The sequence below is a fragment of the Apium graveolens genome, chromosome 5, assembly GCF_009905375.1.
Source record: "Apium graveolens cultivar Ventura chromosome 5, ASM990537v1, whole genome shotgun sequence".
Lineage (NCBI taxonomy): Eukaryota > Viridiplantae > Streptophyta > Magnoliopsida > Apiales > Apiaceae > Apium > Apium graveolens.
The window spans coordinates 226,965,944-227,037,681 of record NC_133651.1 but is presented as its reverse complement, the minus strand read 5'-3'; the positions used below and the strand labels follow the sequence as shown (position 1 = coordinate 227,037,681).

The following is a 71,738-nucleotide window of genomic DNA, read 5'->3' as shown; positions in this document are numbered from 1 at the left end:
AAATACAAACATCAAGAATTTACAAAACACCAAATTTGATTCATTCATTACTACAACAAATACTACATTAACCACAATGAACCACAATAAACATAACTAAAGCAAGCAACTACATTTCTTGTCCTAAATCACTTGCACACAAGTATACAAACACCAAGTCCATTACAACCACAAGAAGCTACATTTAAAGCAATTCTTGTTCTTCTTCGACTTCATCATCTGCTCTTCTTGAACCAAATGCAATTTTTCAATTTCATATTCATTAGCTTCAATTCGTTTTAACAAACCACCAATGTCAGCTACATTACGACTACACAACGGCCGATCAATCCATCGAAAGTATTTACACCCATTTTTCCCATGAACACAACCAATGAATCTTCTTCCTGCATTCTTTTCAGTCCTTGCAGTTCGTTGAGCTCTTGTCACGCCATAATCACATATTTCAGCCATCAATTGAAAAAAAGGGTAAAAAGAAAGTGAGCTCTACAAATTAGGGTTTATAGATTTCGGGTTGCAAATGATATAACCCAAGAATATGTATTCAAATGTGAAAAATTACAAATATGTTTCTTTAGTTTTCATTTTGTTCCTCACGGCATTAACACTGTACAAACGGAAAGATATAATTTGCACAACTTTGCAAACTGCAGGTAAACATTGCATTGTTTGAATTTGAGGTACACACAATGCAGAAGTTTGAAACTACAGGTACACACTTTGCATTTTACTCAACATAAAATCATAGTGTAAGCTAAGAGTGTTACTGTGTTAGACGTTGCACCGAGACATACAAGAGGTATTCCATATTAACCCTGCACTTTGTTTCTTCATCAGGTTGCAATTCAAGATGATCAACAATCTACTTTCATCTTTGGAACCTCAAGTTCTTATTAGAACTTTCGAAAGTAGGGTGATTGGGTTAGCAATGTCTTGCACTACGAAATGTAGTTCTAACAATGAAAAGAGATAAAATTTGAAGACAAACTGAATTCATGACTCCGGAATGACTTGGTTTATCAAAGATATTATAATCTTTTCATTCATTTATCGAATTTTAAGAAGTTTTAGAACGATTGTAGGCCAATATGTTGTAGCTAATGTTTATTTATTCCCGCCTGAAGAGACTTCTGCTATCTAAGCTGCTTTAGAGAATGTGTAGTTTTTCATATTTCTGAGTTTTGGGGAAACTTGTTCTGAAAAACTTATATTGCAATTTGAAGCTAAATATACAATTAATCAATCCGGTATGTGGCCCTGCTTCCAATTTGAGGACATATGGGTTATTTTACTAATATTGACATGGGCTTACATTTATAGATTCTTAATCTTTTAAACTTTACAAGTGAAGAAATTGAAGTAAAAACAATTTCTAAATATGATACGAATGTGCCCCCAAGACCTGGTTTCAATTACAAAAACCTAAAAAAATGGTAATATAAAAGAACCACAATATGTAGAAGAACAGAACACTCGCAGTAGAGAAGAGATCCATGTTATCAGAACACAAACACAATGTGTCCCCCATTCCAGCCGCAGCCCAAGATAGTGAATGAGTTACGTAGAAAAACATTAACAAAAAAGGGAATAATGATTTCAAACTTAACAAACACAAGGGCAAGAACCTTAAGGCCATAATATTAGGGTTGGCCATAATAAATGAATTTGTTTGATATTATTTATTATTATAGGTCATCACTCGGGGGACCTTAAAAAATTCAAAGAAAAAATATATACATGTTCCAATTCCATCTAAAAATGTTTGAATGGTGAAATAATAAGAATTAACTTTGTTGAAGATCTAAATTATCATATTAGAAAATAATATTTTTCCAGTCTTGATAAAAAAAGATTGGTTGATCAATTTAAATTTCTTGGTTAAAATTAACCTACTTTAAATCCATGTGACGATGGATTATTTTGCTTTTTCTAGTTAAAATTAATTTACTTAAGTTAATGTGACATGAATTTTTTGCATTTATTTGTTAAATGAATACTTTGAATTTATGTAATGATGAATTTAGTTGGTTTATTATTTATAAGTTTCGGTGTATATGTCTATATTTATTTGTTTTTAATGAATTTAGGTGTGCACTTACATATTTTTTTACATTTTTATGAACATATTGTATCTAATAATGACCTCCTGGGCTAATGAACGATGATGACTAAATTTGATTAGTTTTTTGTTTATATTATTGAATTGTACATAATATTTTATCGAACATTTTTATTCTAAAACTACTAAAACCTAAATATTATATATGCACATCCATTTTGTGTTTGGTTGTATTTTTTTGTTTTAAAAATTTTGTGAAAAAAGACAATAACAAACATGTGAATGGTAAAACATGCTATAAAATGTATTTTGCCTACATGTATATAGACATATTTTTTGAAAAATATATCAAAATTATTTTAAATGTTTGAATGAGACCAAAATTATTATAAATGTTTAAATGTATATGATTAATTATTATAATATATCAAAATTATAACATTTTTTATAATATTTAGAATATTTTTAATATAAATTAATCATGAATATACAAGTGAAATTTCAACCGGATTTGAAATACTAAATTAGAGATAGACGTGTAAAATCAAAATTAAGTAAAAGTCGGTGAATTCTCAACCAAAATAACATTTATGATGAAGAAATTTTATAAATAGGTAACTAACTAAAAAATGATGAGAAATTAAGTGCCCAAAATATCGACATTTGAACAATTAATGTTCAAAATATCTATGTGTGCGGGATAACCTATAATATTGACCAGAAACGAGCTGATTTTGAGTTTTTGTTAGGAATGTATGTGCATTAGTTTGATGATATGTTTAACAAAATACTTAAGTAGAAATTTAGTGTCTGTAGCCTCAACGGATAAGACCACTTTGGCTATCCGTTGATGGTGTAGCTTTACTTAGAAATAAGTCTAGTGTTGTAGCATATTTCAGTCTCTGTATTTAAAATGTAATTCTTGGAAGTTGAGAGAAACTATGAGTCATGTTGACTACTAGATGATATGCAGATAGGAAGGCCAATTGTAAATACTTCATGCCTTGTAATTTTGTATAAGTGAAGTGGTATCAACGGATGACTTAAAGACCTTCAACGGATGAGAAGCTAAGCTTCAACGGATGTCTCTAAAGCTTCAACGGATAAAGTCATCAACGGATAACATCCTTCAACGGATGAGTGCATCAACGGATGAAAGCTTCAACGGATAACATCCTTCAACGGATGAGTGCATCAACGGATGAAAGCTTCAACGGATGTTCTGATGATTAGCCGTTGATAAGGGGTAGTTGTACCTACAAACAGAGGCACATGGGTTGATAGAGACAACTGAGATGTGGTAGCCGAATTTCAGGAACAACAGAAAAAGCAGCCGTTCTTCTCTAGTACAAAGATGCAATAGTCAACAAAGTACTGGAGTGAACAGGAAAAGAAGCAAGTGAAGATCTTATTTTATTATTGTATTTTATATTGTTCTTCACTTGTACACTTGGTAATATATAAACCAAGTAGAAGCTAGTAATTAGAAGAGAGATTTTCCAGAGCTGTTTAGAAAAATATTGAGAGAAAATTCATCTAGTTTGTACTAGGATGCAGCTGTGATCAACATTGTTTAATCACAGATTTTCTAAAATACCATCTCTGGTGGAACAACAAATCCACCAGAAAAGTTTTTAAGGTCTGTTGTGTTCTTTACATTTGTGCTTGAATATATATCTGTCTGTATTAGCTTAAAGCAATTCACACACTTGTTCTTCTTGAACACACAACTTTCATAAACTGCTCAAAACTTGAAAAAGTTTTGAGATTTACATTCAACCCCCCTTCTGTAAATCTCATTGTTAGTCCACTAGGAATAACAGTTTTGTTCGTGAATGACTCCGTAGCCCTTCCACTTCTTATGTTCACCTATAAAAGAAACTTTTTTAAATAAAAAACATTTCTCCAATAAAGTATATATATATTTATTTTACAAAAATATATATTTTTTTATTTAAAATTATCGGGATAAGTTAAAATCGAATTCTACGATAAAAAATAAACTCTCACCAATTAAGTTATTTAATACCGCTCTAATAGTATGTATGAAAATAAAAGGAAATAAGACAATTCAGCGAAAGTTAAAATAATCATTTATCGTATTCAAAAATTATTTCTATATAGATGCAAATTTATTTGAGATAATATTTAAATATATATGCAGGTTAGTGTCTCACACGAGTTTTTATGCTTACATGCTTAGTTTATAGTTACTAGCCTACGGCCCGTGCGAAGCACGGGTCTTGGTTAATATCTATATAGATTTTATTTTATTTTATATAATTTTATTAAAATTATATATAAATAATTAAATATTAAATAATGATTATATAATTATAATTTTAAGTTATGTTCAAACAATAGAAATAGTATATGATTGATGAGATTTTATTCATAAATAATAATATAAATGTTTGGTGTCAGTGAGTGAGATTTGAATCTGAAAACTTATATGTATCTTTATAAATAATATAAATATTTATTGTTAACGGATTCGAACATGAGAATTTATATGTATCTTTATAAATAATAATATTAATGTTTATTATTTTTATGGAGTATATTTTTTTAGTATTTGAATCTAACGGTTCTGATTATTTGATGAAAAAGATCTGACGGTCGTGATGGAATAGAATAACCAAAATAAGGGATTAACCAAATTACAAATTATACCTCATTCCGGTTATTATAGTACAATATAGATTTCTATTCATTTTTTATTATCACCGATTAAGCGTAACTTTATCTTTCCTAAAAAAAGCGTAACTTTATCTAATTTAAAAAAAAACACAAGTTTAACTTTTGATGACATACAAACAGTGCACAACATACTTACTGTAGTCAAATTAGTTAACAGTAAAATTAGACGAAACACTTATGAAATTTGATGGCTCAATAGATAATATAATATTCTAATTAACTGCCAGTAAATGGGACAGTCTCTTATGCAAATGGGACAGTCCCTTTACAAATGAGATAATGAATGAGACAGTCTCAATTAACAGCAGAATATAAATAGCAGAGATAAAAATGCAATATGCTGAAAACTGAAAAGTAAAAATACCAGAAGTTTTTCACTTGGTTCGGCCCCTACACCTAGTCTATGGCCTACATCCAAGTCTCAATGCCAACTAGCATAGAGAATGTATTATATCAACTTTAATAAAAGAACTTACAGTCTTTTCCTTGATTACAAATATAGCACCTGAAAGAAACCCTTTCCCAAGCTACCTTGCTACCTAGCCCACTGCTAGTCCTTAGCCTTCTAGCTACCTTACTATACTTTGAAATCAAGCTTGCCACAACCCGGCACAAAGTTGATATGAATACACGCAATAGATAACAATGAAATATTACAACTCAAACTAGGTTTCTTATTTGACTGGATATTCAAGAGATATAAAACAAGAATGGTGTTTCAGATTATAAAGATAGAACATGGAATCATTAGGTGTAATCTGAAAACATGAGATGTGTCTTCTTCTTTGATAGAATATTCAAGAGAATGAAATAAGAAGAGTTTTTCAGAGAATAAAGATAGAACGTGGAATAAGCACTCTTGTTGAATCTGAAAAACAAGATGTGTATTTATACACACAAATCTAACGGGTTTGATTTTCAAAATAAAGAAGAGATAAGATTGGATAATCTATTTGTTTGAAAATATTTGAATAAGTCTTTGTAAAACAACCCGTTAGTTGGTTGTAAAAGGTAAACCTTAGAAAGGATAAGATTAGAATAGTTCAAATAGGTTTATCAATATAGAGTTTTTCTTGGAGATAAACTTGTTTACCCAGTCAAGTAGAATTACACCAAACCCTATCACTTACAACAACTAAGTCCCATAATCTGCATTCTCTACGTACATCTTGAATTAGGTCATCATCAGAAATCTGCAAATCAACATTCTCCCCTTTTATGATGATGACAAAGAGAACAATTGTTCCCCCTATCAAAAACACTTTAAGCTCTGTTCAAGATGTTAGTAACAAGAAAAAAAAATATATGCAGATTAAATCGTTATGCAACAGATATAACAATAAGTATAGAACCAAATGAATAACAACTATTTCTCCCCCTCAACATCATAAAAGGGATGAAAGAATTAATCACACAAGGAGCACATACCAAGTTCTCGACGCATCAAACAAAATCTATCTTCAGCTAAGGGCTTAGTGAAGATATCTGCACGCTGTTTCTCAGTAGAAATATAAATAAGTTCAATATTACCTTTAGAAACATTATCTCGTAGAAAATGGTGACGAACATCAATATGCTTAGTACGAGAATGCATGACAGGATTTTTAGAGATATTAATTGTAGAAGTATTATCACAATAAATAGGAATATTTGTATAAGAAATACCAAAGTCCTGTAATGTTTGTTGCATCCACTAAATTTGAGCACAACAACTTCCAGCTGCAATGTACTCTCCTTCAGCGGTAGAGAGAGCTACTAAAGTTTGATTTTTACTATGCCATGCAACTAAACAATCTCCTAAAAATTCACAAGCACCACTTGTGCTTTTTCTATCAACCTGTGACCCTGCATAGTCAGCATCTGAAAAACTGATTAAGTCAAAGGAAGAGGAGCTTGGATAAAATAATCCCAAGTCACTCGTAAATTTCAAATATTTAAAAATACGTTTAACGGCATTCAAATGAGATTCTTTAGGTTGAGATTGAAAACGAGCACACAAGCATACACTATACATAATTTCAGGTCGTCAGGCAGTTAAATATAACAATGAACCAATCATACCTCGAAATTTAGTGACATCTACAGGTGTACCTTGTTCATCCTTTGTAAGCTTAACTGAAGTACTCATCGGAGTTGATTTAGGTGTGACATGATCAAGTGCAAACCTTTTGAGTAAATCCTTAATGTACTTGCCTTGGTGAATAAAAATTCCTGCATTAGACTGATTAATTTGCAAACCTAGGAAGTACTGCAATTCACCCATTAAACTCATATCGAATTCCTTATGCATGCAGTCAGAATACCACTTACACAAAGATTCGTTAGAAGATCCAAATACTATATCATCAACATAAACTTGTACTAAAAGAAAGTTATCACGTTTATGAAAAATAAAGAGAGTTGGATCGAGTGTACCGCGAATGAAACCATTGTTCACAAGAAAATGACTGAGACGTTCATACCAACAACGAGGAGACTGTCTCAATCCATAGATAGATTTCTTGAGCTTGTAAACATAGTTAGGGTACTTCTCATGAATAAAACCTGGAGGCTGCTTCACGTAGACTTCTTCCTTAAGATAGCCATTTAGAAATGCGCTTTTGACGTCCATCTGATAGAGCTTGAACTTCTTGTAAGCTGCAAAAGCCATTAATATTCGAATAGCTTCTAATCGAGCTACTGGAGCATATGTCTCGTCATAATCGATTCTTTCCTGCTGGTTGTATCCCTGAGCAACCAACCGAGCTTTATTTCGAATGATATTTCCATCTTCATCTTTCTTATTCTTGAAAACCCAACGAGTACCAATGATCTTGGCATCCTGAGGAGGTGGGACGAGTTTCCAAACATCACAACGCTCGAACTGGTTCAATTCTTCCTGCATTGCCACAGACCAGTGTTCGTCCGCAACAGCTTCTTGAGCATTCTTTGGTTCGAATTCAGCAACAAAAGCACAGAATGCACATAGATTATGAAGTCTGCTTCGAGTGGAAATCCCTTGATCTAAATCAGTGAGAAGATTATCTGGTGGATGGTTCTTCACAGTCCTAGAAGACTTAGGAAGTTGAATATTACTCATCTCTTCCTCATTAGAATTATCTGCCTGGAAATGAATAGGAGTTGTCTCATTCAAAAGAGACTGCCTCATTTTCGCTTGTGAAGATTTATCCGGAGGAGTAATAGAATTCACATTTGAAATACTATCAGGAGTCTTTGGAGAGCCAGAAGATTCATCTGAAGCTTGAGTAGATCCTGAGGAATTATCAGAAGACTGAGATGGACCTGGAGAGTCTTGACTGCTTGATTTGTCAGAATGAGCCTGACTCTTTTCAGAATGAGACTGTCTCATTTGGGAATGAGACGATAGATCCGCAGTGTCTTCATCAATTTGAGATATATTCCTTGAGGATTCATTGAACGCAATATTGATGGATTCTTCTACTTTGTTCTTGACAGAATTATAAACACGATTGCTTGTTATAGAATATCCCAAGAAGATTCCTTCTGTAGATTTCGCATCGAACTTGCCTCGATTATTTTGAGTATCTAAAATAAAACACTTGGAACCAAATACTCGAAAATAACTAATGTTAGGAGTCCTTTTCTTAAGCAATTCATATGGAGTTTTAAGCAAAATAGGAAGAATAAGTACTCTATTTAAAACATAACAGGAAGTGTGTATCGCTTCAGCCCAAAATTTTCTTGGAAGCTTACTCTCATGTAGTAGAGTTCTGGCAGTTTCCTGTAAAGTCCTGTTCTTGCGTTCTACTACTCCGTTCTGCTGAGGAGTTCGAGGAGCTGAGAATTCATGAGTGATTCCTCTTGATTTGCAGAAGGTTATGAAATCCTTCTCGAATTCACCTCCATTATCACTACGAATAGTCTTGAGTTTAAATGAATACTTAGTCTCAATTTTAGTAATAAGATCCTTAAACTCAACAAAAGCTTCATCCTTAGTTCGTAAAAATAATACCCATGTAAAACGAGAATAATCATCAACTATAACAAAAGCATAATTCTTACCTCCCAAGCTTACATACCTTTCTGGACCGAAAAGATCTAGATGAAGGAGTTCTGCTTTGGAAGACCTCGAACCAGATCATGAGAAGATATCTTCCGAAGAAGATCCATGTGAACATGGCCTAGACGTCGATGCCAAAGATTCTGCTGAACTTGAACAGTAGCAAGACAAATTTCCTCCTGCTGTTCATCAAAATCTAACACGAAAATATTTCCTTTTCTTTTGGCAACTAAAGCAAACTCGTTAGTCTTAGTACCAATATAACATACTTCTTTATCGAACTTAACCTTATGACCATCATCAATAAGTTGACTTACACTAATGAGATTGTATTTCAAACCATCAACTAAACGAAAATTAGAAATAGCAAACCTGTCATTACCAATGGTGCCTTTTCCAATAATTCTGACGGTGTTTGAATCTTCAAGAGTAACTAAGCCACCTTCCTTGGCAACTAGAGATAGAAACTTGGATTTATCACCTGTCATGTGACGTGAACAACCACTGTCGATGATCCATTTATTTCGCGAAACATGGACCTTCAAACAGACCGACAAGAATTGCTTTATCTCTTAGGTACCCACTTAACCTTGGGTCCTGGTTGGTTAGTATCATAAATCTTATATAAATGTCTATCTGATTTTTTAATCCACATCTGAATAATATTAACAGAAGTATTAGCAGATTTATATCTAGTAGACGATTTATAAGATGAGTTAGAGGAGTGGCCCTTGATACCACATAATCTAGATTCAGATGTAGGGTGGCTAGCTTTGCCACAATCTCGACATTTCTCATAAGGCATCTTATACTTCATAGGAGCTCGCTTGTACCCTCCTTGAAATGCACGTTTCTTGATTGATTCACATCCTAAACCTCCTTTATCAAGAAAAGATTTTTGTTCTCTAAGAAGAGCATTCAAAGTTCCTTCTCCATGAAAACATTTAGCTAAATCCTTTTCAAGCTGTTCGACTTTCTGCTTTAATTTAGGAACCAGTGGATCAGGAGCACTGTCTTCTTTAACGGTTTCTGGATCGATAGATATTGACTCTTTCTTCAAGGCTTCAAGACAGACATCCTTCATCTCAATTTCATTTTTGAGATATTGATTTTCTTCAATAAGTTTTGAAACCCTTTCAAGCAAGGATTTGTTCTCTACAACCAAGGCTTCTTCCTTCATGGGGTCATCCATTTCACTAAGAACTTCACTTAATGCTTGTTTTAAATAAGCATTCTTTTCTTTTAACTTCTTAACCTGGACCTGCAAATTCAACATGGATGAAGATATATTTGAATTATACTTAATATTTTGTACCTCATCATTATCACTTGAGTTGTCCTCGAGTCCTGCAAAACAAAGTTGAGCAACTTCATCGTTTGAATCGATCTCCACGTCAGATTCATCATCACTCCAAGTATTTAATGCCTTCTTTTTGTTCTTCAGCTTGTAGCAGTCCTTTTTGAAGTGCCCTTTCTTTCCACACTCAAAACAAGTATCCTTGCTTTGATTCGTTTTAACCTCCTTGCTCGGATTAGATTTGAAGTCCTTCTTTGGAAACTGTGACTTCATAGGTCGTTTGGAAGCATTCTGTTTGGCAAGAAATTTATGAAACTTCTTTGTTAGAAGAGCAATCTCTTCATCAGAATCATCAGGAAACTCGTCTGCATCTGCATTAAGTGCAAGAATTTTCTTACGATGAGCTTCATCTTCTTCATTATATCTGCGTAGCTGATTTTCGAATTCTTCCAATTCACTGAACAGTGTTAGAGTATCCATAGTCGAAAGCAGTGTTGAATCCTGCAGAATGGTAACCTTTGGAGCAAACTTCTTTGGCATTGCTCTGAGGATTTTCCTATTAATCTCAGATTGAGGAATGATCCTTTCCAGAAGTGAGATAGAGTTCATCAATGTTAGGAATCTCCTTTGAGCATCTCGTACGCTTTCATCTCTTTCCAACCTGAAACCTTTATAGTCACTCATGAGCATACTTAATTTTACTTCACGTACCTTAGACGTGCCTTCGTGGCTGACTTTGATCGTATCCCAGATCTGCTTGGCAGTAGTACATGCTGATACTTTTCTTAGTTCTGTAGCTACCATGCCATTGAGAAGTGAGTTCATAACTTTAGCATTGGAGTTCATTGCTTTAGCATTGGAGTTCATTGCATTCACTTCTTCAGGAGAAAGATCCTTGAGAGATTTTGGCTTCCCTTCTTTCATGGGAATTGTAAAACCATTTTCTACAGCATCCCATTCAAATGCATCACGCTGGAGAAAGATTTTCATCCGGAACTTCCAGTCATTATAGTTTTCAGCAGCATGAAGCAGTGGTGGATAATTGTTTGAATATCTATCTGGTTGAGCCATGGATCGCTAGCAAAATAAACACTAAAAAGAGAATTAAATGCACCTGCTCTGATACCAAATGAAATTTGATGGCTCAATAGATAATATAATATTCTAATTAACTACCAGTAAATGGGACAGTCTCTTATGCAAATGGGACAGTCCCTTTACAAATGAGACAATGAATGGGACAGTCTCAATTAACAGCAGAATATAAATAGCAGAGATAAAAATGCAATATGCTGAAAACTGAAAAGTAAAAACACCAGAAGTTTTTCACTTGGTTCGGCCCCTACACCTAGTCTACGGCCTACATCCAAGTCCTCATGTCAACTAGCATAGAAAATGTATTATATCAACTTTAATACAAGAACTTACAGTCTTTTCCTTGATTACAAATATAGCACCTGAAAGAAACCCTTTCCCGAGCTAACTTGCTACCTAGCCCACTGCTATTCCTTAGCCTTCTAGCTACCTTGCTATACTTTGAAATCAATCTTGCCACAACCCGGCACAAAGTTGATATGAATACACGCAATAGATAACAATGAAATATTACAACTCAAACTAGGTTTCTTATTTGACTGGATATTCAAGAGATATAAAACAAGAATGATGTTTCAGATTATAAAAATAGAACATGGAATCATTAGGTGTAATCTGAAAACATGAGATGTGTCTTCTTCTTTGATAGAATATTCAAGAGAATGAAATAAGAAGAGTTTTTCAGAGAATAAAGATAGAATGTGGAATAAGCACTCTTGTTGAATCTGAAAAACAAGATGTGTATTTATACACACAAATCTAACGGGTTTGATTTTCAAAACAAAGAAGAGATAAGATTGAATAATCTATTTGTTTTAAAATATTTGAATAAGTCTTTGTAAAACAACCTGTTAGTTGGTTGTAAAAGTTAAACCTTAGAAATGATAAGATTAAAATAGTTCAAATAGATTTATCAAGATAGAGTTTATTTTGGAGATTACTCAGTCAAATAGAATTACACCAAACTCTATGACTTACGAAAACTAAATCACATAATCTGCATTCTGCACGTATGAATTAGGTCATCAGCAAATCAACAACTTAAACCCCATTTGTGATGAAACACCATTTGTTATAGATATAGTATCCTGCGAGGTCTACAGAACAGGGCATTGGACAGGAAAAGACAAAAACTTGAAATATGACCAAAATTGAAGAAGAGAGTAGGAGGAGCAAGAACAAGAAGAAGGGATTGGGATGGATTGAATGGTTAAGAGGATGGTTTTATGTGATTTGCGAGATGCTGTTTCAGAGAATCATGGCTAGTCATTTGGAGAATCCTATGCCTCTTCCTCCTCTCTCCTCAGATTTCACTTGTATTATCACCGGATCTACTAGTGGTATTGGCTCTCAAATTGCCAGGTACCTCTCTCTCTCTCTCCCCCCCTCTCTCTGGAGAGATTTCTAATTTAGATCTCTGTATATTAATACATTTTTTTCTAGTTGCCTGGAGTTTTAGAACTGCTCAGATTAAAATTTATATCTTAGGATAATTGTTACAGGCTATATATATATGATTCTTTTAAAATTATTTGTTATTTGAGCAGCTGTGTTAATTGAGATAGTGTTACCCTGAGTTGAGATGTTAAATGTTTTTCGGATGTTTTGTTAATAAATTAATGCGGAGGATTGTGTAAACACAATGATTCTCAGATTTAATTTGCAAGGGGACTTAGTTTCAGTTCGTTTATCTAAGTTAACTTCAATAACTTTTTGAATGACCTGTTTAAAAATACAATTTCAGAACTTGATTGAGATAACCTTTTTGCTTATTCCCCTCACCTGGTTTATCTGTATTTGACAGGCAGTTGGCTGAAGCCGGGGCTCATGTTGTAATGGCTGTTCGTAATACGAAGGCTGCTCATGAATTGATTCTTAAGTGGCAGTATGATTGGTCTGGAAAGGGCCTTCCTCTTAATATTGAGGTATTTACTGAGCACACTTGTAATTTTTGGGTATCTATATCTATGGAAGACTAATTAAAACATCAGAGTGTTTCAAGTAGGACTCCTCAGCCATTTGAACTATACACCGGTAAACTCATCCGAAATTTGACTTTTGAAGGTAATGGAGCTTAATCTTCTTTCATTGGATTCTGTTGCAAGATTTGCTGAAGCATGGAATGCCCGTTCAGGCCCTTTGCATGCACTCATCAACAATGCAGGAATATTTTCTATTGGGGGTTAGTACTAATTTCTCATCCAAAGGATTATATTTCTCTGTTATACTTTCCAGAACACATCAAAATCATTGGATGGTGGAGGTAGATTGTCAATTTTTTTACAACTGTGTGAAAGGTAATATTACATGGTAACAATTCAAAATTGGCGCTGTGAGTGTGACAAGTCCAGAGGATTGTGGGTGTGTGATAATAATAGAGAAGAGGCAACATATAAATAGGACAAGATAAGCATAAGTTGAGTGATAACAGTGAATGAAGAGAGGCTGGAGAAAGAAGGCGAGTTCATTTATCTACAACTTTGTACAGTCAATTTCTTTTATTCCATATGAGCATTAGCCAAGCATCGGTTTGAGTTTACTTTTGATATTTACAAAATTGGGACAATCTTATTACTTGTATCTAATGAAGGCCTGATCATTGTATATCAACACAAACATATACTATATATATAATCGCACGCCGCACGGGATATATTGAGACATATATTCATGGACATTTGTATATATTTGTATCATATATGGTTGCGACTTGCAAGTATGCAATTAAATAGTGTAGTCCAGTTAAATTGTGGCTCACTTATCGACTCAAAACAAGCTGCCTTGAATATATATATTTCTTTTACCCGTGAACCTAATATTTTTGATCTCCGACTAGTCTTTACCTTCATAATCGTAGTGCAGGTTAGATTGCTACATAATTATACTATAAATATCTTATCATTGGCAAACAGTCTTTCAGTTTTTTATATTATTATATGGTAAATCAATTTATTTATTTTGTCACTGTTGTCATAAGGGCCATCTGATCTAACCTGCTTCTATATGTTTCTTGTAGTTTATGCTGAGTGTTAACAAATTGTATAAACCTTTTGATTATCCTCCTCTTTTAAATACTTGTTGATGCCTTTTCTAACACTGTTTAGAACCACAAAAGATTTCAAAGGACGGATTTGAAGAACACATGCAAGTAAATCATCTAGCGCCAGCCCTGCTTTCAGTATTGCTCTTGCCATCCCTTATTAGAGGCTCTCCAAGTCGGATTGTTAATGTTAATTCGATTGTAAGTTCAATGTCTATGCATGTGTGTAATAGATACGAGTTTTACATATCTATTTATGATAACTATCAATTTGCGCAATTATTTTATGTTAGTTATCAGACGTAAGAATATGTAGCAGTATACTTAAACAGCATTGCAAATATTATAAATTTATTATTGATTCATTATTGTATTTTATGTTCAAATTCGAAAGTTTAGTCCGACAAATTTGATATGATCTATTTTATCCAATTTTTGCAGATTGTAAATTTAGTTTTGATGACATTACTCTATTTAATATATCGTTAGGTAAAATTAGAACTTTATTCTGATTTAGAACCTAGAACCGGTGTCTACCTTACATGTGTACCATTTATACTTTATATTAATCGTTCTCGCTGCAATACATGATGGGTCTTTTTCTTGCAGATGACAAATGTTCTTTTGTAAATTATAGAATACGGTGTTGTAGAGTAAATCATTGTGGTTTTCCTTGCAAATTACATATCTTTTGAAAGTTCATCACTTTTGTTTTAGGTTTAATTTTGACTTGATATTAGAAAAACGCTTATTAAGTATGCTAATCTATCTGAAGGACAATTTAAGGATGCAATTCTCCCGAATATCCCCACTTGCAATATTTTTGTGCAAAGCAGATTTGCTATATCTGGTATATGTAGAATCAGATAACACCTCAGCTTTTCCTGTTTCTTTCAAATTAGTAAGGCATCTTATTTATAAATATTTAAATTTAATGAAACAGACTAATTTTATAGGTTTGAGTTTGTGGCCATTGCAGTTAGTTTTGGTAATGGTTAATTACAGATATTTAAATACTTGCGTAGAAGATCATTTAAGAAAAAACCCACGGAACCATGCCTCCTTGGAGGCTTGAACCCTCCACCTCTTATTACCAAGAGGAGAGGAGTCTCCTTTAGGCTAAAGCCTCACAGAGTTGGTATTAAACCTTTGTTGAGCACTTAATCACACCCACGGTCCCAAATCTGTAATCGATAGTAGATTTAATGTCATAAACTTACTGTTTACTGGTTTTCATTGTAGATGCCCTGATAAAATCTAAATATATTCGTAGAGTTGCAGATGTTATACTTGGTAATTATTGTATATGTAAAAAGGCTCTCTCCCCTTGGCCCTTATGAAGTAGTTCAAATTCTGTTTCTGCTCTGTCTTTCACTCTTTTCGTAAGTTGTAATTTATATTTTCAGATATTGATGTGACATTATTATTGTTCTTTTTCCCCTACTGAAGATGCATCAAGTTGGATTTGTTGATGCTGAAGACATGAACGTCATGACCGGAAAGAGAAGGTATACAAGTTTAGTGGGTTACTGTGGCAGCAAACTAGCACAGGTTGGAATTTTTTGTGATTAATATTCTAATAGCAATTACAGGAAGTGGATGTTTTTTACGATTAGTTAATTCTTAAGCTGCTTCCTTGGCTTCTTTGCTGATTGCCATTGCCCTTTCTTAATCAAAGTCGTTAGCATAACTTATTAAACGGAGTGAATTTTGTTTTTTGGATGATCTTCATCAGTTATATATTTATATTAAATTGCAGGTCATGTTCAGTAGCGTACTCCACAAGAGGTTGCCTGCTGAAGCTGGAATAAGCGTAGTATGTGTATCTCCTGGAGTAGTTCAGACCAATGTTGTAAGTTTCTTAAAAAATGTTTATTCTTGTCATATCTTTTATATTCAAAAATGTAAGTCAAAAGAATGAAACTCCGTAGTCATAGCTCATAAATTTTACTATATGGCAGGCGAGGGATCTTCCCAAGATTGTTCAAACCGGCTATCGCCTGATTCCATATTTTATTTTCAGTCCCGAAGAAGGCAAGAGTTCTAAATGCAATTTGATATTGTCCATCATCACTGCTATAGTTACATTATTAGATCTTTTCGGAAGTTAATTTGTTGGAACATGTTAGAATTGCAGGAAATGGCTGTTAGCAGGCAACTAGTAGAACTAAGATAGATTTTTGCTAATTGTGCAATACATTTTCCCTAATTTGAGAATCACCGATAAACATGTTAAAAATTTGCCTGAAGCAAAAACTGAATATACTTTTTGGCGACTGCAGGTTCTAGAAGTGCATTATTTGCAGCCACTGATCCCCAAATTCCTGAATACTGCGAGATGTTGAAATCAGACGAGTGGCCAGTTGGCGCTTTCATTTCTCAAGAATGCCGTCCTACAAATCCTTCCGAAGAAGCGCACAATCTTGAAACTTCTTACAGGGTGTGGGAGAAGACATTGGAAATGATTGGTCTTCCATCAGATACAGTCGAGAAGCTTATAGAAGGGCAAGAAGTTAAATGCAAATATGGGTATGGTGAATATCATCAGGACTAGTTCTCTTTTAAAAATCTTAAATTCATGGCCATTGAACAAAAGCAGGGATCTGATGAACCATAATTTTATTGAAAGGCCATAAGCATCATGTTAAACAAGGATGCAAAAGTTCAAATCACGGGGGTATCTTACAGTTAGCTGCTATTAGAGGTGGGTGCTACATTTGAGAGTTGTGGCCGTTTGGGAAATCTTATTAAAATAAGTAATTTATGATTTAAATCGAATATGACTTAGATCGAATAAGTGATTGATAAGTGAAAAGTTGATAAATGCTTATAAGTTATACAAGGGTTTGGATAATTTAACTTATAAGTCAGAAATTTTTTTATTTAAATAAATTAAAATAAATAATTTTTAAATATAATATTTTTAATTCTTATATTTTAAGTTAGTTTAACATTAAAAAAATATATTTTAAGAATTAAAATTGATAAAAGACGAAAAATCAAAAATAAGTTAAGAAAAAAATACGTCATTTACTAACATTCGATTTATCAGCTTATAAGTTGTAAATTCAACTTATAAGTTGGGTCGACAAACAATCGTTAATAAGTTGTTACGGGCTTATAAGTCAATAAGCTGACTTAATTGATTTCCCAAACAGACCTGTTGATTTTTTCACAAAAGACAATGTCCCATTCTAGAGTTGATTTTTTCACAAAATTCCTCCACTGTAATACTACTACTAGTATGTAGCCCGTGCTTCGCACTGAGGCCCCAAGGGTTTTTTTATAATATTTTTTTATTGTAATTATGTAAAAAAAAGTTAGTTCTAACAATTGACGTGAAAAAACATTAATAAACTCATTAGATGACAGTGAAGTAAAATAAAATTAGACATTATATGATATTTAAAATTGCAAGGATGACATACTTCTTATTTTAATCCATCTGCTTTTGGAAGATAAATTATGAAACTCTTTACATGATTAAGTGAAATAAATTTTAGACAAAATATCACATTAAAAAATTGAAAAACTAATGATCACGATTAAATTTGGGTTTCATCTTCTAAAAAAGAGTGGGTTTGATATTTAGATAATAACATTAAAATACTACATCTTGGGTAAATTGTAAAAACTTCCTCGTACACAATATTTTTTGTACTATATTTTTTTTCAGTAGTTCCGTCGCCTAAGAGGATATGAAGATCAGCCGCTGAAGTGACACGTGAGAGAGCAACATAAAGCTGACCATGACAGAAAGTAGAACTGGGAAGATACACACCAACCTTTTCCAAAGAATGACCTTGACTTTTATTAATCGTCATTGCAAAACAAACTTGCAACGGCAGCTGTCTCCTCTTAAATATGAAAGGCCACTTAGAGTTGCTTTCATTTGATGTTGTGGTAAACCTCGGAATAATATGCATAGCTCCTGCATGACTTCCTGTAATTATCTCACATTCTACTGTCCACTTGAATAATTTCTTTATAACCATCCGTGTACCATTGCACAAACCTAGAACCTGATTTATATTTCTGGTTAACATGACTACAACACCAACTTTTAACTTAAGCTCATGCTTAGGCATTCCAGACATGTCGATTGAATTCAAAAACTCCACAGGAAAAGCTGAATTTAAACTATGCTCGTCAATAGGACCTTCATCAATGCTATCAACACTAAGATATACATGTTCCTCACCAGGTATTCGATCCAACACATGAGCATTAATTTCGTCTACCAGTTTGTTAGTGGGAGCAAGAATAGCTCTGTCTCTGAGATATTGATGATCTTTAAAACTGCATTCAACATCAGGATAGACGAAGTCAACAATATCTGTTATTGGATCCTTGGTGTGTGGAATTAAGAACTGTTCATGAATGAAAACTTCAGGATCTTTATTCGGATCGTTTTCATCAACAAAAGAAAGTCTACCATCACCAATATCCAGTACCCATTTACTAAATTCATCAATAGCATTATTAATGGCATCAGAGTTACCTCTATGTAGTCTCATATTCTGCTTTAAAGTGAAGAGCATAATTTCATCCCATATGTAAGACCTGTTAATGCATATACTACGATGTTTTGTCTATTACCTTTCTCCACAACAGGAAAGATCTGTCTAAAGTCACCACCAAAGACTACGGTAATACCACCAAACGGCTTCTGACGATTTTCTGATGAGACATAACCCATTATATCCCTTAGAGCTCGATTTACCGTTTCAAATGCATACCTTTTTTGCATGGGAGCCTCATCCCATATAATGAGATCCGTATTTTGTAACAACTCGGCTATATCAGTTCCATTTTTCAATCCACAACTTGATTGTTCATCTATGTCCAGCGGAATCTTAAACCTTGAATGTGTTGTTCGGCCTCCTGGTAATAGAACAGCTGCAATCCCAGATCCCGCAACAGGCAGTACAATTTTCCTTTCTGACCTCAGTCTAACAATAATTGTACGCCAAATAAAATATTTTGCCACAGCCTCCACTACCGTAGACGAAGAACACATGTCCTTTCTTATTGTAAACAGAATCAATTATAGCATCATATACTATTGCTTGATCTGCATTTAGATTTGAGTGCAGGTTTTGATGTTCTTCTTTCACCGCTTCAATATCGTAACTCTTTTCCTCGGCAATAAGAGTGTTTGAAAATCCACTAAAAAACTGAGAAGGTGGCAAAGGCATGTCTGGATAACTCCGTAAAGATTTTCCAATGGAATTAAAAATCTTTTCAAGTTCTGCAGAAATAAAACCATGTTAAGAAAAATCAAATAAATGATGCAGGAACATATAACAGAACTGTCAATCCGCTGCTAATTGCAGATGTAATTATCAGTTGCTCTATATGTCAGTAGAAAGATAATAAAGTCTAGTTTCTTTTAAAACTTTTGACTCGCGATTTCGATTTTTATACAGGGAGTTTTTGTTATTTTTAGTGTAGGCTTTTCATTTTCAGAAAATGCAGAATCTGTTATGACCTAAGTTTGAAGAATAAACTGATACATCATAAAATTATGCTACACCTAATTTTTTACATCATTAAAAAGATAATTAAGTCTATTAACTTAAAAAATTAACGGTTTGTTATTTGAATATTTCTACAGGGAGAAAAGTCATTTTTCGTGAAGGGTGGTCAGAATTTTGAAATGCTGAATTTGCGCGTGATCTGAATTAACTGCTCTAATTTAGAAGGATATATTCATCGATTCATATATTATTAGAAAGATAATTAAGTCTAGTTTTGAACAAAATTAATAATTAGTTTATTATTTTAAAATTATACGGGAAGATAAGTCATTTTTAGTGAAGTGTACTGTTTCACCAAATGTTGAATCTGTTAAAAGCCCAACCTTGTAGAATAATCTGCTAAAATGTAGAAGGATATAACAGTTGTTCCTTAGATATTGAAAAATAATGAAGTCTAGTTTGTTTCGAAACTGACGGCTCGCAATTTTGATTTTTCTACATGGAGTTTTGGTTATTCTTAGTGTAGCCTTGTCATTATCAGAAAATTCAGAATCTGTTATAACCTAAGTTTACAGAATAAACTGTTATATTGTAATATTTTGCTGCACCTTTTTTATAACTCATTAGAAAGATTATTAAGTCTATTAACTTACAAAATTTACGGTTTGTCCTTTGAATTTTTCTACAGGGAGAAAAGTTACTTTTCGTGAATGGTGGTTAGAATTTTGAAATGCTGAATTTACTAACCTTCTTATGTGATCTAAATTAATTGCTCTAATTTAGAAAGATATAGCCATTGATTCATATATTATTATAAATATAATTAAGTATAGTTTTGAACAAAATTAACGGTTAATTTATTGAATTTTTGTACTGGGAGATAAGTCATTTTTAGTGAAGTGTTGACTGTTTCATCAAATGCTGAATGCGTTAATGGCCCAACTTTGTAGAATAATATGCTACAATGTAGAAGAATATAACAGTTATTCCCTAGATATTAGATACATAATGCAAGACTACTTTTTTTCAAAACTAACAGCTCGCAATTTCGATTTTTCTACAGTAAGTTTTGTTTTTTTTAGTGTAGGCTTGTCAGTTTCAGAAACTGCAGAATCTGGTACAAACTAAGTTTACAGAATAAACTGCTATATTATAATATTTTGTTGCACCTTTTTTATACATTATTAGAAAGAGAATTAAGTCTATTAACTTACAAAATTAATGGTTCGTTATTTGAATTTTTCTACAGGTAGATAAGTCATTTTTAGTGAAGGGTGGTCAGAATTTTGAAATGCTGAATTTGCTAACCTTCCTTCTTGATCTAAATTCACTGTTCTAATTTAGAAGGATATGATTGGTGTATCATATATTATTACAAAGATAATTAAGTAGTTTTTAATAAAATTAACATTTGGTTCATTGAATTTTTGTAAGTGGAGATAAGTCATTTTTCGAATGTAGAATGATATAACACTTGTTCCATATATTATTACAAAGGTAGAAGGAACTTCTGAGCATCAGGTATTGCAATTAACTTTAACGGATAGATACTTATTATCTTCTTTGAGTTGCATTTATCTATGTTATGTCATATTTGGCATGCTGCATAAATGAAGGTATACTTGTTTCTAATGACCAAACTTTTGATAATAAAATGCTACTATGTAGAAGGATAATTGCAGTAGTTCCCTATATCATTTGAAAGATAGCTAAGTCTAGTTTTATCCAAAATTAATGATTTGTTATTTTAATTAATATACATGGATGTAAGACATTTTAGCGGAGGGTGATGACAATTAGAACCTGTTGAATTCACCATTGACTGAACTTTCATGCAATAATATATAAATGTTTGACAAATCACGATATTGATATTTAGTGCATAGAATAATGTTAGTGATAACCTGCTAAAGCCCAATTTTGTATCTCTTCTTCTGATAGTACCAAGTCATTATTTTTCAAAACACATCGTCACATCCAAGTTATGTCATCTGTAAAATTTTCAATGTGATCGTACCATAGCTTTGATGGATTATTAACCTGGAATTGAACATATTTTCATAAATATGAGTAAAACTTTTAATATAATCATACCATAACTTGGACGGAGTACTAACCTGACAGTTTACCAAAATGTGTACAAAAAGTTGACGCGGTTGTGACGCTGTAGCATGATGAGAATTCTCAGTGATTGCTTTGTGCCACTCGTTATCATTTTCCAAGAGTCCTAATGCATTGCAAGCATCTTTAAATGTAGAATAAACTTGGCCATTGACTGTTCGAAGGTCAGCAAAAGATGTTGCTCCTTTAAATCTGGTAAGAATCATTCTCAAGTAGAATAAATCCCCAGATGAGGCATATGTAGAATGTAACCTACCAACGACCAAGCCCTGTTTTCTAGGTGTCCATTGACAACTCCTACCATCCCACACAAATTTAGCAGGAAACTCTTGATATGATAAGTTTCTTCCCCAAGGATATTTTTTATTAGCTTCAAACCATGCTTGCAACTTGATTTTGTGAAATAATGCACGATTTTCAACATTTGCCAAAGACTCATTACCTTTGAAGGTTATTGTCTGCATATCCTCTAAGTGAACTGGGAGGCGTTCCATAGATGGAGTCCTGTGGTGGATACTAAATCCATAAGTACGCCAAACTGCTTCCGCCGCACAAACATAACGCCCATCTAAATATTGGCTAATTTCATCAATTGGGGCAGCTTTAACAGGCTCAGAACTGGATTGATCTACATATGTAGTTGTGTTTTTTTTGCTTTAACCAGTAGCATAGTAGCTCTATCATGTCCTTTCATGCAATATTTAAAAAGATATTTTAAGCTTCGTGCATGGTTGCATATTTCAATATTGATATGACACTGAAACATGACTAACAGGTCTCTATTATAGGGGACAACCCATCGATTATCCAACTCCACTTCATTTTTCTGAATAGTATGATTCGTTTTGCGTCTCCGATACACGGGAAATCCACTGTCGTCAAATGATGTTTCTGTACAGTACCTAGAACATGTTTAAGTCAGATATGAAGTAAGATAATTTTTTTGGAGAACATGTATGAAATATAAAATTGTTAATACTGTATACCTTTTTGGAAAGTGACGTGTGCAATTTTTGCGATCTGAATCCATACACGGAGATAACTTGTGTGATTCACCACATGGTCCATGTATCATAAATTGCTTAACAGCGTCGTATCCATGAGGATCTTGTTGTTTGTCAGGAATCTCGGCAGAAACCATTCGATCAACTTGTCGAAGGGTCTTAGGTTTGCTATCAGGATGCAATCAAATCACCATATGTGCATGAGGCAATCTGCGCTTTTGGAATTCTATCACATGTAATGCTAAAATACAAAAAAAAATCGTCTCACAACTTAAGTAAAGTATTGGAGAACCGCTGAATATAGTATGTAATGAAAAGTGTTTTAATTGATTTGAGATTAGATGAAATGCATCTATTTTAATTACAACAACATGCAATCTAAGCAAATTATATATAATCATGTGTAAAGAGAGAAAAATACTTACGTAATAAAATACAATGTACATATTATAGGAAAGTAAATACATAGTATAGTCAAGGTTTTTTTTTGAATCTCTGGCCATTTAGGATTAGCTGTCATAGTTAAAAATATGTTTGGATGTCCGATAGCACGGCATATGGCAAGATAATCAAGAAAGTTTTGATTCATGTATCGTCTCGAACCCGTAAACGATGCCGGTAGAATATAAGACTTGCCTATAGCATTTGGATCTTCGTCTCCTCTCCTTACATGGTCACGTATATTTTGGTACATATCAGCCCTGACAGTACTCTGATGAGTTTTATACCAAAACAAACGTGATTGCTCGATAATGGAGAAGGCATCAACACTATATTGCTGGTACAGACGCCTACCGTATCGTAAGGTCATTCCTACATAAAAGTGAGATGTATTAATCAAAATAATTAAATTAAAGAAATATTTCAATAAATTGGGATGTTACAAAATTGAAGTTCAATTATCTATTTGATTTCTGAAACATATTGGCATGAATATATTTCGACATATATAGCTAACATATAGAAAATTAACCTTCAGTTGGTCTGATATGATATTGGTAAGAATAGTAGTCCTTTAACGTCACACACTCTCTTTTTTTATTAGTATTTTCAGGTGTGCGTCTGTACTTGATTCCTTTATGGAAGCCATTCTCATCAAATGGAAACAAAATTGGATATTGGAGTGCCATAAAAAGAGGATGTATGAAACTTATTCTCACAAATCCACCCTGCTTAAGATGGAGAATAACATCTCGTTCATCACAGTTTGGATCTTCATCGCCTACAATCAATGCTGCAACATCTGGAGTGGGTGAAATATGATTTATTCGCCCAGATACAGACCTGGATTCTTTGAGAACAATCATAAGTTCTGGTTGTTCCTCCTCTTGAAAATGGTCTCTTGCCTGCCAAATTTTTTTTGCTAAATGACTCACATCATCAAACATTCTAATGAGATTTTGTACAATTCCAGGTCTGGCACTATCTTTGTCATTGTTTGATTGAATTGCATTTATCCTGTTATTAACTTCATTCTCGGTGTCATGGAAGTACAATTGACAGAATCGTGGATTGCCACCTTCAACCGGTTTTAAAGTCCCCATGCTATGATGATTCTGTCCACCTTGTCGATAACAAAATGGTCCACCGCCATGCACATTTACAAACTTGTCCACTTTGCCCCCCAATGATGAGTAAGCAAACATGCAATTATAGACTTTGATACGGTCATGGAAATGCTTTTGTTCAGGACCTCCAAATAGTAGTTGAGCAAGGTATGCAGGAGGTTTCTTTGCCTTAGGTAGCTCAATTTGTCCAGCAACACAACAAATTGAGAATGTAGGTTCAGACTTAGCTGATGCTGATTTATTATTCCTCTATTCTATCCACATTATAGAATGACAGGATTTGCACTTATACTGTGGTGGGCCTAATTTCAAATATTCAGTTGGAACATCTAATGATAGTAAAATAATAGACACTTGTTAGAAATATATATAAGATTGGTTATATAACGACTTAAAAGAATATGCATGTGCTTAGCTGGTAGTAATTATAAAAATACCTCCTCTTGCAGTTGTCATCTCAGAATCATCATCCATTTCATCTTCGGAGACATCGTCATTGTCAATACCGATAAAATCATCTTCATATATTTTTAAAATTGAATTAGATATGTCGGCTATGCATGGTAAAGTAATAGTCTATAGAGTACTAATATATAGTTGTCATTGTACAGTAATCAATATATAAAATATTTTCAAATTAGTCCAAACATGTAAATGTAAAGGAAAAATTTATAGACAGTTGATTCAATATCTTGCACATCATTGCATGATGCTAACTCACTCACGTAATCAAAAGATGACAACAAATTCACAACAGGATTTTTAGAACGACTGAACGATGCAGTATTTTCATTGTTGGTATTCTGAGCTTCCGAATTTCCTGTAAAAGTTATTCATGTTGATGAGTACATTACGTTTGATTATAAATAGCAAATTGATATTGGATGTACAACCAATACCTGACCCAATCGGCAAATCTAGAATTGGACGTCTTGTTGAAGAACATTCATTTCCAGAGTGTCCTCTTTCTAAAGTACTGAATTGACCATGGTCTATTAAATAAAGAAATATATTTTCATTATGTATCCGATAAAAAGTATAAAGAAATAAACAAACATATTTTTCACAGATTTGAGTAAATATATAAAAAATTTCATACACACCAAATGCCATTTCAGATGTGGATGGTGTTTGTATTGTACTATTAGGCTTGTAAGATGTCATTGCACTTGGTAATATCGGTAACAAAGGACGTAGAGGGGCTGTGGAAAGTAAATGTGAAAAGAAAGAGAACACAAATTTTATATAAAAACTACCATACACAAAACTACCAGAAAAGTAAATACATGTAAAAACTGGATTCTCCGTAATCTTTCGAGGACATCCTGCATCATTATTCATTAGATTGTATTATAATAAAAACCTATATTAAATCATTAATAATTTTGCAAAAAAATCCATATTAATCCTACCAACTGGTCTCTTTTGAGGAGGTGACGTTAGTACAGAAGTTTCTCTAGTATTATTTCCTGAAATGCGATGAAAAGTTGTTAATTTGTTTTTTATTGTCAATTTTTCTATTTAGTCCAAGTATTAATATTTTACTTATCAATCTATTTCAAAATAAAGAAAATAGTTTTGTGATACCTGGGAAATGATTCTCTTTGTCAAGTGTTGTGCTGGCAGACACCTTTCTAGGACGGCCTGATGTATTTTAAGATTTTGATAGAGTTTGACGACATTACATAGATACGCCAAAAATATATAATTAATAATGAATATAAAAAATAAAAAACAGATTTAACAATTCTTTCTTTAAGAGAACTCCTAGAATATTACCTCGTTGAGTTTTTGGTTGGTCACCAATAATATTTCTAGTGATGTTGATCAGCGGACTTCTTTCTGCTAACACCACAAAATGATTTGTATAAATAACAAATAGAGATTAAATATCACATCACTGGGGCATAGAAGTACCTCTGACAGGGCAGGATGAAAAATTATAGGAAGTTTGCGTCATTCTATAATGATGGTTGTATAATGTCGGTGATACACTGTTATGAACGTTTAAGCATGTTTCTGCAGATAGATGTGGGCTAAATTGTCCTAATAAGTTGTAAAAGAAACCCAATATATTGAGATTAAAGTTTATAAATAATTCACTTTCAGCTCACAGTAGTAATATAATGAATATTTGTTAAATTATGAGTATGAATGTTATACTAATCAAACATCTCACATCCTGAGAAAGTGACATCTCTTAAATATTACCTTTTTGCAGTCTTGGTCGCTGAACACTAATATTAGTACTTGCGAGCGTCAACGGAGTTCTTTCTGCTAAATATTTTATAAATAATTAGTATAAATAATTAAGAGAACATTGGTTTGTAAAAACATTTTGTATACTTACCCTTGTTAGGAATAGAAGCCATATTATTTAGAGTCACTGGAATTGTGAAATGATGATTGTATGGTGTTGGTTTTAAACAATTGTAAACCGGTAATAATGTGTTTACAAATGGCTGTGGAGCACATTGTCCTAAAAGTAATGGAAAATATAGTAGGCATCTTAGCATAAAGTAATGGTACTTGTCGATGTGTGCATTTACGTGTGCATCCAATAGACAAAGATGAGAAGACAAAAAAGTTTCAAAACCTGAAATTGTTCCATCCACTGAAGTGTTTGAAGATCCAGTTACATCAAATTTTTTTGGTCTTCCTATGATCCAACACAATAAAAAAATGTCAAATTCTGAATTTAAAAAGTGCAAAAACATGATCATACCTCTTTTTCGTTTTTCTCCGTGGATGCATTGCCTTGTTGAGAATTGGAGGTATCCATAAGTGCAAGATGCCTGATATTAAAATGTCCTTAGAATGCTTAACTGAATTTGTAATATCCTAAATAAGCAAATTTTTTGGCATAATCTATAAGTATGTAAATGGGTTATTCATCAAACAGCTTGAAAGCACAATATGCATTATAAAGATGCAGCTACATATATATATATATATATATATATATATATAACAACAAACCTAACAAATTAATAAACACGAACATAAATTAGGTCATTGGGATGAATTTGAATACACATTACGTTTAGTATATATAAAAAATGTAATCTAAATAGAGAAGTTAATACCTAAAGCAGCTTCAGTACTAATGTGTCATGAAGGATTAGAGTTAAGTGACAAATACATTCATGGTTGAAGAGTAAAAAGATAAAACATTAGAAACAAACAGGACTTAAGCAAAAGAGAATTGGAAGATACAAAATGAAATTTAATAATTAATATGGTGATAAATGATTATATCGTGCAAAATTAAGGTGGAAATGAGTCCGCAGTCGTGGGAATTTTTTAATGTGAGTTCAAAATATGTGTAAAGCTCTTTATATAGGAAAAATATAGTGGTCAACATTGATTATATGCATAAATTACGTTGAGTAGATTGTGCAATTAATATATTTTTGAAGATAATATTTATTTCTGATTGGCTGTATTTGTTTAATGTCAAATATCATAAGATTACATAAATCAGGTGTAAGTGGTCAGAAATAAAAAATGTCTCAAATATCAAATTAATTTGAGTTGATTATGGTGAAGAATTATTTATTTACAAATATAAATTAGTTGTCAACATTAATTATACGCAAGGATACAGGAAAATCTAACACTTTAAATAAATGAAAAATAAAGTCAAATCCAGAGATTGAATAAATCATGTCTCACATTATTCCAAACATGCATGATTTAAACTAATGTATATTATGTCATAATCATAGCTAACTCAAATTATTCTAAACATGCATGATTTAAGCTAATGCATATTATGCCATAATTATTTATACATGTATATAATTATAGTTGGTTTATAAATTATAGATTTGTTAGTAATGAGAAAATCTGAAATTGTAAAATACTAAATTTGTAAATGAGAGATTTGTTCGTAATGGCAAAAAGTTCAAAAAGGAAATGATTATGTTAAATTTGTAAGTAATGTTTAACAGTCAAAAAGGAAATATTTTTGAATTTGAATTAATGATAAAAGTATAAATATTAATTAGAGTGAATTGATGATAAAAGTAGAATTTTTGGAATCATATTAAGGAGATGATTAATATAAAATCTCTAAGATTGGACGTAATCATTAAATAACTGTGATGAAGGAGTTGATTGATGAATGACTCGGTGCACTGTCATGTATACTTAATTTGAGATCACATAAGTATTACAAAGATTTTTTAGAAAATGATATATTGATTTTTATTGTGTCCTTACTAAAATTACAATTTACCTTTCCAAATTTATTATTGATTTATTCTATTGGGAGCATATATAAAGACTCATATGGTACCTTAATCATGTTATCTTCAATTTACAATTCTCCATTTAGCGGCTTAAGAAAGTTAATTATTGAAACAGGTGAACATTCATACTAGTGTTACAACCAAAGCATTAACTTATTAGTGGCATTACACTCAATTTAATGGAGGTGCATTTTTTTATTATAAATCAACAACTATAAGTATATAAGTTTGTTATAAGTAGATGAATCTTACAATACGTATGTAAAATTTCAAAGGCTATGAGTAACTTCCTGTTCCATGTATTATTATGTGTTTAAAATTTGATGTATTTTTCAATGTTATTAATGTTATTAAATTTAACAGTTGTTGCGAGGTGAAAGTTCAATAACAGAAAAAGGTAAAATATAGCATTGTCAGAACTACTTAAAAAGTTGAATGGAGCTTTTGATATATATGATCTGTCTACACTTATATTTAACTCTTTTTGTAGAAAATGAGATGATAAGAAGTAGCTTTCTTTCTGTAATTTCTGAGTTTAACTCGTTTGGAAGCTTGGTAAGTTAAAACATTACTTTTGTATAATTCACAACAGCCCTTCCATGCAATCAAACTGATTTATTGGTTACTATTTAATTACAGAGAGTACCAAACCTATTTGCTAAAGAGTTTGGCAAGAAGGTTTCACGTGGGAAGGAAGTTACGACAAAAGTAGTAGAAAATTATTTGGATTTGAAAAATTCATGAAGTGTCATCAAGTTAAATATATGTATACTCTATTGCTGGATTATAAAGGGAGTGGAGAGTTTAACATTATGATTTATAATTCATGTGGATTCGAGGTTGACTTTCCAGAATGTGGTTGGAAAATATGTGTCAATGCCCCTGATAATATCAAAAGATCAGAATTTATTCTCGGACTCGATTCTTTAGAAGATAAGAAGGCTCGGATGCGTTTTTTTTCCAGCGTGTACGGAAGGGAATTACCTTATTACGAATGGACTATCGAAGAATCCGATATTCATCCGGTGATAAAGAAAATGGTAAACATATATCATAAAACATAAAAATTATATTTTATTTGTTAAAATATTTTCATTATATATATTTTTATGAGAGCAGATGCTGCCAAAGAAAATGTCAGAATTCTATAGACACTGGAAAAATGGGGACACCATTGAATTAAGTTTTTTGGAAAGTTCTTGGAAAATTAAGATTGAATTTTGCGGTGATGACTGCTATTTAGGACACGGATGGAATAATTTTGTGGAAGAGAGTAAATTGGAAAAAAAAGATATTATATTTAACCCTCTATTTACGTCGTTTGATAATTTGGTGAATGTGTGCCTCTACAAAAGCGAAGATATTCTAATGCATGAAATGAGTATAGGTATGTCTTAATTTTTAAGAATGGTGTCATTGTTATTAAAGGCGTACTATTAGATAAGTAATTAAGTTATTTTGATTATCTGGTAAATTTGTTTATTACTTTCAGGATAGGAAGACATGACTGCTTCATTCTTCATTGTTTTGCACCTGTATACATGGCTTTACGAAGAGATTGTAAGTTTCCTATATGTATTTATAATGATTCTTTATATCGTCCACTTCAACTCTTTTTTAATAATACAACCTGTGCACCAATGTCATAGGTTCCACCAATGCTAGTACGTAAATTTTATAATCGGCTGCTTTCCAACGTGAAGACCTTAAGCTGTGGTGATTCAATCTTTCCAGTAACTTACAAAAGTGATACTCAGGCCATAGGAAATATTAAAAAAATTATCCAGCAATATGAGCTTAGGAGAAATGACACATTGTTCTTTTTGATAACTGAAAATCATAAAGCCAACCTGCGAATTTATCGAAGAGATGGGATGGAGGTTGATTACATACGTCAGTCTCCCTTTTCTGAAATTATTCATGGTCACTGGTTCATGAAAGAAACGTGGAAGGAAGAATATTCAGGTATTTTTTTGTGACTAAGAAGTATTAAGTACATAGTTTAATCGTAGATTGACTCACATATTGGGGTAATATAGATGGAGAGAACGAAGACTACATGAACTTAAAATTCCCATCAGAATCAGTGAATGCAGCTGACATAGTGCACATAAATGATAACACTGCTCTTGACTTCGATGTGGCAACTGATAATGAGATAGAGAATAACGAATTTGAGATAAATGAGCTGAGTGATGGTAGTGACGAAGATGGCATCGTGGATATACCTGATGATATACTCGGAAAATTTAGTGCTTCCCTATTGAAGTCTAATGTGAGCGAATCACACTGTCACGGGGTGGTAAGTCGAGCAGTACATTATGGTTTATACGTTTAGTAGTAAAATGTCAATATTTTAATGTAAATTACTAATGGGATACCTCGTGTCTTGCAGTACATAGGCAAGAGCCTTGATGTTATTGTAAAGAATTGGCAATCTGGTAAACTGGTCTTTATCAGAAGAAACGGGCAAATATGGAATATCAGAATTAATGTGACCTGTGAAAGGAGAAGGTTCTGTGCCGGATGGGATAGATTTGTGCGTGATAACCAATTAAAAGTAAAGGACATTGTTCTATTTAGTCTGCGAAGAGATGGAGGAACTTTTGATTTAGAAATAGTTCGAAATACTGTTTAGTTTGGTAGCTTACAAATTTTTTCAGTACGAACTTTAATACTTGGTGCTCATAAATTAGAGATGTTCAGGTTGTCACCTTCAAGACAGTTGAAGTATCCATTAAATTCTTTACAACCGAGCAAAAGATTATATTTAAAATTATACTATGCTCTATCATACTTTTTTAGGATTTTTTTATTTTGGCTAATTGATGTCTCTACTTATATTACTCTGTCATGTTCTATATGTCATTATAAATTATACAATGTCGATAAGTCCTGAGAGAGAAAGTAAGTCTAAGATTACAGGGAGAAAATGTACAGTTGTGATAAGTTCTGAGAGAGAAACTAAATGTAAACGTTTAGTGAAGACTATGGGGTTGGATCATATAGAGATTCGAAAAGTTGAGGGAGTAATGATGAAAAACTGCGGTGGGATATTGGATAAGCTGATGACTCATAGGAATGGTTGGGTGTTTAATAATCTGGTGGATGTAGGTGGTTTAAGGCTTATTCATTATCATCTAGTTGATAAGCGTCTGATGGATCTTGGTACTGTCAGGATGAAGCTTGATAAAGGTGATTATAAAAATCCGCTTGATTTTGCGAAAGATGTTAGATTGACTTTTCGAAAGCGTCTGATGTTCAGTATGCTGACATTCCTGATGGCCGCTCCTTTCTTGGTACTCCACGTTATTATAGAGTTAGCATTCTTGTGCTATAGAGGGCAGTCCAAAACTGGAACAATTGCCAGAAGCTTAAGTTTGTGATTAATTTTGGAGATATAGTTGATGGATTTTGCCCAAAAGATTAGTCTTTAAGTGCTGTTAAGAAAGTTATTAATGGATTTGATAACTTCAATGGTCATGTATACCACATGATTGGCAATCATTGCCTTTACAATCTCCCTCGTCATGACTTGCTCCCGTTATTGAAAATCCCGGCTCTTGACAGACATGCTTACTATGATTTTTCCCCAATTCCGGAATACAGATTCATAAAACTTGATGGGTACGATATCAGTGCTATTGGCTGGCCTAATGATCATCCAAACACAGAAAAGGCCTTGAAGTTTCTTAGTGAGAAGAACCCAAATTCTGAAAATAATAGTCCAGAGGGATTGGTGAATCTTGAGAGAAGATTCCCCAAGTTTAATGGGGCAGTTGGGAAAGAATAATTGGACTGGTTGGATCATGTTTTGCATGATGCGACTAATTTAAATCAAAAAGGTGGTAGTTTGCTGTCATTTGCCTCTGGATCCTGGATCATCATCCAAAGAAGCACTTTTGTGGAACTATGATGAAGTAATGGATGTGATACATTGGTACAAATGTGTGAATATTTTCCTAGGTGGACATGATCATAAAGATGGACATTCAATTGACTCCCATGGGGTACATCATAGGATCCTAGAAACAGCCATTGAATGTCCTCCAGGCACAGATGCTTTTGGATATATAGATGTTTTCGACAATAGGTTATCACTTATTGGAATGGATCGTATGAAAAGCACCGATATGGTTTTCATAATGTAATAATGTACAATCGAAAAGAAGAGGAAATTCATACTATGGCTACTAATTTGCTCGATTTGTTTGATGAACTCTTTGAACAGAATTGTAAGAAATTTGACAGTGAGCATCTGCGTGCAATTCGTCAACAACAGCCTCTGCAATCGGAAGTTGTGTCTTCTCAGCAGGATACAAATAAGCAGGATCCACAAGCGGTAGTGCCTATGAAAATTAGTAAATAAGCTGCTTAAAAACCCTTATCGAAGCAGAAAAGTCTGGTGCCGGAGTCAAAGAAAAATCCGCAGATGAAGAGAGAGATGACATTGCAGATAGTGGCCAAGCGGAATTCTAACATGACAACACATGAAGATGGGGAAATTGAGCTTGATATTGATGATATTGACAGCGAAATAATGTGAGATTTGCATAGATTTCTAAGGCTCAAGCTAGAGGCTAGACAGATGAATAAGGCTACATCAATAGCTGCTAATTGATGTCTCTACTCATATTACTCTGTCATGTTCTATATATCATTAGAATAGCTGGTTGTATAAAGAGCCAAGCCTTTAAACAGAGTGTTAAGTTGAATTTATATTACTGGAGAGAAGTCTTTTTTATCAAAAGGTGTTTAGAATCTTGAAATACTGAATCCGCTAACCTTTGTACATAATCTTAATTAACTTCTCTAATGTGGAATGATTTAACCATTGTCCCATTTATCACATGATTCATTTTTAACTCTATTTCATTTCAGAATCTACGTTTTATTATTTGAATTTATATAACTTAAGATAAGTCATTTTTAGTGAAAAAGATAGTTAATTTTGAAATGCTGAATCTGATAACATGCCTAGATGATCTGAATTAACTGTTCTAATATGATGGGTTTTAGCCATCGTCCCATATATCAGTGTCGTGTACATGTGCTAGCTATATTTTTGACACATAATTTGTTGATTTATAAACTATGAGATTTGTTACTGATGAGGAAATCCGAAATTGTAGATTTGTAAATTACACTAAAATTTTTGTAACTAATGTGAGTTGATTATGGTGAGTTGTCAGTATTAATTACACGTAAGATTTACTTTAGTCGTATAAAGTTGTCAGAAAATATAGCTAACACATTAATTCACACAAAAATATATAGTCAAATTTGACAACTATATCGACATTAAATAATCGCAAGATTTACGTTTATCGTACATATGTCAGTAATTATACCTAATACATTAAATAAATGAAAAGATACAATCAAATCTGAATATTGAATAAATCATGCGCGTGATTATTAACTTAAAATTTGAATTTTTTGTTTGTGATTGGTTGGAAATAAAATAAATCTTCGTGCTTAAATTTTGTGCAAGATTTAAGTTAATGTGTATTATGCTATAATTATAGCTAAGACAGAAATTGTATGAAAAGATTTAGTTAATATTAATATTAAGTAAATCATGTGCATGATTTATGACATTATCAATCATGAAGATACTAAGTTGCTATAATTTTAAAAACGTAATTTAGGAATGAATCTTAGGAATGGAGCGTAGAAAATTTAAATAATATTTTATTTAAATTTATTATAAAAAAAATTGGTAGAAAAAGTAAAGCAAGCAAAACTTGAATCAATATTATAAATAAGGAATCCAACTCAAATCATTACCATATATGAAATGTAACGAAACAAATTAATTATAATGAAAATCCTCCAATTTTACTATTTTAAAATGATGAACTATTTATGCTAGGAGATCTTCCTTACCCATTCGTGTCCTTTTAACCTTGCTGAAATTAAGATAAAGCAGAATTAGCAGATTGGAATACCAAATATACTTAATGAACAATATATGATAATTTATTTACCTTGTGAATTTTTTCGGAGTGACCTTTCAAATCAAAAACGACATCGTCGTCAAGGACCACATGACTGGGTGATGGTCTAAATCTTTTATTTGTGGACTTGACGGAATCTGGTGTCATCTTTGTTGGATTAGAATTAGCCGAAAAAGTTTCCTCTTTCTCTGTTAATTCATATTTTGTGGAGCCAGACCCCTAAATATTCACAGATAAATCAACATGCATTGTACCAACATTAAAAAATACCAAAAATTAATGAATTAGGAAAAAAAATCCTTACATCCATGTAACTAAGATCATGAATATTCTCTGCATTTGTTTTAACTGGACAATCTGCATTTGCTGCTTCACCACATTCAACAACATCAGAGGCAAAAAATATTGAATGACCGTCCAATAAATTGTTCTTGTTTAAACAAATGGTCACTGATAGTTGTTTTCCCTCCAACTCCTTTAGTAACTCTGGGTACTCATTTGATGAACCGTCCTGACAAACAAATCAGATTGAAGAAGGCCATGTGTGATGTGTGTTTACCAATAATATAATTGTATACATTTAAGTTTTACATTATACTTAACTGTTTAAATTTTGTTGACATTTTTTGATGTCAACCTTCGGATCTCGCGATCAAAGAATATAACCTGAATGGTTCCAATGGAGTCACTAACATAACTTTTTACATTTTAGAATTTACCAATCTATTTTTGGGTTTTAGAAATAATTTAAAATATTTTTTTATTAATATGGGATTTAACAATTTTTCATTCAGATTAAAAAAAATTATTTAAAAAAATAATGTGTAAAACACTAGATAAAACACTATATTATAATTATTTTTTTTAAAATTATTTTTAAATAGCTTAATTTGAATTATATATATTAATATAATATTTTTAATTCATAATAATGAGAGTAGAATAAAATTATAAACACTGAAACTCAAAAAATAATATTACCCAAACTAAAAATATTGGTTATCAATTTTTTTATTAAATATTAAAATATTATAATAAATATTGGTGTAAATAAAATTAATTTTGAATAAGATAAAATTATTGAAAAAAATAAAAATATTAAAAATTATTAATTTAAGAATATAGAAATGAGGAAAAAAGAGAATGAAAAACAGGTAGGAGAGAAATGAGAAATGGGTGAGAGAGAGAATTAGTGGAGGTAATAAATGAAAAAGAGAGGTTGAAAGTAAATTAAATGAGGAGTGATTGTTGGTGGAAGACGACACCACACCACCAAAATTAATCAAAGTGTGACACGATGTAAGTTCTTTGACCAATATGATGATGTAAGTTATACTTTGTTTTAGTATAACGTAGACACATATGAAATTTAATTTTAGGGTTTGTTTAGTGTGTGGCCAAGTACTAAAATTTATAAAATTTGGAATATTTTGATTGGTGGAGTTGTTATAACTGAAGGACGTCCATTATTACTAAAAAATGTTGCCCAATCAAAACAAGCCAAAATTATACTCATCCATGGACACACCACAGAAAAATCACCGTTAATTTTAAATTTTATAAATTATAAATTACTACTCCCTCTATTTTTTATTATATGACGTTTGATTTTTGTGCACACACTTCTAAGTGCTTTGACCGCATAGTTACAATAATATTTTTTAATTTTTTCCTTTTGTGAATAAAAATATATAACTAAAACTTTAATTTAGAAAAATAAAATTTTAGAAAATATTATTTTATCTATGCGGTAAAAGAACTAAGAATTGTGTGCAAGAAAGTCAAACGACATATAAAAAAATAGATGGAGAGAGTAAGATATAAATTTGAGATCAAAACTTTAAGCGAATTTAACTGGTTTTCTGTGCAGGACACAACCTTTATTCTGAAAATCACCCGATTAATCATTTCAATATGCTCCGCTGATTCGATTTTATAATCCGATTAATCACTGTATTTTTTTCTTAAATTTATATATTTAGTTTTATAAATTAATTATTTTTATATTTTATTAAATATATCTGATTAATCAATCCGGTTAATTACCGATAATCCGATTAATTACTGAAGGATTGCTATACTGAATAACACCGATTCCCGCTTTTTAGAACAATGGGAACATCAATGTTGGCGCCTTCACTTTGTGTTGAAAAACTAAACAACTTATCCATTATTATCCACGTGTAAACATCCAACTCGCTCTATTTACACAGTCAGCATTTAAATAAATAAAATTCTCCATTTCATTTCACAACCCATCTTCCTTTCTTACCGGCGTTGCGTTCTCTTCCACTCCCCCCAAACATGTCACTAGCAACTCATCCCCACCTTACTTCCCATGCACCTCTCCGCACCAAACCCTTCCCCTCCTCCATGGTCCCCACTTCTCTCCTCCTCCACCTAAACCACCGCCACAATCGCCGCCGTCTCTCAATCTCCGCCTCCGTCAAACAAGACACCACTATCTGGACACCCACTCCACTCGTCTCCATCAAACCCGCTGCCGAGTCACTCTTCCACGTCACCATCGACGTGGCTGACTCACCGGACATCGCCTCCTCGTACAAAACTCCCGGTCAGTACCTCCAGCTAAGGTTGCCGGAAGTGGAGAAGCCGTCGTTTCTCGCAATTGCTTCGCCGCCGTCGCTTGCTGCGTCGAAAGGCGTGTTTGAGTTTTTGGTTAAGAGTGTGGCTGGCTCTACTGCTGAGTTGTTGTGTGGACTTAGTAGTGGTGATGTTGTTCAATTGACTACGGTCATGGGGAAGGGCTTTTCGATTGATTCTATATCGCCGGCTGAGGATTATCAGTCTGTTTTTATTTTCGCCACTGGCTCTGGAATTAGGTCAGTGAGACACTGATTTTATTGCTGTTGTTAAATGCCGAAATTTTAATCGTCCAACATTTTGAAATGTAGGGTCCTAGACCTAGTTATTCTTTGGAATGAGCTCAAATATTTGCTTGATGTGTCAAGTATTGTATTATGCTACCCTGACTTTGCTAAAAGTGTTCGATATGGATATTTATGCTACTCAGACTATAAGTGTTCGATATGGATATTTGTTGGAGTGCGGGACTAGGCAATATAATGAAAATTTTGCAGTTTTTTTGCATAAAATGAAGTGTAGGACCGATCAATTTAATTAATATTTGCATTTTTGGCCTACAATAAAGTTCACGGCAATATGAATAGAATTTTGCATATTTTTAAAAAATAAGGAGTTCTAGCCGCCTAGGTAACATAGGTAATGTTGTTAGAAATCTCCTCCAACACATGCTCGTATCAATAGTCTAAGGTTGTTGAGGTCGACTACTTTTGATGCATGGAAAGCATATAGATGCCAAAGGATTTGTTTCAGTTGACATAGAGTTATGTTTTACAATTTTGCTAATTGTGCACAATTTTTTGGAATGTAGTGGGTTTATTGAATATATATTCTCAATATTGAACAATTAATCTGATATATGAACATAAAATGTTATTACAAATAAAATTTAATTATCATTCCTGCTCTGTTTGGTTGATTCAATTTGAATTGGTGTACAACCCATCAATATAGAAACGAATAATCATTCTTACATCCTACTTTTATCATTTCCCAAAATTTTTTATTAGAATTCTTTTACACTTTCAGTCTTTTATCCTTCTCTTTCCACCTTCAATTTCCGACATAATTTTTTGTACCACATAGCCACACTTACCCCTATCTCATTTTTTCTCTGCTAAGGCTTTCAGTATTTGGCTTTTCGCTATGAACCCAAGAGAAATGCTTAGGTGGTAGTAATACTGATTGTTGAGCTGTCTCGAAATGAAATAATGCTTTTCAATTGAAAAGAATTATCTAGAATTTTTTTTGTTTATATACTCTTTCCTTTTTGTTACTTTTAATCACTAATGCTCATATACTTCATGTCATGCAGCCCAATCCGGTCTTTGATCGAGACAGGGTTTAGTGCTGATAAGAGATCTGATGTGAGGCTTTACTATGGTGCAAGAAACCTTAAAAGGATGGCATATCAGGTAGTTAAGATTTCCTTAATATAGGAAATCGTGTTTGTATGTCTGTGGAAACAGCCAATTTCTTATTTTAAGAAAAGAGCTAATTCCTGAGTATGTTTAATGTTTATCTTTAAACTTCATAGGACAGATTCATGGATTAAGGGTCACCTGGCGTGTTTAATGTTTATTTATAAACTTCACAGGACAGATTCAAAGATTAGAAATCATCCGGCATTAAAATTTCTCCTGTATTTAGGATTTCCTTGTTATGTGAAGGCATGTGCTTGATTGTGTGTGAAAAGTAAAACAACCAATTTCTTATTTTAAGGAAAGAGCTAATTCCTAAGCGTGTTTAGTGTTTATCTTTAAATTTCATATGACAGATTCAAGGATTGGGAATCATGTGGCGCGTTTAATGTTTATCTTTAAACTTGATAGGACAGATTCAAAGATTCGGAATCATCAGGCTTTAAAACTGTTCGTGTATTTAAGATTTCCTAATTATGTAAAGACATGTGCTTGATTGTGTGTGAATAGTAAAACAACCAATTCTAAATTTCAAGAAAAGAACTAATTCATGAGTGTGTTTAATGTTTATCTTTAAACTTCATAGGACAGATTCAAAGATTGGGAATCATCTGGCATTAAAATTGTTCCTGTATTATCTCTTCCGGATGATAATTGGACCGGTGAAAGTGGCTATGTACAGGTAATTATATTGCATCCATGCTTTCAACGAATACTACTTTTTAAGTTTCGTTATTGCTGCAATTACAGGTTAACTGAATAGTTTTTGAAATAATTGATTTCTTGTAGGCTGCTTTCTCCAGAGCTGAAAAGAATTATAAGCCGGAATCAACTGGTGCAGTTCTCTGTGGTCAAAAACAGATGGCCGAGGTTTGTATTTGCTGTTTTAATATCTGCTCTTTGATTACTTATGACTTGACTTTTCTTGAATTGTTCTTCTGGAATGCCACTAGTTGCCAGATTCATCCTGGCTGAGGTTCTCATTTACCTTCAGACCGTTGGGTCACATCACCCCAATAAGGAATTTGATTTGCTTTAAGTTCTTTTCATGAGTATTTTAAACGGCATTGTTGTGTTATAGTAGTCAAAGATGCTACTTGCTTGCAGTATAAAACTCTATTGGTCATGCAGTTATATGTTTTCGCAATGTAGTTTGGTGGTCAGTTCTTTTTAGCAATATGACGTTTCAACTTGAAGTGGGGTTTTATTTCTTTGCATACGGTTCCACTGAGAACCTACCAAACTTTATTATGCCTGCTTGTTATATTTGCTTCTTTGTACTTTTGGAGTAAGTTTCTACTTCTCATCCCTCTGGTTTGGAGTGAGTTTCTACTACTTAAATTTGGAGTAAGGTTCTACTTCTCATATCTCCAGTTTGGAGTAAGTCTCTACTTCTCATATCTCCAGTTTGGAGTGAGTTTACGAGATCTCTCTGGCTTAGAACTCGGGAACATACTTGAGTTTGATGAAGGCTGCTGACTTGACTTGATAGATTTTTTTATTCAACTTTTTCTCTTACTTGTTATTCGAAAATTTGATGTTTATTGTAACAGTTACTCTTGATGCATCTTTTTCAGGAGATTACCTCTGCCCTAGTATCTGATGGAGTCTCCAAGGAGAAGATTTTAATGAACTTCTGATGGCCTTTAATCACTCACCAGGGATTGTATTGCTGTATCATTAATTTATAATCATTTGCTACAGATGCATTTATTGGATCCCTCACTGTCTATAGTCTGATCACATATCAGAAATAAAGTCATTTTTGGTATAGAATATATGTCAGCATTCAGGATATTCACCATTTTGTTTACTTCCCACGGTTTTTATTTGTTTGGGTGAATTTTGAGATGATACAACAATAACGAAAATTGTGGACTGGTGGTGCCTATGCGCTGTATTCTTTCCAATATATTATTTTGTGTTAACCACGCAACTGCTCTAGTTTCGTCTAAATTTCCTAGTTAAGGAGGAATATACTTCTGATCAAGCCCCGTCCTCTTATTGACTATTTTTGGTTTTCCGCTTTGGTATTGTCCTCCCTTTGCTATTTTCCTACTGCAGTCGAGTTGAAGATGGTATCCGTCATAGTCTGACAGCTGTGCTATCAATTGTTATGTGGAAGAATTATTGTATGGATGATTGATGATTGATGAATGTGAAATGTTTATATCTTAATAATTCCTAGCTCTCTCTTTTACAAAGTTTATCACTTCTCTCACATAGTTTTCATAGTGTTTGTTTGAATCAGTGTTTAAAAACAAAAAGAAGGAAAAAAGAGATGCATTTTATGCAGTAGCCTGTATTCCAGGGAAGAAGCATGTACAGGTACATCAGATTTTCCTCACTAAAATGATTGAAAGGCTACTGCAAGAACCCCTGCAGCTTGACTGGAATAGAGCAGATTAAGAAACGTTGCAGATCAACAGATCAACGTTGACTGTGTAACATGCCTTCAGAAGACAAGGGGGTGTAGGTTATCATGTTAGAGACTGCAGATAATTGGGTAAATGCCTTTACCAAGTTGTATTGGCATAAGTGTTCATCAGCTGAGCGCCAAGGCATGGTGGAGGGTTTGGAGGTCGCATGGACTTTGCCTAACTTCCCGGTTTGTTATAGAAAAATTTGAAGCTGGACGGATAAGCCGAGTTGTGTGGTGTCATAAAGAGGATCAATTGTCACGCAGAGATGGAAAGCGTAAGGTGAGGGTCTGTGATAGTCAGAATTCACTGATCGATCAGGTTGCCTTATGAAGATCTCTTTAATCATATGGAGAATGTAGTGATTTGCAGATAGGTAGAGAACTAGAGATCACGAATTTTGGAGCACTTTAAGTTCTCCTAATTGCGTATTAGCTTGGCAAAAAATTTGACAGTACAACCATCTCACCTAGTAAACGGCCGGTGCCTGATAATGTATCAAGAGAGATGATGAAAGAAGTCCATCCATCGTAATTTATCAAGAACCTTGTCCAACTAAACGTAATTTGAAAAGGTAAAAATATATGCATAATGTATGACTATCCTAAAATATAAAACAATGGTTGCAAGAACATCCAGACCGTTATGAGGACAATGCTGCAACTACCATGCTGGTGCTTACCTCGTTTGTTTCTCCACTCCCTCATTATTGTCAACAGAGGAATTTCACAGAAACAACACTCCTTCTGTCATGTCTATGGTGTTTTAGAGAGTTTTTACAAATTTACAGTCGCCTACAATTGATGCCTCCACCACTTACCAGGGGCAATATTGTCATTAAACAAAAACCCACCCCTTCTTTCTTTCCAGCTAAGGAAATGAAAATAATAAAATATCGGTAGGATATTACAAGATAGAACAAGTCCAAAAATTAAAGATCAATTTGACTCTTTAATCAAAATCATCTCTCTTCTTCATCTCTCCGATCTTCATTTACTCTCCCTCTCTCGATGGCAACTCCGTCGTCGTCATCATCACCAGCAACACAAATCATGCTCGCAATCTACGAGAAGAAAACAACATCAATCGATCTCTACCGTCCACTCCGCAACTACATAGTCTACAATTACTCCGAACGCGAAGCTCAAAATCTCGAAGACGATCTCCAAACCCTAAAACAATACCGCACCGACATCGAACGCGCCTCTCCCTCCGACTCTCTCACATCTCGCCGAGATCTCCTCATTAATTACTTCCGTGCCCTCACCGCTATTGAATCACGCTTTCCTATATCACCGGAAAGTGATCACATCAACACACTCACTTTCGTATGGCACGACGCGTTTAAGAACAAATTGAAAGCGTCGCAGCAGAATATACATTTGGAGAAGGCCGCTGTGTTGTTTAATTTGGGAGCTGTGCATAGTCAGTTAGGGTTAGGGTTTGATAGGGGCCAAGTTGAGGGGAGGAAGAATGCTTCGCATTCGTTTATGAAGGCGGCTGGGGTTTTCGCGTTTTTGAGGGATAATGTGGCGATGAAGGCGTGTATGGGGAGTTCGAATACGGTTGATGTGTCAGTGGAGTGTGTGGGAATGTTGGAGAGGCTTATGCTCGCGCAAGCTCAGGAATGTGTGTTTGAGAATACAATTGCGAAAGGGAGTAGTGCTACTGTTTGTGCTAAGATTTCGAGACAGGTCAGTTGCTATATTCATTAAGTGATATTGTTGTTATTGACTTTGCTTCACTGTATTGCATATAACGATATTGTATATCTTTCTTAGTTTTGATTGTATTAATCAACTTATAGTTTAGAATGGCTTCCCTATATTTGAATGTGAATTTAGTACACAATGTGTAACTTTTGTAATGGGGAGAACTAGAATTTGGCGGTAAGTTGGTATGTAACTTTTTGTTGGTTTAATTAGAAGGGAAGTAACTACTTATAACTTGTTTTATTGGCCACATATTTCTTATTTTGTGATCATATTGTGTAATGCACTGACTTCATACATGATAGCTTCTTGCTTTGTTTTTCGATGGTACTATGCCCAACTATTGGCATAATTTATTATTTACCACCCGTTCGAGATATATGGTTTACATCTTGGATTAATGTCTAGTATAGGAAGACATCAAAATATTATATTGCATGATCATAACGAGTGGCTTGAACACTGTATACTTTAGTATGCTGCATCATAACAATGTATACTTATTCAAATTAATGTAATCATAGGTTGGTATCTTCTATGAAGAAGCATTGGCTGCATTAAAAGTTGCACCTCTTAATCAGCATTTTGAGAAAGCTTGGCATTCACATGTCCAGTTAAAGGCAGCTTTGTTTTATGCCGAGGCTTGCTATAGATATGGTTTAGAGCTTCACGACAAAGAAGAGATCGGTGAGGAAATTGCACGATTGAAAAGTGGGATCAATGCTTTGTCTGAGGCAAGAAAATCATCTCCAAAGGGGGCCGCTCAGCAGCTATTAGATGCCTATAATATTTTAGAAGGTAATTTAAATCGCAATCTTGAAAGGGCTGTGAAGGAGAATGACAGAGTTTACCTTATGAGGGTTCCACCAGCTAGTTCTTTACAACCACTACCTGCATTTCAAATGGTCAAGTCTATGCCAATGACTGAGGTATTTGATGCAAGCAAGGAAAAGATGTTTGCTAGTCTTGTTCCTGACAGCAGTGCAAAAGCTCTCTCTCGGTATACCGAAATGGTTGATGATGTCATCAGAACACAAGCTGAAATTTTACAGCAGGGGAGTGAGCTAACCCGTGTCAGACTTAAGGAAATGGACTTACCTGAGTCAATTCTGGCATTAGAAGGGCATTCTGCTTTGCCAACTACTCTCAAAGAAGATGTGGATGCAGTTCAAATTTGTGGGGGCCCGGCTGGTTTGGAAGCTGAGCTCCAGCAACTTAGAGATCTGAGAAGGGTAAACCAAGAATTGCTAGTTCAAACAGAAGAGCTTTTGCAGAAAGAAGCAACTGAAGATGCACAGTTTAGAAGCCAATTTGGCACCCGATGGACCAGACCGCAATCGAGCACATTAACCAAAAATTTGCAGGATAGGTTGAACAGGTTTGCAGCAAATCTAAAGCAAGCTGCAGAGAGTGATACCCGTATTGAGCGGTCAGTGAGAGAACATTCATCTCTCATGTCAATTCTTGATCGACATCCAGTATGTTCCTGTATTGTACCTTGCATAAAAGATTTCTATCAATCGTATGTGTAATTGTATAATAAATTAATAACACTTTATCACTAAGTTAAAGACCAAGGACGACTATGTTGAGGAAGATTTTATGAAATGTATAATCAGGACATCAATCAAGTAATTCCTGACTGAATTGCATTTCTTATGTTTGACCTGTACTACTCATATAATGCCGAGCAATCTGAACCAGTTACTCAGAATCGTATTAAGATCTTAAGCTATCATATTGATAATATGCCATGACCTATATATGAAACTACCAACGAAATCCGTTGTTTTAGTATAGTTTGATTCAATTAAATTGTTTCCCTGTTTACGCTTGTAATTTCTAAACAATTTGATTTTGCTATTGTTTCAGATAGAATCTGTTCTTCCGACCTTAGGGAGGCCGATCATGTCTTTAGATGCTAATGAAGATGCAATACTGGGGGCTTTAAAACAGAGCTTGGTAATTTACTGTACTTTTAATGTAAATGTTAAGTTCTAGAATACTTAAAGTATATCTATGCACTTCAATCCTTCATCTTAGCCACAGAAGAGAGTATAATCTCATATTGTCGAAGCAATAATTTTATTTTGTTGAGAAATAAATGAATTTATTCTATAATATAGTTTTGCAGGTAAATATATGAGTTCTACGCTGCTAAATTCCGTGTAATATAATTACAGAATGTAAGCCTTATTCATGAAGTTGTAGGTGAGAGTGAAAATTTAATGTAGTATTTGTTTTTATTTTACAAAGCCTAGTCATTGGTAGGAAAATCAATGGAAATAGCTTTTAGCATTTGTGGTAGTTTTATATTTGACATGTTGATATCATATTTATTAAATTTTTGATTGGATTAGAATGAGTATAAAGCGCAGTGGCCTATATTTATTGTCTTTTGTCTTAATGTGCACTGTTATAAGGGATCATTGAAATACGTAGTTCATATCATTTGTTTCAATTACAAGTTGTTCATGCATATGGTTGGAATTGTCAATTTTTCTTTGTGTGTTCAAAAGAAGTAATTAATTTTGGACGTATTTATAAGATATTTTTTTGGACGTATATATTATACGATCCCCTATGTATAGATATGGATATGAACAAAATTGTTTCCACCAAATATTGATGGAATATTATTGTATTGCTACCAAGTCTATTGTAATATCCGTATTTTTATTTTAATTATTATCTATTTAATATTTGTATTAGTTAGAAATAGATTAGAATTAGTAATAATAGTAATTTTTAATACAATTTGATTTGGAATAGAATTAGTAATTATATTATTAATTAGATTAGGGATAGGATTCTATTAATTGTGGGCGTGTGGGCCTATAAATATATATATATACAAGTTATGTCCTATTCTATGTCTTTTTAATTGGAGCCGCTCTTAGAGGCTAGGGTTTGAGAAGACAAGAAGATCTTAGAAGTTTATTCTTGTGTTATTCGATTGATCAAGGTACGAGAATCGATCTTTTCTTCTTCATAATCATATCATGTTCATCTTCTTATTTGTTTGTGCTGAAATTCGTATGTGATAAAATCAGCATCTCGTATCTGTTGTAAAATCCATAACTTATTCGTTTGTACACGGAATTCATTGATTCTTGATTTTCTGGAAAGCTTGTTTCGATACCTACAACTTCCATGTTTACATATTTTGTGGAATCAGCCTCTAACTATGTGCAAATATCCATTCTTTGTGACCCTTCAGATTTATGACGTGAACAGTTTTTCATACCTTCTAAAATTCGTTATAAATCGATCTTATGTCGGAAAATTACTCATGATATCAATCTGGAAAGCTTATGAAATTCTCTTTCATTATATGGTATACCCATTATATATTTAAATCTTTTAAATTGCCTAAATTGCCTTACAAATATTCTGGTCTGTTTATACTTATCAGCATAGTTGTTTCATGTTCAAAAATTCATATCTTCTTCATTATTCGTCATAAAATTATGATCTTTATAAATTATGAAACCTCTGAGAATTCTCTTTCATTGTCTAGTTATAGTCGAAGTGAGATCAGATTGTCTTTATTGTCTAAATTTGCCTTCTTTGTAATCTATTCCTGAATAATTTCTGCTGTGATACCTGAACTTCAAAAATTCATAACTAATTCGTTATCAGTGCGTTTTTGATGAATCTTATCATTTTGGAATCCTTGTTAAATCTACTTTATTTCTCCAGTTGACCATTATTTCAAATCCTTAACTTATCTGCTGTTAAAATTCGAATTAGTATAAGTTGTTCACTTTCAATCGTATTTCAACAATCCGATTTAATGGTCCATCAGATGATGTACGGATTTCGTCCCCTTTCTTTCAGTGCTACTCCTTTTATTATTAAATATATCTGATTCTTTCCCTTCATATTTTTATTCATTCCGTTCTTATTCGTTTGATCTCTGAAAATTATTTTAAATCTGTTCTGGAAGTTTTAAATATTTAATCTTGCGAGCTTTAAAATTATGTTTGTTAAATATCTGTTTAGAATATTTGAAATATCTGCTGCAAGTGATTCTTAAAATTGTGAAAATTATTTTATTTGAACCCTTAGAGTGAAATAGGGTATACCGAGTTAACCAGCTGTAGGGGTACTACAGCCATGTCATTGCGGCACCATTGGCATGACACTTCCATGGCAGTGTGATTGGTCATGGCGTATCCTTTTGATAGCTCAGGAGGAGAGCTTTGGCCATTGTGATATTTGTTTCAGGATACGTGGGTGCACCCAGAGTTTGATTTGTGATTTGATTCGACAGTGACGTTGTATATGCCGTACTCGTTAACTGGTTTGTTGCACACATTAGGTACCCTATGATGTGTGTATTTGTTATTTGTTTTGCTCTCGGTATGAAATATCTTAGCCCTCGTTGTTTCAGCCTGTTTTATTTAAACTTGCTGTTTTATATTAAACTGTCAAATGTTCATCTTGTTTTATGTTTTATAAATTTATTCCAATCCGTACTGGGCATTTGGCTCATGCCGTATTCTTCTTCTGGCAGGTACTTAGGGGGACTTTTGGGGCTGTGTGATGGAGAGCTACCCTTTATTTCGTTTTTAGGATTTCAGACTTCTATCATTATTTAGACTTAATTTCTTATTAGAGATTTCAGCATTTATATTTTTGGTTTAGATATTTTGAAGATTTAATATTATTTTTTTTTGAGATTTTAGACTGTTTAATTATTGTTAGAAATATATTAGTGCTCTGTTTGCAGGTTTTGGATTTTAAGTAATATTTCCCTTCTATTTTAAGAAGGGGGTGTTACAGAGATGGCATCAGAGCTTAGGTTCTTTCTTGTAGAAAACCTACTTAGGTTGACCTGTGAGTTTGGGTAGATGATAGGATGGGTGTTCCATTTAATTTCGTTTCATTATGCTCTTTATCGTTTCATTTTGCTTTGCAAGAATTGAAGGAGCAGTTGCAGGAGTTGTTGAATAGGGGATTTATCAGACCAAGTGTGTCTCCATGGGGCGCTCCTGTGTTGTTTGTGAAGAAGAAGGATGGTTCTATGAGATTGTGCATTGACTATAGGGAGTTGAATAAGGTGACTGTTAGAAACAGGTATCCTTTGCCACGCATTGATGACTTGTTTGATCAGTTATAAGGGGCGAAGTACTTTTCGAAGATAGATTTGAGATCTGGTTACCATCAGTTACGAGTTAGGGAGGAAGACGTTTCGAAGACTGCATTTCGCACTCGTTATGGTCATTATGAGTTTCTCGTGATGTCCTTTGGGTTGACGAATGCACCAGCGGTATTTATGGATTTGATGAATCGGGTCTTTCATGATTATCTGGATAAATTCGTGGTGGTCTTCATCGATGATATCTTGATATACTCTAGGAGCAGAGAGGAGCATGAGGAGCATTTACGTACTGTACTTGAAATTTTGAGGAAGAGGAAGTTGTTTGCGAAATTTTCCAAGTGTGAATTCTGGTTGGAGGAAGTGGCATTCTTGGGGCATGTTGTATCTGGTAGGGGTATTGAGTTGGATCCTGCGAAAGTCGAGGCTATTACTAATTGGCCCAGACCTAGCAATGTGACGGAGGTGAGGAGTTTCTTGGGTTTGGCAGGCTACTATAGGCGTTTTGTGGAAGGTTTCTCTTCCATAGCTTTACCATTGACTCAGCTAATGAGGAAGGGAATTAAGTTCGAGTGGAATGATGATCGTGAGAAGAGCTTTCAAGAGTTAAAGAAGAGGTTGGTGTCAGCTCCAATACTTGTGTTGCCATCAGGGAGTGGAGGTTTTCAGGTGTATAGTGATGCTTCTAAGAGAGGATTGGGGTGTGTTCTTATGCAACATGGGAAAGTGATTTCTTACGCTTCTAGGCAGCTTAAACCATATGAGGTGAATTATCCTACCCATGACTTGGAGTTAGCAGCAGTGGTCTTTGCTTTGAAGATCTGGAGACACTATCTTTATGGAGAGACTTGTGACATCTTTACTGATCACAAGAGTCTCAAATACATCTTTACTCAGAAGGAGCTTAACATGAGGCAGCGGAGGTGGCTTGAACTTCTTAAGGATTATGATGCAAATATTCAGTACCATCCGGGGAAGGCGAATGTAGTGGCAGACGCTCTTAGTAGGAAGAACTTGGGGAGTGTTGCATCTCTCATTACTCAGCCGCACCTTATTTCAGATTTGGAGCGCTTGGGTGTTGAGTTGTATGTTAGAGGATCAAGTGGTAGTATTGCAAATTTGAAAGTGGAACCGAATCTTGTTTCAAGGGTTAAGGAAGCTCAGAAGAGTGATACAGGTTTGGAAGCTATTAGATCCGAGGTGGCAGGTGGAAAACAAACACAATTTCATTTCGATGATGAGGGTGTGATGTGGTTGGGTAGTAAATTGTGCGTGCCCGCAGACCCGACGATTCGTGAGGAAATTTTGAAGGAGGCTCATAGTTCTTCATTTTTTATTCATCCAGGTTCCACCAAGATGTATAGGGATTTGAAGAAGCACTTTTGGTGGAGTGGAATGAAGGGAGATATAGCAGAATTTGTGGGAAAATGTCTTACATGTCAACAAGTGAAGATAGACCATCAGAGGCCTAGTGGATTGTTGCAACAGCTAGATATACCAGTTTGGAAGTGGGAAAACATTACTATGGATTTTGTAACTCATTTGCCGAGGACTTTCAAGAAGAATGATGTTATATGGGTGGTGGTTGATAGACTCACTAAGTCCGCTCACTTCTTGCCTATTAAAGAGACTACTCCTGTTCATGAGTTGGCAGAGATTTTGCAGCGAGATATTGTTAGACTTCATGGTGTGCCGGTGTCGATAGTTTCTGACAGGGATACGAGATTTACATCGCGTTTTTGGAAGGGATTCCAGCAAGCTTGGGGTACGAGGCTTAATTTCAGTACAGCTTATCATCCGCAGACCGATGGACAGTCAGAGAGGACGATTCAGACATTGGAGGATATGTTGAGGGCTTGCGCGTTAGAGTGGACAGGTGATTGGGATAAATATTTGTATCTTGTTGAGTTTGCGTACAATAATAGTTGGCCCGCGAGTATTGGTATGCCACCATTTGAGGCTTTGTATGGTAGGAGGTGTAGGGCACCATCTTGTTGGGATGAGGTTGGTGAGAGAGTCATCGAAGGGCCGGAGTTAGTTAGAATTACTAATGAGAAGGTAGAGAAAGTTAAAGAAAGTCTGAAGGAAGCTCGATCTCGTCAAAAGAGTTACGCGGACCAACATAGGAAGTTTGGGGGATTTGAGCCAGGTGATCATGTGTTCTTAAAGGTGTCGCCTTGTAAGGGTGTGAAGCGTTTTGGTATGAAGGGAAAGCTTAGTCCGAGATATGTTGGCCCTTTTGACGTTATGGCGAAAATAGGGGAAGTATCTTATAGAGTTGCGTTGCCACCACAACTATCTCATGTGCATAATGTGTTTCATGTGTCGGTTTTGAGGGGCTACAAATATCATCCATTACATGTAGTTCAGTATCCATTACATAAGATTAAAGAGGATCTTTCTTGTGAGGAGGAAGCTGAGGCTATCTTAGCTCGAGAGGAGCGAGTTTTGAGGAAGAACACCATTCCGTTTGTGAAAGTTTTGTGGAAAAATCATTCGGAAAGAGAGGCTACTTGGGAATTAGAAGAATCTATTCGTGAGAAATATCCGCATTTGTTCGATTCAGGTACGAGTTTTAGTTTCGTTCGATTCCGGGGACGGAATCCTTTTTAAGGGGGTATATATGTAATATCCGTATTTTTATTTTAATTATTATCTATTTAATATTTGTATTAGTTAGAAATAGATTAGAATTAGTAATAATAGTAATTTTTAATACAATTTGATTTGGAATAGAATTAGTAATTATATTATTAATTAGATTAGGGATAGGATTCTATTAATTGTGGGCGTGTGGGCCTATAAATATATATATATACAAGTTATGTCCTATTCTATGTCTTTTTAATTGGAGCCGCTCTTAGAGGCTAGGGTTTGAGAAGACAAGAAGATCTTAGAAGTTTATTCTTGTGTTATTCGATTGATCAAGGTACGAGAATCGATCTTTTCTTCTTCATAATCATATCATGTTCATCTTCTTATTTGTTTGTGCTGAAATTCGTATGTGATAAAATCAGCATCTCGTATCTGTTGTAAAATCCATAACTTATTCGTTTGTACACGGAATTCATTGATTCTTGATTTTCTGGAAAGCTTGTTTCGATACCTACAACTTCCATGTTTACATATTTTGTGGAATCAGCCTCTAACTATGTGCAAATATCCATTCTTTGTGACCCTTCAGATTTATGACGTGAACAGTTTTTCATACCTTCTAAAATTCGTTATAAATCGATCTTATGTCGGAAAATTACTCATGATATCAATCTGGAAAGCTTATGAAATTCTCTTTCATTATATGGTATACCCATTATATATTTAAATCTTTTAAATTGCCTAAATTGCCTTACAAATATTCTGGTCTGTTTATACTTATCAGCATAGTTGTTTCATGTTCAAAAATTCATATCTTCTTCATTATTCGTCATAAAATTATGATCTTTATAAATTATGAAACCTCTGAGAATTCTCTTTCATTGTCTAGTTATAGTCGAAGTGAGATCAGATTGTCTTTATTGTCTAAATTTGCCTTCTTTGTAATCTATTCCTGAATAATTTCTGCTGTGATACCTGAACTTCAAAAATTCATAACTAATTCGTTATCAGTGCGTTTTTGATGAATCTTATCATTTTGGAATCCTTGTTAAATCTACTTTATTTCTCCAGTTGACCATTATTTCAAATCCTTAACTTATCTGCTGTTAAAATTCGAATTAGTATAAGTTGTTCACTTTCAATCGTATTTCAACAATCCGATTTAATGGTCCATCAGATGATGTACGGATTTCGTCCCCTTTCTTTCAGTGCTACTCCTTTTATTATTAAATATATCTGATTCTTTCCCTTCATATTTTTATTCATTCCGTTCTTATTCGTTTGATCTCTGAAAATTATTTTAAATCTGTTCTGGAAGTTTTAAATATTTAATCTTGCGAGCTTTAAAATTATGTTTGTTAAATATCTGTTTAGAATATTTGAAATATCTGCTGCAAGTGATTCTTAAAATTGTGAAAATTATTTTATTTGAACCCTTAGAGTGAAATAGGGTATACCGAGTTAACCAGCTGTAGGGGTACTACAGCCATGTCATTGCGGCACCATTGGCATGACACTTCCATGGCAGTGTGATTGGTCATGGCGTATCCTTTTGATAGCTCAGGAGGAGAGCTTTGGCCATTGTGATATTTGTTTCAGGATACGTGGGTGCACCCAGAGTTTGATTTGTGATTTGATTCGACAGTGACGTTGTATATGCCGTACTCGTTAACTGGTTTGTTGCACACATTAGGTACCCTATGATGTGTGTATTTGTTATTTGTTTTGCTCTCGGTATGAAATATCTTAGCCCTCGTTGTTTCAGCCTGTTTTATTTAAACTTGCTGTTTTATATTAAACTGTCAAATGTTCATCTTGTTTTATGTTTTATAAATTTATTCCAATCCGTACTGGGCATTTGGCTCATGCCGTATTCTTCTTCTGGCAGGTACTTAGGGGGACTTTTGGGGCTGTGTGATGGAGAGCTACCCTTTATTTCGTTTTTAGGATTTCAGACTTCTATCATTATTTAGACTTAATTTCTTATTAGAGATTTCAGCATTTATATTTTTGGTTTAGATATTTTGAAGATTTAATATTATTTTTTTTTGAGATTTTAGACTGTTTAATTATTGTTAGAAATATATTAGTGCTCTGTTTGCAGGTTTTGGATTTTAAGTAATATTTCCCTTCTATTTTAAGAAGGGGGTGTTACATCTATGACGGAGAAGTGCGCATCTGTAACCTAAGCTTGTTAATATTCTGTGATTTGATTTACTTTCAGAGGCAATTGGAGACTCTGGGCGCTCAAAGGGCAGGCCTTGAAGACATGCTCAAAGAAATGAAGCGAAAGGTGTGTACTAGAAAATCCATGTAGCTTCTTATTGTTTCGGCATAAGTTAGGGTGTCATGTATCTTCCAAATTGCAAGTTTAAGCTTCTTGGAGTCTGTATTGTGTCCGTGTCATGTATTGTACTTATTGTCGCTAAAGTTTATACATGTGAACCAAGTGTTGTATACCTATTTAATTTGAAGGAAAATTGATGAGTGATATATTGCATTAACTCTGTATTGATGAGTGATATATTGCATTAACTCTGACCGAGCAGGTTTTTTTGATTAATAAGGCATGAGGTGTCTTTAGCTTGTGTATAAAATTATAGAAGTAATGTAGTCACTCTGAGATGATAGTGTCATGAATATTCGTTGCATGATTTTTATATTCTACTATATTCTACTAGATGATAACATATATTTGGGAGCAAAGATCATAATAGGTCCAGATTTGATACTCAAAATAAGAATAGGCAGAGCATTCTGATCAAAGCTGTTTAGAATAATGTTATCTGTAATTACATTTAATAATGCTCATGTTTTAACTATATTAAATTAAAAATGTTTAGAAAAAGGTGTTTTCTTTGAATTGATCATCTTAATGTAGGTGGATATAATTATCATCTGTATTTGTATTTATCACATCTATTAAATAATAGCAAGGAAGATTTGCATTTCAGTCGCTCTTACTGATTCAGAACCATAATACTGTACACTAAGTATAATTGAATAACTTCAAGTGTGGTATAATTCAGAAATTGTATCATAACTGCAATATCAATGTACAGATACTTGTCTAAAAGGAACTCTTTAAAATTCTGAGCTGTTGTGGGCACAATTACCTTTTCTGATGCTCACTACAAACTGTGCGTCTCTTATGGTGTCAGAGTTGTACACAACATCTGTCACATTTATAATTCATGCGTTGATTATTTTTTTAGGAATATCTGGTGCATATTGTACACGGTGTAAACATATTTGGTTGTTCCTGCAGGATGATATACTGCCAAAGTTGATGACATCCACTGGATCCTATGATGATCTTTTCAGAAAGGAGATATCAAAATATGATCAAATATGTCAGGAGATTACAAAGAATGTCGAGGCACAGGAAAATTTGTTGGTGCAAATTCAGGTTTGCCCTTTCTCTTTCATGATTTGTTTCTCTTCTATAGTGTGCGGCTTTGCACATCAAAATGCATGTTTTCGTGGATGTAGGGTCCATTAGCTTTCCGGTTGTCCTGTCATTGTTTTTTTTTTATATTTATGAATCTTGAGATGAATAGTTTTATGATTTTAGAACACTGTCAATATGTATTATCTTTTTGGTGTCACTTTGAACCATGGTATTTTCTGCATTCAAATTCTTGAAGTAATTCATCGGAAAACGGAAGAAGGGAGAGTAGATTGTCTCAATGGCTTCAGTTGATATTGATATCAAGTTTTAGTTTGTTAAATATAGCGATGCGTTAGGTTTTCTAATAAGAAAATGTAATTTTTTTAATAGTTTTATCATATTTTAGTATAAAACTGCATTATACTCAAAACTATAAAAAATGGGATTTATAGGAATCAGCGAATGCAAATGCTTAGAGCAACTCCAGTAGCTTAGCTATATAGAGTCTTAAACTGAAATATAAGGAATGTGGGGAAAAAACCACTCCAACAATTTCCTAGTGATTCCTTAAATCACTAAGATCTTCTTCACATTCCTTATCTTTAGTTAACTTTTCTCCTCTTCCAACTTATTTATTATATAGGTGTTAGAAACAAACGTTTTCTTTCTCATCACTTTTTGTAATAATGGTACTTTTAATAATAAAATATTACATAAGGAATGTTGTTGGAGATGAGAATAGCTATTGATGTCTTAAGTTACTAGGATCCAATATTTTATATTACATTTGGGGAATGAACTAAGATGCTGTTGGAGTTGCTCTTAGTTAAAAGTATATTGCAACAATTATCTGCTGGAAGTACATCTCTCTTCTGTTCTAACATGACAATTTCATGCCATTGAACAAAATATTTCATTTCCTCTTGATTTAATTTTTCATTGCAGGCTCAAAGCAATGAGTTTGCTGCAGTCTTCAACCTAGAAGATTATAAAGGTAGGCCGGCTTTTAGCTTAGATGCTCTGATATTATGGTTCTTCTGTTTAAAATTGCTTAGGTTTTAGGCCGTCCGGGTAAGTCTGTTTCTCTAACTAAAATTTCTGACTAAATTTCGATTCTGATTGGAATTGACCACTGCCAAGATTCTAAATGCTTCTTTGGACACAAGGGTTAGGGGTAAGCATTGGGGCAAATTTGTGTGTTGGTTTAGTCCTATTGTAACGTGTGCTAATCTTTGCCATGATCTATATTGTAATACACTTTGTAATGTTTGGAGTTCATGGATTTAGTATTACCCTGTTGATTTAAATTGGAACACCTATAATACACTTCACAAATAAATTACATTTACAAAAATTACATGTTCTATTTGAAATGTGAAAGAGTTGAATACTTACCATCCTGTTTGTTATTATCAGTTTTCAGTTCTTACTGTAATATTTATTTTAATAAATTTCTGTTTTTTTTCTGGGACATGCAATCCGAGTTTCCTACTCAATACAGCCTTCAACTGATATAAGTGCTCCACATTTTTTTAATAATGTCTCATTTTATTATTCATAATTTTGCAGCATCTCGTGAGAAGTGCTTTAAGCAGATCGAAGCTGCCATTGCAAAATATCAAGAAATTAAAGAGAATATTAATGAAGGACTGAAGTTTTATGTTACTCTTCAGGTATGACTAGTAGGTTAATTTCTTAGTTACCCTAATGAATTACTAGTACATGGTAGAAAATAAGACCCTTTAAACTGTGTACTTATTTAGCAAGGATAATATCAAATTATGTTCTTTAGCTCATGCCTCAATAAAGGTTGAAATGAAACTATAGCAAATGAAAAATTAGTGGGAGCACAGCAGAATAATTTGGTATGGGAGGAAGCATGCATTTGAAATTTTCTTATAATTATCTTTAGTGTTTCCTTATCTCCAATAGTATTTGCTATGTCCGATGATCAGTTTGTTTTGTAATGGTTACGTTTTGTTAAAACCTTAATCTCTGTTTAGTTGGAAGGTATGGAATGAAGGAAAAAATTGAAAAATTTGTGAACAAAATTTAGGTCAAAGAAAGTATGCAAGTGAGAAGAGTGAAGAAATGAGTGTAAATTTTCTTATAATAAGATTTGCGAGAGCAGAAGTAGATATAAGGCTTTCATCCCCACATTTGTAGGATTCAGCTCTATTATAAATCGGTATGAATTGAAGGGAGGTAGGAATAGTGAATTCAATTGTGAATACGTAAATATAAAATTTATTAACTTAAATCTGTACTCACATAATATTGTTACTTGCAACCAAACAGGGCATAAATATCTTGGTGTATGTTGGTGGTGCATGAGATAATGAGATGCTAAGTAGTGTGTTTGTCTGCTTTATTTTACCTCGTTAATTTGAAACTTCGTTGCTTTATTACAGGATGCCATCACAAATATGAAGCAACAATGCAGTGATTTTGTTATGACCCGAAGCATACAATGCCGTGAAATGATTGAAGAAGTTCAAAGACAAATGGCAGGTCTCAGTTTTCAGGATGGTAAAAATACAGGCAATTACAATTACCCTTCGGTTGGACAGTCGAATCAACCTCAAAGAGCTCCAGCACAGCAGCCTAATGCCGGTAGTATTCCCCAACAGCCTCATCCTCAATCACAGCCTTACTATTCACCGCCTCAGCAGCCTAACACTGGTAATATTCCGCAACAGCCTCATCCTCAATCACAGACATACTATTCACCCCCTCAGCAGCAACCTAATGCACCTGGCTACAATCAGCCGCCACCCCCTTATGGCTCCCAACAGCAGCAACCTCCTTACCATTTGCCAACAGCACGCCCTACTTACACGTCTCCACAAAACCAGCAACAGCCAGGGGCAGCTCATGAATATGGACAACCTGCTTACCCCGGGTGGCAGGGTCCATACTATAATGCTCCTGGTCAGCAACCGGGATCTATGCCCAGGCCTCCTTATACTGTTCCATCTCCATACCCTCCTCCAAACCAGGGTGGCTACTATAGACAATAGCCGCACCAAGTTCATGCTCATAAAATGTTACAAATTTGTATCATGATCAATTATTGATTTCCGTAAATTTTAAAGTTGAATATTATTGAATTCAGGCAAATCTCTACAGTATAGTATAGGTAGCTGCCCTGTGATTAGGTGCGTCAGTGTGATAAGTTTCAACTATCGAATTTTTACCCCTTTTTGAATCATAATATATACTAAATATATTTTATTAGAAAAGTCTAACTGAAATGTTAGACTGCATGCTGAGTTATAGCATTCTTAGGAAAGGTAAGTTATTTGCTGTTGCTATTTATTGAATTGTTAGAATGCATTTGTATTGCTCAAGTGTCGAATTAGGAAAACCCAATAGCATTCTTTTAAGCCAAAGGCATAATTTATATATAATTTGTGGATACGGGTGAGAATCAAATAGAGATGCACAAAAGGCCCACCGGGCTGGGTTTTGACCGGGCGGCTTTGACCGGGCCTTAAAAGACCCGGGCTTTGACCGGACTGCGTTTTTCAGGTTTTGATTTTGACCGGGCCGGGCTTGACTTTCTGAAAATGTCAGAGCTTATTTGGGCCCTCGAGGCGAGCCTAATCAGGCTTTTTTTCGGGCCCAAACTTTTTGTGTATCTCTAGAATCAAAGCTAAATAGGAATTTAGGAACAAACGAAGATTCAGCATGCCTGATCATTTAAAATTTAGTTTGAGTTTCACCATTACGTGACACCGAAAAAAGTAATAATTTACTTGGCCAATTGACAACACTTTGGGTCACATCTTAGATATAGGTAATACTACAAGAACGCATGTAAGGATGCCATCATCATTCAACAAAATACAACATGTTCTTTATGGGTAAAGGATTAAGGATGAACAAAAAGCATAGAAACAGTAGAATAAAGTGTGAAACAACTTACTTAATATAGACAAAAAGAGGTTGAATATTTGGGAGTGTATGCTTTGTAGTGAGTGATTATCCAAATCATGACGCTTGTAAACTGTAAAGTAAGTCTGTCGATGCACTTTGCTCGTGTGTTCCGTTACAAGTTTTGTCTGTGGTTTCATAGCTTACGTTTATTCGTTTGTGTTAACCATTTTATTCACACATAAATATAAGCAATCAGATTGATATGATATACCACGACGACATAAGATGGAGAGAAGAGTGGCTTCTTGTGTCATTTTTGTCCTTGTTATCTTTTCAGTAACTCCTGCATTTGCACATAATGTTCAATCTGTTTATATTTTCGGAGATTCTCTATTTGATGCAGGTAACAATCACTACAACAACAACTGCAGCGCCCAAGCTGATTTTCCGCCATACGGCTCGTCTTACTTTCACCATCCTACTGGGAGATTTACTAATGGCAGAACTGTTGCAGACTTCATATGTAAGTCTGTTAATTTGCTACTCAGATCCATAAAAGTTTTTTTATTAAATTGTATTAACCATGCCAAATTTACAAGTGAGGTCTGGGAGGATATATGTACGCAGATCTTACTCTACTCTCCCGAGTAGAGAGGTTATTTATGCAAAGTTTATATGCATGTTACTTGTGTCATTTACAAATTTAATTTTCTTTACTGTAAAATATATATGCAGCTCAATTTCTTGGGATAGGAATTCAAAAGCCATTCCTTGAGGCACAACTGGAAGTGGTAAATGGAAGTAGGAAGGAATATCCTTTCAACGGAATCAACTTTGCTAGTGCTGGCAGTGGTCTTTACAGAGCAACAAACAGTGATCTGGTAAGCGACATTATCAACTTTGTATTAAGTATTAAATCACTCTAAAACCTCAAGGTGTTAGAGCAAGACCCTTTCCAGGATTTTATATTTATTTCTAACGCTTTGCTAGTGCTCATTTCTTATCTACAGTTATATTGCATCGCATGGCATGCAAACAGGTTTTAAAACCAGGGGATTTTATAGCATTATCTTCATTTTTTTGTAGAAAAAGAAGAAAAAATTTAACAGAAGCCTTAAATAAAATTGTTCATTTGTTAATGATCGGCTCTCATTTTCAAAACTCAGCTGCTAACATCCTGTATAAATCTCTGTAATTTGTAGTGTTGGTCTTAATATCCACTTGCCGGTGCCCCTTTCCTTTGTTCTACCACTGTTTGTATCATATATTTAAGATATCCATTCTCTCAATTATTTATTTGTTTTTTTCATACGACAATTTATTCTTACTAATACTAAACTTTATTTATATTTAAATTTGAACCAACTAAACTGATCATATGTAAGGGGGTGACACCAATTCAAGACCAGCTACAGCAATTCCAGACCCTAATGGATCAAAAGCTCATAGACAGAAAGCTACTAGAGAAGTCTCTGTTCTTCTTTGAATCCGGTTCAAACGATGTTTTCAACTACTTCCTTCCATTCGATCCTCCAACACTCACCCCAGATGCTTATGTCAAAACCATGTTGACTGAAGTTGAACACTTTGTGGACCAAATCTACAAGCTAGGGGCTCGAAGGATTGCCCTTTTTTCGTTAGGTCCTGTTGGTTGCGTTCCTGCAAGAACCCTTATCCCTGGTGCACCTGTCAACCGATGCTTTGGGAAAATGAATAGAATGGCCAAAAATTACAACAAGGGAGTGGAAAATATTGCCAAAAACATACCAAAGAACTACCCTGGATCAGTTGGTGTTTTCGGTTCTGTGTATAGCATCTTCCAGCTATATCGTACAACTCCAAGTAGCCATGGTAAATCTCATTTCTGCATATTTTAAATGTGCGAGGGGAAGGGGATAGACTTTTAGGCAATCTTTGGACCCTTCCACTCTAGCTCTTCTTACTCCCCCCCCCCCCCCCGGCAAATGTTCATGTTTTTATCAGATTTTATTCTTTAAGAGTATGATCTCTAAGGTGAATTTTGCAAATGCAGGCATCACCAACGTAACAGATGCGTGTTGCGGGGATGGAACATTAAGAGGCATGTTGCAATGTGGGCAGGAAGGTTACAAAATTTGTGACAACCCAAATGAGTACTTATTTTGGGACTATTTCCACCCATCAGAACACACATACAAACTCATGTCCAAGTCCTTGTGGGCTGATAACAAATATATACACCCCATGAACTTGAAGACTCTAGCCAATCTTACCATCACTTGACAAACTATTGTATCTTGCCAAAATTTTACCTTTTGAGAGTAATAAAATGTGTGCTCCTCCTCACGTAGTATACTTTCATCTGCTTGCTGGATTAACGTTTACGGTGTCATGACTCATGAAAGCTAAAGTGAGAGCAATTATATCACAAATTCATTATGTATGGGACTATGGGTCATTCAGGTTTTACGTTTTAAAGAGACCATTTCTACTACATTTTAAAATAAGATATTTCATCATCTTAAGAAAAATATGAGATTTCATTCTGTCGAACACCGCTGTAAATTATTTGGTTGCACTACACAGCTAGTAGGATATGTGTTTTAGTAAAGTTTTGATGGTAAAAAGGTAAATCTAATAGATTTAATTATGGTAAAATTGTAAATAGAAAAATGATCTAACATGCGCAAAAAAAATGGATATGAACAATTGGTGACGCGGAAATCCCCCTTGAAAGGGTAAAAACCGTGGGTAGGACAATACCCAACTGGAATCATTCCACTATAATGATATCAACGTGATTACAAGTGACAACAAGAAGATACAATACAAGAATTACAGAAAATATGTTCCCGTCGCCAAGTTCTTGTGTATAATGGTAGTAGAGGTTGAGTATAAGTGGTGCCTTAGCTTGAGTAGGTGATGTAGGATAGTGTGTTGTATAAAATAAATGTATTATACTGAATAATATACAAAGTACCGTGGCTATAGGCGAAGGATAAAAGTTTATGGTAGAAAATGAAGTTGGAGGCTAGTAGAAGTATGTATCTAATTGTAGATAATGAATATATAGTCTTTTTTCTCCTCTCTGCCACCATGCACGTTTTGGACTTGTTATACCACGTTCACCACTCATTCCTTTAGTTTAGGGATAAGGAATAACCCCCTCCTTACTTTTAAAACCGTTATTTGACTTATTTTTCATGTTGTCCTGTTCATGTCGAGTTCCCTGACATGTCGAGTACCTTCACGTCATGTCTTATAAGGTCTCGGTCATCAGCTTCGTGTATAGCTTATATATATAATGTAGAGAATAATTAATTAGCTAATAATTTGATGATACATTACTCCCCTAACTCCCATCAACACGTGCCTTAATTGTAGGATTCATATTCTCCGTGATCCTGTATTTTAGAGATAAAATTGTTATCACATCCTATTTTTCAGGACGGTTGATGACCAAGTCTTGAATCTGTTATGTTCATGTTAATGAGCATCGCTCCTGTCATGTCAATATAGTTCATGTCATATTCCCATTGATCATGTCATATCTATATTGTACTCGTCATGTCGATCCTTAGTTATCATCTGTCATGTCACAAATGAGAAAAATTTTGGTCATAACATTATCCCCATGATTTAATTGAATTTGTTACAAAATAAATTAATTAAATAGTGTTAATCTAAACAGATTCCGCCTCAGCCATGTCTCTGCGTAGTAATCTGTGCCACCAAATGACTAAGTCTTTGAACTCAATAACGTCTCCTTAGACTTCTTCCAAATTAGTTGTTTAGTCCCATCACAACTACAAATCTTTCTGCTACTTAATCACATCTTCCTCTTCTTTCCTTTATCTTCTATCTCGTCATTTTGCTTGTATTCTTTCAATCACTCAAATTCTCTGTAAGCACCATGGCTAAAAAGCAAAATGCAAACAAACCCATTTCTTTTCACAACATCGATTCAATCCAAATACTGAAGTTACCTGGGTTAATACCAATCTACTTGAAGATGATATAATATGTAAGATGAAAAGAAAGATGTTCTAAGAAGCAAATATGTTAATAGGTAATGATGTCGCCGCTGTTCTCCTTAAATCTGATCAAAGGGCCGATTGGTATTGTCCTAGATGGGTATATCTATACTACTACCCCTTCGATGTTGGATTCACTCTCCCTTATCCCAGATTGGTGATGGATGTTCTCGATGCCCTTCGCATAGCTCCCAACCAATTAATGCCTTATGCATAGAGAGTTTTAGCTTGTCTTGTTGATACTGAAAGTAAATATCAATTAAATATTGATGTTGATGCCATCATGGACAGCTATGAGGTCAAGAAGTATATTGGTTGTCAATACACTTTTACTAATATTGACAAACCCTTGATCTTGAATGTGGATAAGGCTAACGGTAGGGGATGGAAAAACAACTTTCTTTTTACTGAGAAGAAGACCCTTCATGAAGGTACTAAAAGTTTGATTGAATATTGGAGCACCAAAGGTACATGTTTACCATCAACTATGACACCTTTTCATTGTCTATGACTTGTTTGAAATTTTACTCATGTCATTATATTTTGTATTAAATGGCGATTGATATCACACATGTTATTCAAATTCTTTTATCATCTACTTCATGTATACCCGAGATTTATTTCTGAAAATTGTTGTAAATATTTACTACATATTTATGCCTCCATGCCATCACACTTAAACTTATCCATTGTCAAAATTCACAAAATCTCACTAGAAAATTTGAATAATGACATCTAGAACGTTGATGTAGCATCAATTAATGCAGCTTAATTGTATACATATCTGATTTTCTTGTGTTGTGACTATTACCATAGAGCCCCACTTTGAGCTTGATGTTGAGCATACTGAAGCCAATGAGATTGTAATTAAGATTTTGACTTTCCCTGCTGAGGATAGAATGTGGCCAAATTGTTTAAATAGGCCTGTTAGAGTTGCTATTACTGCTGATGACTCTAGTTTGATAGATAAAGGAAAGGAAATTATGAAGAATGAGGCTGATAATACAAACCTAGTGTGCCTTTGACTAAGAGTGCTGCTCACAGGACTAGAAGTAAAAAGCCCACTCCTATTGTTATCAAATCTGCATCCCCTACTCATAGTTTGTTTTCTGAGACCATGGAAAGTTCCAAAAAAAGTAGAAAAAGATGACAAGGAACTGGAAATGAGTTCCAGTAGGAATTATGCCAAAGGTACATGTCGTTTTCTCTCCTTTTTGATATACTTTTTCTGGTCCATGTGTTCAAACGCATGTTGGTGTTGATGGCCATTGAACCTTGCTTCGTTATTATAGAATTCGAGCCCCCTGTTATTAGGCCTGTGTTATTGCTTATCAAGGATTTATTCACCAAACATGGTAGAGATGAGTATTCCACTTAGACTGATTCTTTCAAGATTTTCATGATCATGAGCCCCTGGAATAGCCTCGTGAATAAGAAACCAAGGCTCAACTTGGCAACTACATGTACCAAGTTTGACACCTCTATGTATTTGGCTGCACATGGTCACTCTGTAGACGCACATATCCAGACATTCACTCACCTCTTAGATGATTACTTGTTTCCTCAATCAATTGAGGGCCACTTTTCCAAAGATGTCAAATATACTTGATTATTCAGATGAACACTCCTTTCATGTAAGTATTTAAATTTTTCTTGATGAATCATTTTCCACATATTATAACTATTTAACATTTTTCTCGTGCAAGCCTTCTAAAGTGTGTTAGTTGCTCACAGATTGCGTGAGGATAAAGACGAGAGCTTGAGGCTCTAGAGTTGGAGCATCAAGGATGTGCTGAGAGGCTGAGGACATCTCAGGAGTTGGCTAATACTTACTTGAAAAATGCAAATAACGTTCAACAAGAGCTTGATGAGTTTGCTCTCAAAGTGCAAGAAAGGGAACATAAGGTGTCAGAAGAAGCTAACAAGGCCATCACTCAATCTAACATGTAGACTAGGGTAGAAATGATGTTGGAATACCATAGGGGTAAATGAAACACATGGGATGTGGTAGATATTGTTCGCTTCTATAATGAAGCTTATTCTGATGATGCCTTGCATGTTGACAACTTAGATGAAGATGGTCATGAATCTCCAAAGAACAATGCTCTTGGAAATGAATGATTTTTTACTCATATTCGAATTTCATATTTTGAATTGTGATTTAATTCCTTGTTGATGACTTTGAACTTCATATTTCCCTTTTGCGTATCATTTGGTTGTTGAATTTGGTATTGTTACCAGGATATTTCAGTCTCCGTTTTACTTATAGAGTGGGAGACTTGTTTATTTCTTGTTATGAATATCGTTTATTTTATATTTGTTCACCATTGCTCTTAATGTAGCAACATTGCACGTCATAACATAATTATCATAAAAGACATGTTAGTTCATCATATACAAGATCTTTACATGTCACGACATAATTGTAGTCATATACATATTAAATAACAAGCAATGTTTGTAAATATCTCGTTTGTTCTTGTCATGTTAAAGGGACATGTCAAATACTTCGTTTGCATCAATGTATCATTCAATCCGTCATGAATCCAAAATATCTACGTAGTGAATTAATTCACGTCATGTCTTATGTAATAAATTATAAAAAAATTGTATGTCACTATATATAATGCATGCACTGTGTTAATTAGTTAAAAGACCTTTCCCTCTTGAAATATACTTTTGGTGTGTTCATTATCCTTATTTAGATTTTAAATGCTAATCCCATTATCTAATATGTGTAAGGATATATGTTAAAAGAAATTGATCCTTTGTTTGATTTTATTTGTAATAGGATGATCGGTCCTCTTAAGTAATGGAAGTAGATTTCAATGCCCCTTTTCTATTATAAATATGTTATTTATTTGCATATATGACGTTGATGTTTTAGACTAGATGCAATCATATGCAATTTTAAGAAAAACTTAATATGAGCAAGGGTAATAAGATGTTTATGATAATAAGAACCAAACAATTACTTGAACATAATTAGGAAAATACTAAACATAACATATGTATAAAGATATTATAGATCAACGTGTAAGACATATATTATAACAAACACACATGATCAAGCATATAAACGTATATTTACTTGTAAGAGGACATCAGATAGTATTCACAAGATTAAATACAAACACATCGCATACTTGTTGAAATAAAATTAAAGATAAAAGTAGTTTAGAGAGGGAACTACCTTATTAGAGTTATTGAAAATATATTCTTACAAGGAAGTTACACATGATACGCCTTCAAATGGATCGTATTTCATCTTCCTAGAATTTATTTCCCATCCATTGCTATAAGGTAGCAAAATTCTCGTCTAGTTATGTTGTTAATGACATATGATCCCGTGTAATCTTGTTAGAATTTTCTAAATGGCACATTATCATTGTAACTTTTATATTTTTTGTAGGTACGAGGACTCTCGTACTTTTGCCTTTTGTAGCATTTGTCAATTGAGTCCAAGTCATGCACGAGTTCTGCTTTATACTTTGTCTTCTGTCAATGGAACATAGTATTTAGTTTATTTATTCCCAAACATCGTTGTAGTAATTTCACAGTTTATTTTATTCTTAGCAACTTGTTTCATCTTTATTGATAGGTCGGATGTCATATTTTATGTAATTTATGACTTGTTGTATTCAGGTTGTCATGATACTATCATATGTTGTAACTTTCATGGTTTTTTCCAAGGTGTCATCTCTTTCAATGGTTGGTTTAGAAACGTCTATGATTGGAGTGTTGAACATTTTGATATGTCTAAATATTTACCATGTTCCATCTTAGGCATCGCATTGCATGTTGGACTATCTTGGAACTTGTTGTATGTCGAATGATGAGATCTAACTCGTAGATATTTGAAAATTATTAAGTAAATATTTCAATCTTTTGTTCTTCACATTTTTTGAAATGATTGAGATTAAGTGAAGGATCTGCATGTTATCACCTTTCAAGTTTTTAGTGGTTCCCAAGACAATATTCAATGTTTTGTACATGGCCTTATTGTTCATCTCCTTAAAATCACAACTGGTAAAGTATGCTTTGGTGTCCCCTTGTGGAGATTTTAAGACAAGTCTATTAGGTAATGAATAAAACACAGAGGGGGGGGGGGTGTGTGAATGTGTTTTAGACAATTTTAAAAGCTTTTTTATTTTCTTTAACTTGGTGATCAAAGCAGATAAGAAATGTAACAATATTATGCTAACTGAAATTAAAACAGTGCACACAATATTTCAAAACTCACTTAATTTTGTATTAAAATCAAGCTAGTATTTTGCTACAAATTATGGGTTCTTTGTAAGTAAAAAACTCAGCTTCTTCCTTGAGAGAGTTACAAGAAATTTTAGATCTATTTGATACTTTTAAAAGCAAATGACCAGTGTTTACTTTATAGATTAGTAAACACAGGTTTACATATCATGCAATAGAATGTACTAAACCTTACTAAAAGTAATCTCTAAAGCTTTCCATTTTGGCTTAATGTATATTTGCAAATCCTGTAAATCTGTGACTTTCCTTTGTCAGTTAATCTTGGCCTTTGATCTTGCACTCTTCAAACTACTTTTATAGACTTTTCAATCTAAGTGATTAGATCTTTTGTTGATTGATAATATTGAATATTTAACTAGTCTGCAATCTGTACTTGAGCTTCAAATCGAGATCTCCAGTTTGAACTATAGAAAAATGACATCTCGATAAGTATAATGGCTTATCAAGATCTCTTAGTTCTCTATAAGTGTTTTGACTTGTTGAGGTCTCTGAGTTCTCCATAAGTGAACTTGTCTTGTCGAGGTCTCCAAATTTTTGCATGTAGAAATGACTTGTCGATATCTCTGAGATCTCTATAAGCATTTTTTGACTTGTCAATATCTCTGAGATCTCTAATGAGAATTTGACTTGTCGATATCTCCAATCTTCACATCTTCATTTGACTTGTCGATATCTCTGAGACTTCTCTATAAGCTATTTTGGAGTTCTCGATAAGTCATTCTGGAGTTCTCGAATGACTTCTCTATATGACTTGATTTGTGACTTGTAGATATCTTGACTAGAATATTTTTCCCAAAACATATTTATTCAACTCCAAGCTTCTTCTCAATTTTTTTGAGGCATGATCTTCTTCCAGAGTTTATTCTTAGGCTTGGAACTATTTACAAAAAAATACTCTAGTCTAATCTTTGACATTATTACAGATTCAAGTAATACAATACAAAATACAAATTTAGATTATCATACAAATAATTTTTAGGGCTGTCAATTTGACTTAGTCTTGTTATAGTACATACATGTCTTGCATAATAATCTCCCCCAATTTGTGAGAAGATTGCTTATCAAAAATTCATGCCTGGTAACAAGACTAACCCCAAGTTACAATAAACAATAAAACATTACATAAAAATTGACAGAAATACAACTTTTATACATTAAGTGATTTCTTGAGTTTTAAAGATACACTCTTCATACAAATTTTTCAGAGCCTGTTTCTTTTCTAATGAGGTCCTTTAACTCTACAAGTACTTCCAGGTCCTCTATGATTTGTGTCCCTCTTAGAGCTTCTACAAGCTTAAGCTTCTCATCTAATGAATAATTGTTCAAGAAACCAACCCTAATTCTTGAGAATCTGCCAACCTTGATGTTCAGAAAATGTCAATCCTTGGTAATTCTGCTAATCTCCTTTGCCTTGAGTTCTTCAGATTTTTGTATAAACATTTCTATCTCCTCAATATACCTTTTTTCCCTCTCCTCTCTTTCATACTATTCTCTTGCTCTTTTTTCTTCCCTTACTATCAACCATACAGCCAATACAGACCTCCATGCCATTGTACCAGTATACTTATCCTTTAGTAAGATTATCACCCTCTTTATCTCTGTGGTTGAAAATATATCCATTAAATTTATGCTAAGTAAGGTGTAGGATCCATCTTGATAGTAGATTTTGTTATTCCTAGTGGACTAACAATGAGATTTACAGAAGGGGGGTTGAATGTAAATCTCAAAACGTTTTCAAGTTTTGAGCAGTTTATGAAAGTTGTGTGTTCAAGAAGAACAAGTGTGTGAATTGCTTTAAGCTAATGCAGACAGATATATATTCAAGCACAAATGTAAAGAACACAACAGACCTTAAAAACTTTTCTGGTGGATTTGTTGTTCCACCAGAGATGGTATATTAGAAAATCTGTGATTAAACAATGTTGATCACAGCTGCATCCTAGTACAAACTAGATGAATTTTCTCTCAATGTTTTTCTAAACAGCTCTGGAAAATCTCACATCTAATTACTAGCTTCTACTTGGTTTATATATTACCAAGTGTACAAGTGAAGAACAATATAAAATACAGTAATAAAATAAGATCTTCACTTGCTTCTTTTCCTGTTCACTCCAGTACTTTGTTGACTATTGCATCTTTGTACCAGAGAAGAACGGCTGCTTTTTCTGTTGTTCCTGAAATTCGGCTACCACATCTCAGTTGTCTCTATCAACCCATGTGCCTCTGTCTGTAGGTACAACTACCTCTTATCAACGGCTAATCATCAGAACATCCGTTGAAGCTTTCATCCGTTGATGCATTCATCCGTTGAAGGATGTTATCCGTTGAAGCTTTCATCCGTTGATGCACTCATCCGTTGAAGGATGTTATCCGTTGATGACTTTATCCGTTGAAGCTTTAGAGACATCCGTTGAAGCTTAGCTTCTCATCCGTTGAAGGTCTTTAAGTCATCCGTTGATACCACTTCACTTATACAAAATTACAAGGCATGAAGTATTTACAATTGGCCTTCCTATCTGCATATCATCTAGTAGTCAACATGACTCATAGTTTCTCTCAACTTCCAAGAATTACATTTTAAATACAGAGACTGAAATATGCTACAACACTAGACTTATTTCTAAGTAAAGCTACACCATCAACGGATAGCCAAGGTGGTCTTATCCGTTGAGGCTACAGACACTAAATTTCTACTTAAGTATTTTGTTAAACATATCATCAAACTAATGCACATACATTCCTAACAATCTCCCCCTATTTATGTCTATAAGAATTGTAGGCATAAATTCAGGGTTAACTTGATGATAACAAAACACTTAACAGATATATGAATTGAAACTAAGTAGAAATTTAAAAATGCTGCAAAAGTGTATGTACTAGGAGATAATTGAAGATTTACAGTGTTTCCAAGGACACTCCTTTAGTCTGAGCAAATCATCTTTTTCTTCTTTGTTCCCTGGTTTTCTTTCCTAGCCTTTTGTCATTTTCCTCAATTTGGAGTTGGAGTTGTCTGAAGAATTCAGCTTCATCTTCAACACTGATATCCAACTTAGATTGCATTTCTTTGAGAGTTTCATTGCTGGCAATCTTGAGTTGGTCTTCAAGTCTGAAAAATCTTCTGACTCCTTTATCATCTCTAAATTCCATCAACCAATGAGGTGATTTGAGAATTTTCATTTCCCTTTCTTGAATGAGTAAAGACCTGGGTAAAGCATTGGGCTCCCTCCAAGTTTTCCTTATACTGGCTATCTTGTTGAGAATTTCAGTCTTGGCAGTTCTGGTAAAGCCAGAATCCTTTTGTATAGCTGAATAGACTCTAATCAAGGTAGAGTAGCCTTCATCCAGAATCCTGTGGAGAGGCCATGTTCTTTCCCCAGCTCCTTTATATCTGAACACTAATCTCTCTGGTAACTGTCTGTAGGCAGCTATTCCCCTTACATCCTCCAGCTCATCCAGATAGAGTTCAATGTCTGAAATTTCTTTTATGTCACAGATGTGAACATAATCATCTTTAGAAATGGGTGACTTAGGCTTAGGTTTTTGTTTTTGAGTGAATTTCTTAGAGGTTATGGGAGGTGTAGATTTTGGTTTTCTTTTCTGTTTCTTTGGTAGTGGAAGAGTGGTTAGAAAGGTAGGCAATTTGATAGTGTCCCAATCAATAGGTTCCTCTTTTGGAATGATTGGTTCACCATGGATGTTTATTGTGGGATCAGCAACAAGGGGTTCAGGTATGGAAGGTAGTGGTTTAGATATAGATTTGGTTACTTCAGTGTTATCTCCACTCCTTCTATGTGCCTTGACCTTTCTTCTGTTTCCCTTCTGCCATTCCTCTCTTTCTTCCACACTCTCACCAAATATACTCCCTAAAACCTCATCTAGGTTTGTAGTCTTGTCTTCACCCCTGACTTCAATTTCTTTTTCAACTAGACTTGACTTTAGCTGTTGTTCAAGCTTTGCTTGTGCTCTTTTGTCAGCCTTTAATTGCTTGTCTTCTTCCTTCTTGGCTATTGAGAATTTGGGATGTCCTTGCATCACACATATGCTCTTTCCCTCTCTAATGATAATAGCTCTATTTCTCCTTACAGCCTCATCCATGGTCTTTTTGAGATAAGCAATACTTCTGCCTAAAATCTTGTTCTCATCAGCTTTTGGAGAAGGAAAGTCCACTTCTTTTAAAGGATTCTTTGTTGAGTCCTTATTGGATCTTTCATTGGGCTTGAGAATTATAGCTTGTAGCTCTTTGGAAGAAGCTTCTCCATCCTTATGACTCCCTACTGGCATGAGCTCCATGTTGATTGGTTCAATTTTTGTGCTGTATTTCACAGATGTTGATTTGTCTTGTGTAGAACCAAACAACAGTTGCAACCTTTCATCAATTCTCCTCCTTTGCTCTTTCACTTGAATTTCAGCTGCTGCTAGCTGAATCAAATCAATTTCATCAGGCTTGTCCTTGATTTGAATGATTGGAGAAGTAGTGATGGCAGGAACTAGCACTTTAGATATGTTGACTTTTGTAGATGGCTCTCCTTCCCCTTCCCTTTTACTCTCCCCCTTTTTGTTATCATCAAGGAGAGGGGTCAAGCCTTGTGCTTTTGCCAGCTGCATTAGGAGACTGGTTTGAGATTGTTGATTGTGAAGAATGGTGGCCACAGAATTTTCAATAACTTGAACTCTGTCTTCTAACTTGGCCAACCTTTTTTCAGTAACAGATTCTTTCTTCAATCTCAAAACCAAGTCCTGCAATGTACCATAGGGCATGACTGAATCCAATTTTTCTGAAGTATAGGTTTTCAAGTCAGCAATATCCTTCCTGAGATCATCCATACTCAGATTCTGCTTCACTTGCTGCAGCTTCATGAGATGCAGTGAGTCCAGGTGAGCTTGAAGGATAGCCTTGATACTTGCATGTGAAGTATTCTGAATGGCCTGTTGAATAGTGTTGATTTGTTTGACTAAAGAGACATTGAATTCCACTGATCTGTACTCCTTAGTCAAGGCCCATTCAGGTAGATTTGGAATTGAACTAGGGCCTTCATCTCCCCCTAAGTTCATGCTTCCATCAAAAGAAATAGAGTCATCATCATCAGAATTTGCTCCAAATTCCTCAGATGGCTCACCAGCTGTAGAAGGCATTTTGTTAATGGCAGCTTTATCCCTTTGAAGAGATTCTGTTGTGTGCACTAGATTTAGTGACCTTTCTGCCTTCTCATTGCCCTGAGCAGCCAACAGTTGATAGGCTGTCACAGGATGAGTAAAAGTGTCAGCATCCAAGGAAATGTTATCAATTACAGCTTTGTAATGTTGCTGAAATTGTCTTTCCTTTTCAGCATCATCCACAATCATTGACTCATTAGCAATGGCTGGTTCCACCCTTGTATCTACTGTACCTGCTTTTCTCTCTTTTTCTCTATGTTCTTGCATCAGGGGCTCCCCCTGGCTCACACAACTCACTCCCTCACCTTCACCTACTAAGGTGGTACTCCACTCACTTACTTTTGCCATGCTGGAAGAAGTAGCATGCATTTTTGAGCTCTCAATCTCTCCTTTTGCCTGGGAGCAACCCAGCCTCTCACTCAAATTGTCACTCCCTTCCCTCAATCCTAAGAGTGATTGCACATTATTCATGTCTTCTACACTTGGGATTAATTCAGTTATTTGTGTAGAGACTGTCAACGGATGTGGAATATCCGTTGAAGGTGAAACTGATGTTATCAACGGATAACTGCTGTTAA

The 71,738-nt window shown here is 34.1% G+C and overlaps 6 protein-coding genes and 1 pseudogene across 6 annotated transcripts; 5 read left to right on the top strand and 2 right to left on the bottom strand.

The window, feature by feature from the left end:
* The first annotated feature begins 12,147 nt into the window (after positions 1 to 12,147).
* On the top strand, positions 12,148 to 16,913 carry LOC141724907 (dehydrogenase/reductase SDR family member FEY-like). Its single transcript, XM_074527204.1, has 8 exons — positions 12,148 to 12,534; positions 12,977 to 13,097; positions 13,237 to 13,354; positions 14,277 to 14,413; positions 15,662 to 15,763; positions 15,972 to 16,064; positions 16,174 to 16,246; positions 16,495 to 16,913. Exons 1-8 carry the CDS (start codon positions 12,314 to 12,316, stop codon positions 16,764 to 16,766), a joined length of 1,137 nt encoding a protein of 378 aa, XP_074383305.1. The 5' UTR covers positions 12,148 to 12,313; the 3' UTR covers positions 16,767 to 16,913.
* Positions 16,914 to 17,757: 844 nt separating this feature from the next.
* LOC141660767 (uncharacterized) lies at positions 17,758 to 18,729 on the bottom strand. The gene has a single exon (XM_074467755.1). It carries the CDS (start codon positions 18,727 to 18,729, stop codon positions 17,758 to 17,760), a length of 972 nt encoding a protein of 323 aa, XP_074323856.1.
* Positions 18,730 to 21,663: 2,934 nt separating this feature from the next.
* On the bottom strand, positions 21,664 to 26,345 carry LOC141660766 (uncharacterized). Its single transcript, XM_074467754.1, has 14 exons — positions 26,303 to 26,345; positions 25,973 to 26,029; positions 25,798 to 25,854; positions 25,672 to 25,710; positions 25,489 to 25,587; positions 25,285 to 25,377; positions 25,111 to 25,205; positions 24,823 to 24,961; positions 23,791 to 24,618; positions 23,546 to 23,630; positions 22,800 to 22,985; positions 22,587 to 22,715; positions 21,810 to 22,431; positions 21,664 to 21,732 (listed from the first exon to the last, which is right to left on the bottom strand). The coding sequence occupies exons 1-14, from the start codon at positions 26,343 to 26,345 to the stop codon at positions 21,664 to 21,666; spliced, it is 2,541 nt and encodes an 846-aa protein (XP_074323855.1).
* Positions 26,346 to 31,520: 5,175 nt separating this feature from the next.
* On the top strand, positions 31,521 to 32,789 carry LOC141660765 (manganese-dependent ADP-ribose/CDP-alcohol diphosphatase-like; annotated as a pseudogene).
* A 4,058-nt stretch (positions 32,790 to 36,847) lies between these two features.
* Positions 36,848 to 40,551, top strand: LOC141724906 (fruit protein pKIWI502). Its single transcript, XM_074527203.1, has 5 exons — positions 36,848 to 37,441; positions 38,518 to 38,617; positions 39,210 to 39,305; positions 39,413 to 39,493; positions 40,201 to 40,551. The coding sequence occupies exons 1-5, from the start codon at positions 36,903 to 36,905 to the stop codon at positions 40,261 to 40,263; spliced, it is 879 nt and encodes a 292-aa protein (XP_074383304.1). The 5' UTR covers positions 36,848 to 36,902; the 3' UTR covers positions 40,264 to 40,551.
* A 1,392-nt stretch (positions 40,552 to 41,943) lies between these two features.
* LOC141724904 (vacuolar-sorting protein BRO1) lies at positions 41,944 to 57,087 on the top strand. The gene is made up of 8 exons (XM_074527201.1): positions 41,944 to 42,737; positions 43,280 to 44,233; positions 44,628 to 44,717; positions 52,679 to 52,747; positions 53,723 to 53,863; positions 54,791 to 54,839; positions 55,415 to 55,518; positions 56,257 to 57,087. Exons 1-8 carry the CDS (start codon positions 42,054 to 42,056, stop codon positions 56,863 to 56,865), a joined length of 2,700 nt encoding a protein of 899 aa, XP_074383302.1. The 5' UTR covers positions 41,944 to 42,053; the 3' UTR covers positions 56,866 to 57,087.
* A 761-nt stretch (positions 57,088 to 57,848) lies between these two features.
* On the top strand, positions 57,849 to 60,056 carry LOC141724905 (GDSL esterase/lipase 6). Its single transcript, XM_074527202.1, has 4 exons — positions 57,849 to 58,247; positions 58,460 to 58,605; positions 59,110 to 59,575; positions 59,757 to 60,056. The coding sequence occupies exons 1-4, from the start codon at positions 58,010 to 58,012 to the stop codon at positions 59,984 to 59,986; spliced, it is 1,080 nt and encodes a 359-aa protein (XP_074383303.1). The 5' UTR covers positions 57,849 to 58,009; the 3' UTR covers positions 59,987 to 60,056.
* The last annotated feature ends 11,682 nt before the right edge of the window (positions 60,057 to 71,738 follow it).

What these genes read in the sequence shown, in the direction of transcription:
- LOC141660767 (XM_074467755.1), bottom strand. Translation starts at nt 18,729, where the DNA reads ATGAGACTACATAGAGGTAACTCTGATGCCATTAATAATGCTATTGAT.
- LOC141724905 (XM_074527202.1), top strand. Translation starts at nt 58,010, where the DNA reads ATGGAGAGAAGAGTGGCTTCTTGTGTCATTTTTGTCCTTGTTATCTTT. An exon ending in AACTGTTGCAGACTTCATAT is followed by an intron (nt 58,248 to 58,459) that starts GTAAGTCTGTTA and finishes ATATATATGCAG; the next exon opens with CTCAATTTCTTGGGATAGGA. An exon ending in TACAACTCCAAGTAGCCATG is followed by an intron (nt 59,576 to 59,756) that starts GTAAATCTCATT and finishes TTGCAAATGCAG; the next exon opens with GCATCACCAACGTAACAGAT.
- LOC141660766 (XM_074467754.1), bottom strand. Translation starts at nt 26,345, where the DNA reads ATGACGCAAACTTCCTATAATTTTTCATCCTGCCCTGTCAGAG. An exon ending in TTCATCCTGCCCTGTCAGAG is followed by an intron (nt 26,030 to 26,302) that starts GTACTTCTATGC and finishes AAAATACATCAG; the next exon opens with GCCGTCCTAGAAAGGTGTCT. An exon ending in ACATTTTGGTAAACTGTCAG is followed by an intron (nt 21,733 to 21,809) that starts GTTAGTACTCCG and finishes GTTCAATTCCAG; the next exon opens with GTTAATAATCCATCAAAGCT.
- LOC141724904 (XM_074527201.1), top strand. Translation starts at nt 42,054, where the DNA reads ATGGCAACTCCGTCGTCGTCATCATCACCAGCAACACAAATCATGCTC. An exon ending in GGGCTTTAAAACAGAGCTTG is followed by an intron (nt 44,718 to 52,678) that starts GTAATTTACTGT and finishes ATTTACTTTCAG; the next exon opens with AGGCAATTGGAGACTCTGGG. An exon ending in AGTTTTATGTTACTCTTCAG is followed by an intron (nt 55,519 to 56,256) that starts GTATGACTAGTA and finishes GCTTTATTACAG; the next exon opens with GATGCCATCACAAATATGAA.
- LOC141724907 (XM_074527204.1), top strand. Translation starts at nt 12,314, where the DNA reads ATGACCAAAATTGAAGAAGAGAGTAGGAGGAGCAAGAACAAGAAGAAG. An exon ending in ATTGGCTCTCAAATTGCCAG is followed by an intron (nt 12,535 to 12,976) that starts GTACCTCTCTCT and finishes TGTATTTGACAG; the next exon opens with GCAGTTGGCTGAAGCCGGGG. An exon ending in AGGAATATTTTCTATTGGGG is followed by an intron (nt 13,355 to 14,276) that starts GTTAGTACTAAT and finishes AACACTGTTTAG; the next exon opens with AACCACAAAAGATTTCAAAG.
- LOC141724906 (XM_074527203.1), top strand. Translation starts at nt 36,903, where the DNA reads ATGTCACTAGCAACTCATCCCCACCTTACTTCCCATGCACCTCTCCGC. An exon ending in TTAAAAGGATGGCATATCAG is followed by an intron (nt 38,618 to 39,209) that starts GTAGTTAAGATT and finishes TAAACTTCATAG; the next exon opens with GACAGATTCAAAGATTGGGA. An exon ending in GTCAAAAACAGATGGCCGAG is followed by an intron (nt 39,494 to 40,200) that starts GTTTGTATTTGC and finishes CATCTTTTTCAG; the next exon opens with GAGATTACCTCTGCCCTAGT.